Source organism: Oryctolagus cuniculus, chromosome 5, assembly GCF_051225735.1.
Source record: "Oryctolagus cuniculus isolate XC-2025 breed Fujian yellow rabbit chromosome 5, ASM5122573v1, whole genome shotgun sequence".
Lineage (NCBI taxonomy): Eukaryota > Metazoa > Chordata > Mammalia > Lagomorpha > Leporidae > Oryctolagus > Oryctolagus cuniculus.
In genome coordinates this window covers 117,039,096-117,110,569 of record NC_142871.1, presented here as the reverse complement: position 1 = coordinate 117,110,569, position 71,474 = coordinate 117,039,096, and the positions used below count along the sequence as shown (strand labels likewise).

The 71,474-nt window shown below is 41.8% G+C and overlaps 2 protein-coding genes across 13 annotated transcripts; one reads left to right on the top strand and one right to left on the bottom strand.

The window, feature by feature from the left end:
- Positions 1 to 17,555: 17,555 nt before the first annotated feature.
- On the bottom strand, positions 17,556 to 32,601 carry LOC100353428 (glutathione S-transferase Yc). Of its 7 annotated transcripts, XR_016233995.1 has the most exons (8): positions 32,439 to 32,574; positions 25,980 to 26,085; positions 22,953 to 23,004; positions 21,877 to 22,009; positions 20,843 to 20,906; positions 19,784 to 19,925; positions 18,525 to 18,656; positions 17,571 to 17,810 (listed from the first exon to the last, which is right to left on the bottom strand). XR_016233995.1 is itself a non-coding variant. In XM_051855642.3 (7 exons), the coding sequence occupies exons 2-7, from the start codon at positions 26,064 to 26,066 to the stop codon at positions 17,691 to 17,693; spliced, it is 666 nt and encodes a 221-aa protein (XP_051711602.2). In that variant the 5' UTR covers positions 26,067 to 26,085; positions 32,439 to 32,574; the 3' UTR covers positions 17,556 to 17,690. The 7 variants fall into 7 exon arrangements, 6 of the variants coding, with proteins under 6 accessions (XP_051711602.2, XP_089189290.1, XP_069930099.1 ...); XM_051855642.3 differs by lacking the exon at positions 20,843 to 20,906 and having other exon boundaries at positions 17,556 to 17,810; XM_089333164.1 differs by lacking the exons at positions 20,843 to 20,906; positions 21,877 to 22,009 and having other exon boundaries at positions 17,556 to 17,810; positions 32,439 to 32,601.
- On the top strand, positions 28,070 to 68,112 carry LOC100353681 (glutathione S-transferase alpha I). Of its 6 annotated transcripts, none has more exons than XM_089333161.1 (7): positions 28,070 to 31,717; positions 52,356 to 52,460; positions 61,344 to 61,395; positions 62,325 to 62,457; positions 64,189 to 64,330; positions 66,527 to 66,658; positions 67,559 to 68,112. In XM_089333161.1, exons 1-7 carry the CDS (start codon positions 31,676 to 31,678, stop codon positions 67,676 to 67,678), a joined length of 726 nt encoding a protein of 241 aa, XP_089189287.1. In that variant the 5' UTR covers positions 28,070 to 31,675; the 3' UTR covers positions 67,679 to 68,112. The 6 variants fall into 6 exon arrangements, with proteins under 6 accessions (XP_089189287.1, XP_017200685.2, XP_008261276.1 ...); XM_008263054.5 differs by lacking the exon at positions 28,070 to 31,717 and adding an exon at positions 45,247 to 45,374; XM_051855635.3 differs by lacking the exon at positions 28,070 to 31,717 and adding an exon at positions 48,689 to 48,732.
- The last annotated feature ends 3,362 nt before the right edge of the window (positions 68,113 to 71,474 follow it).

Here is a 71,474-nt window from a genome sequence, read left to right as displayed (position 1 = left end):
AAAAAAAAAGGATTTGTAGAAAGGTAAACTTTTTAAAAAGATCTTCCTTTACAATAACACTACCTGATCATATAAAATGTATGTATTTCACAAAGCACTTAAATCTAAACCATGTTCCAAGCTACATTCACGTAAGGTGTCTCCATTTCTACAGAACAAAGGAGCCGATTCCTTCTGACAGGGTTTCAATAGAACATAGAGCATACCAATGAGTATCAAGTGACCAGGGTTACTTGCCACTTTTATGTAAACTGCAATAGAGCTGGTCATAGGCTAGCAGAAACTCCCTGTTCCTTCATCTTTGGATTTAAGAGACCATTTAAGAGTGACTAAGAAAATATTTCTGTATGGGTTACAAAAGAGGCTAATTTTTTTATATCCACAATTAATGTTCAGGCAGACTCAAAGATTTTTTGAAGGCTGTTTATATATTTTAATAACTTACCTTTTAAAGGTTTTGAGAATGTAATTTTTGATTATTTAAAAATTCATTGATGTGCAAGACAGTTATATTTTTAGTAGCAAATTATAAACACTATTTGAGGCTACTTCAAAAATTCATGGAGATGAATTAAGAGATAATTTTATTTTGGTGCAAAATCTTTTGAAATTTGCACAAAGGGTCTTCAAAAAGCACGTGAAAAACACATGAAAAAACTGCATGGATTTAAAATTTTTTTGAAAAATTTTTTTTTACATTTTCCAGTACTTTTTCAGTATTTGCATCACCTTGGTTGAGCATAGTATCAGCAAACAGATACCTGTTCACTAATCCACTCCCAGCCCACATTTAATGTGCATATGGCAAAAACTGTTTTTTGTTTGGGAATCATATAAAGAGTTTTTTGCAGCATTACCCTAAGTAAGTGCTCAATGACTTACAGACAAAAATAATATGAGCAAATCCAGCATTTTACCTCTACTCCAGCTGCAGCCAAGAGCCAACGGACGGTTTCCATTCTCCCTCTTCCATTGAAGTAGTGAGGCTTGGGCTTTCTTGACATGCTTAAGGATCCCTGAAAATCAACAAGAGAGACTGACTGAGACTTATGCACAGAGGAAGAGCAATGTCAGCTTACAGAGCAGCACAGGTTGATCAGAAAGCTGTGGACACACAACTTGGGCTCCAAGTCCAAACAGCTTCTCAGCTCTAAGACCACCTGCTTTGTGTTCTGTCTCACAAATCTCACAAATGGAGTTTATCCTTACAAACTGGTACATTACATTTCAGGTTAAAAAAAATCCAATAACAGATACATTTTTTTTTAAGATAGAAAGAGGATGAGAGTGAGGAAGCCAGCCATACAGAAGGAACTCAGGAGTCAGACCTATCCAGCTTTACTTCTGGAGGCAGATGCAAGGTTTGGGCATTCCAATCTTTTTTGTGTGTTTTTCTAGACAGATCTTCCCCCTCCTCCTGTTGGAACAAGACCAGACTGGAGGAACTTGGCAAGATAAGAGGAGGTTGATGTTTTTCTCTATTCTAGTTAATCTTATTGATCTGACATCTTCTGATACTAAAGATAGCGTTTCAAGAATCTTCTCAAGGACTTATTGGGATTTAAAGCGAAAGTGCAAAAGTAGGCCAAGGTTGCCTTTTCACAATTCTGTTGAAATGGAAAATTTTTATTTATAAACATAACACATGCTCATTTTAAAGACATTAAAATAGGACAGAATATATAAATTAAAGCTCATCCCATCCCCACCCCTCCACCCCAAAATAGCCTCTGATGCTTGTGAGATATGAAGATAGGCTTGGTAGATCCCAGGACCTGGATATTCAAAAGTAGCTGGAGGTCCTGGATAAGAGGGTCCAGAAAGGAAGAGGGGGCTGTTGGGAGGGGAGGGTGGTTTTAGGAGTAGGAGTACCTTCACATGTAAATGGGAGCTGATCGATTTTGCAGCCCATCAGTCGGCTCACTGCCAGAACCAGCACTTGGACCATGAAGAGCTCAGCAAAGTACATAGAGAATAGATTGAGAATACCACTGTTTTGAAAACCAGGATGAAAACAAAGTGATGTAAGCCTTGCGAGGACATGTGCTGTGTCATACATAGCATGGTAGGAATGTGGAAGGACAAGCAGAAGAGAAGAGAGGAGACATTAGCCAAGGATAACTTGTTCTCCTAGAGTGAACAAACTCCACCAAGAAAGGCATGAACCCCTCTTGATGACCTAATTACCTCTTTTTTTTTTTTTTTTTTTTGACAGGCAGAGTGGACAGTGAGAGAGAGAGAGACAGAGAAAGGTCTTCCTTTTGCCGTTGGTTCACCCTCCAATGGCCGCCGCGGCCGGCGCGCTGCGGCCGGCGCACCGCGCTGATCCGATGGCAGGAGCCAGGAGCCAGGTGCTTTTCCTGGTCTCCCATGGGGTGCAGGGCCCAAGCACTTGGGCCATCCTCCACTGCACTCCCTGGCCACAGCAGAGAGCTGGCCTGGAAGAGGGGCAACCGGGACAGACTCCGGCGCCCCGACCGGGACTAGAACCCGGTGTGCCGGCGCCGCTAGGCGGAGGATTAGCCTAGTGAGCCGCGACGCCGGCCGCTAATTACCTCTTAAAGGTAATTGCCTCAATGGAAATCAACTTTCAACATGACTTTTGGGGGAGACAAATCTTCTTCAAATTATAGCAGATAATAACACAAATCTTGCAGGTTGAGGATTTTTAAAAATTAATTAATTAATTAATTAATTTGAAAGTCTTTCCACTTTCCTAACATGTTATGAAACAGTTAGAGATAGGGAGAAACAGAGAGAAAGAAAGAGATCTTCCAACCACTGGTTCACTCCCCAGATGGCTGTAATAACCAGGCTGGGCCAGGCCAAAGCCAGGGGCAGGAGTTTCTTCTCGGTCTCCTACATGGGTGCAGGAACCCAAGCACTTCAGCCATCTTCCATTGCTTTCCCAGGCACATTATCAGTGATCTGGATTGGAAGAGGAACATCTGGGACTCCAACTGGTGCCCATATAGGATGTCAGCTTTGCAGGTGGTGGCTTTAACTGCTACGCCACAATGCTGGACCCAGCTGAGGATTTCAATTGAGGTGAAATGTGCAATATGTTTAGGCTTCAGTGAATGATGGATGATGGGAAATAGTCCTTGTCCATGGGAAGAGGTATGGGAAGCAGCTCTTGGAAGAGGAAATTGAAAAGAGCTGGAACCACCATCTTTGCAGTGGGATAACTGGAGAGACAGTAGTGGGGGCAGGAGAGAGATTGGGAGGAAGTCAAGATCTCAAGCCTCTCCTAGGATCCAAGGAACAAGCAGGTGGGGAGGCTGCCAAGCTCTGAGCAGCAGGAGAGATATATCCTTGAACAGAAAAGCTATCTCTGCTTACTAGGGCCAAGTGGAACAGCCAAGTTCTCATACCTACTTTTATGTATCCAGTTGACTGAGCCAAGGGGTACACAGAAAATTGGTAATACATTTCCAGGTGTGTCTGTGAGAGTGTCTTTGGAGGGGATTAGTATTTGCTCAATCAGCAGATTGAGCAAGGAGAATAATCCTCCCCATGTGGGCTCATATATCCCAATGTATTGAGTGCCCAAGTAGAACAAAAAGGTGGAGGAAGTACATATTAACTGTCTCTGCTTAAGCTGAAACATCTATCTCCTCTGGACCTTGGACATTGGTGCTTCTAGTTTGGGGCTTTTGGCTTTGGGCTTGGATTTACATGATAATCCCTGCTGATTCAAAAGCCTTCATACTTTGCATTGCACCACCAACTTTCCTGGTTCTCCATCCTGAAGGTGGCAGGTCGTGGGATTTATCAAGCTCCATAACCATGTGAGCTAATTCCTATAACCAAACTCCTGATACATCTGTCTATACATAACCTGTTGGTTCTCATTTCCTAGAGAACCCTGACTGATCCATAAGCCATCTGATAGTGTACAGGTATGGGAGCTGTCCTGTGGAAGAAGTCCATACAACTGTGGGCAACTATAGAAGGACCAGAATGGGAGCTTTTGTGGAGCCTCAGAAAAGGAGCTAAAATCCGTGAGATGGGGTTACAGCTAGAGAAATAGCTGGTGTTGCCAACCAACTGTGCCCTAGGCAGGACGACCTGGAAAATAACAATTATCTTTTAGAGGCCTGTCCCTCCACCCAGGCTGGAAGTTCCTTGGTGACCGTAATGCAGGAGCTCAGCTCTTGGGAGATTACATCCAGATTTTGATAGGCCAAAGAACAGCTGTGGGGCCTTGTTCATGTTCATACCTCTTTATGTTCACAGTGGGAAGCAAATAGATACAGGAAATACCTCTTGTTCAGGGTGGCTGCCAAGCTATACAAGAGGATCTGTGCCAAACCATGTCCCCAGTTTCTTTTATGGGCTTATATTAAATAGTTACACAGCACCAAGCAGTTACATCACGGGGCTATGACAGTTCTGGGTCTTCTGGTTACCATGACATTGGTTGTCATAGAAGCAGAGACACAGGAGAGCATAAAGATATGGGACCATAAAGAACTTGATAAGCTTCACTTTCTCAAAAGGGATCATATTCTTTTAACTTCAGTTCCTAAAAATACTTAGCTCATTGGAGAACCTCTGTTGTTGGTGGGCTAGTTTGTGGATGGATGGTTACATGGGTGGATCATGAATAGTCTAATTAACAATCAAGAGTGTTTGAGTAATAGAGTATACTAATTGAGCCAGATGTCTTCCTATGTAATAAAAGGAAGGAAGAAAAAATGGATGTGTGAATAAAATTTTTCATCACTCATCCAATAGCTGTTTGTCATAATCTTCTATTACCAGGCACCATGCTTGGCACTACAGATACAGTAGTGAGGAGACAAAACTGAACCCTGCTCTCATCAGCATGGCAGTGTAGTTAGTTGCCTACTACGTTTTGGTTTTCAGTCACAAAATTTATCATGAAAATAAGGACAGAGGCTGGCATCCTGCAGAACTCTACCCATCTTTGTTCTTCATCTCTGCTCCTTTCTGGTCATTTCCTTCCACATGGCAATCATGATCAGTGAGCAGCTCCTAAGGATAATATACTAGAGCTACAGCAACTGGAGGGAGGCTTGGCTGAATCCATTGATTCCAAATTCAAAACTACAGGCCAAGTAGCCAACTCTCAGCTGGGATCTAGAGCCTACTCCTTAGGGTCTGGTCATCTCTGAAGAAGGGAAGGAATGAAGTTAGGGTAGAACACTGAAGTTTCTTTGGGAGTCACTGGGATGGAAAAGGGAGAGAAGGAGAGGAGAGAGGCATGGCTGTCTTTTTTGTGAGGGAAGTGTAGGGAAGGGGATAACTAGACAGACAAAATAATAAGTGCCCTCTCCAGAGATGGAATAAAAGACATGGTGGAGTAGACTGAAGTGGCACATGGGGTCAGCTGGAGAAGAAAGGCTGTGAGGAATTGTGCCTTGCAGCTGCCAGAGAGCCATGGTCAGGCAGTACTATGTGCTTCCACAAAGAATGTTAAGTTCAACTGACAGCTCTGGATTTGACTCCCAGCTGGCTGTTTATTCATTAAGAGGTTACTTAAGCCTTGAATTTAATTTTCTCCATATTGTGGATGGGAATTATCACACTTAGCCCCATAGCACTATTGTGAATATTAAATGGAATAAAATTCTCAATGGACTTTCAAGTGACAGGGAGCGAGTAAATATCCAATAACCAGCAGTTGTTGTTACGAATTAGGCCAAAGCCTTCTCCCTGTGGAGGAGTTTGTGCTGGTAGGTAATTGTTTTTTTTTGTTTGTTTGTTGTTTATGACTCTGCTGGCCCACTTGATTGTGTTTCATGAGTATTACTGGGTCAGTTTTGATGGTGATGTTTTCAGTATAGACCCCAACATGAAATGAGATCATGTGGTCAGTCAGTCTGGGACACTGGCAAAAAAGGTTCTTTTGTCACACGAATGTCTTTGAGGTACTCCAGACCAAATGCAGACTTTTCTGGTAATTGATCTAAGAACCATAATAAACATTTTTATTATAATAGCTATGGTTTATTGAGTGTTTGTAATTTTGGAGACATTTTACCAAGTAGACAACTTTGGAGCACATTCCCTGTCTGCAGTGATTCTCCTTCTTTGAGAACTGCTCCATCTCCCCCCACCTCCTGCACAAGAAGTGGTGGGCTCCTGCTGATCATGATTGTACTACATAACCCCACCTCCTAGCCCTGACTGATTGATGACTCAAGTCTGTTGAATCACTGGAAGAATTCAAGTCAGTCTTCATTTTAGCACTGAGACTATGAGGCAGCTCTGTGTGATTGGAACTGAAACAAATTCTCAAGGATCATGCATCAGCCACATTTTTTCATGTGGAGGGAGAAACAGAGGAAGAAATTGATAAAAAAGAGCAGAACACAGACTGCCAAAAAATGCTGTTTCGGTATGTCATGATGATGTGACACCTTAACAGTAGAGACTCCATTTTAGAGCACGCGAGGCTCCGTCCTGAGAAAGTACCCACCACTAAGAGACTATGGTCTAGAACTAACTATGGTCTAGAACTTAGACACTACAGTACACTGCATCCCACTTGGCAGAACACAGAAATGCCCTAGCATGATTACTCAAGCTTAAAATACCTGGATTAATGTTAAGATTGTAATTTGTCTATTGTCAAGATTGTAATTGATACTGGTTTCACATAGGCCTTAGGTCAGCTTGACCCTAGTAACCATGTATTTCCCTCAATTCTAGCAACCATGTATTCCCCCTCCCCTCCTTGTGATTTTTGTCTTTATTAACCCTGTTGCTTTGAGCTTTGGGGTCTAGAGTTCTTTAGGGCATGAGCCTGCTCTCCACCACTGGCCATAAAGGACTGTCAAATTTTATCAATGTGTGGTACTCCACTGTTTGCACTCACTCAGGCACAACAATGGTGTTGCACTAGCAAAATCTTGATGATTCAATTCTTCCTTGGATCTGGAAAGCAGGTTGTTTATAATGGCATCTACCAGTGTCTGCACATGAGAAATAGATTCCACTCATTCATCAGTTGGGTTTTCTCTATACTTTCTCCAGGGTTTCCCTTTCTGCCTAACTATCTCTTCCCTAAACATTGTTTGAAGAAAGGAGTGTGCACACCACTTGTTTGCTTCCCTGGTCATCCTCCTGCCACTCCTGTATTACTGTGGTCCTGGCATACTTCAGTCCTTAGTCTACCTAGAGTAGGGTAGGACAATTATATTGTTTTTCAAATCAGTCCTTTAAGTATCTTTCTTCTCTTTCAAGAACCAAAAACCTACTCCTCTTTGAAAGAGACACAAGCAACATTTAACTCACATATAGCATGTCAAACCTTTGGGATGGAATGATATTTAGAGACAACCAAGGGTTGCATATGTTGTATTTCCTCATCATATTTGCCTATACCCATGGCTCTCCCAGTTAATTTTAAACTCACTGAGTATCAAAACAGACAAAACTTTGGCATTAAAAAAGCCTGGACTTTGAGGTTAGATATGCCTAACATATGTTGCATATTCTGGTTATCTGTTACTGCATAACAAATAACACTAAAAACAATTATTTAATTTGCTTACAGTTTTGTAGCTTGGGAATTGGGAAGGACTCAGCTGAGTGGTTCTTGCCTTGGGTCTTTCTTGAAATGCTAGTCAGATTTTGACTAGGACAGGAGTCAACTGAAGACTCAAGTGGGCTGGGTGTTCCAGAGGGTTCCTCCCATGATTGACATTTGATACTGACTGTGGGCTAGGACCTCAGTGCTGGGCTCTTGACTAAGGTGCCTACCCATGGCCTTTGTTACTTGTATTCCTAAGTAACATTATGACTGGGTCCCTGGTGCATGAAGAGAGTGTTTTGTGACCAAAGCAGGAGCTGTCAGGCTTATTCTGTGCTAGCTTCAAAAGTCACATAGTGTTGATGTCATAATATTCTGTTAGTTTAAAGTGAGTCACTAAGTCCAGCCCCATTTCTCTTTAGGAGAAAGGCTAAAGAATTTGCTTCTATCTTTAATCCAATTCATGCTATAAATAAATGATCCCAAAGAACTGGTGAAGAACCTGGCCATCCAGAATTAGAAATAGGAACTGGAGGGTCCACATTATGGCATAAGGGGTTAAACTACTGCCTACCATGCTGGCATCCCATTTGGGTGCTGGTTCATGTCTCAGCTGCTCCACTTCTGATCCTGCTTCCTGCTAATGCACCTGGGAAATTGGTGGAAGATGACCCAAGTCCTTGGGCACTGAAACCCATGTGGGAGACCTGGATGAAGCTTTGGCCTGGCACAGCCCTGGCTGTTGTGGCCACTTAGGGAGTGAACCAGTGGATGGAAGACCTCTCTCTCTCTCTCTCTCTCTCTCCCTTCTCTTGTGTATCTTCCTCTCTCTCTCTAACTCTGCCTTCCAAATAAATAAAAATAAAATATTAAAAAAGAAATAGGGGCCGGCGCCGCGGCTCACTAGGCTAATCCTCCGCCTTGCGGCGCCGGCACACCGGGTTCTAGTCCCGGTCGGGGTGCCGGGTTCTGTCCCGGTTGCCCCTCTTCCAGGCCAGCTCTCTGCTGTGGCCAGGGAGTGCAGTGGAGGATGGCCCAGGTGCTTGGGCCCTGCACCCCATGGGAGACCAGGAAAAGCACCTGGCTCCTGGCTCCTGCCATTGGATCAGCGCGGTTCGCCGGCAGCAGCGTGCCGGCCGCGGTGGCCATTGGAGGGTGAACCAACGGCAAAGGAAGACCTTTCTCTCTGTCTCTCTCTCTCTCACAGTCCACTCTGCCTGTCAAAAAAAAAAAATAAAAAATAAAAAAAAATAAAAAAATAAAAAAAAAAAAGAAAAAACAATTTCCAAAAAAAAAAAAAAAAAAAAAAAAGAAATAGGAATTGGAGAGGGAAGGAAGGCCATCTAGACACCCAAGTGGTGGAGATAACATTCTATTCCCTCCTATGATTTCCATCATATTCTAGAGGAAGCAGATTAGGAAATGCCAGAATTATGCTATGTATTACAGTATCTGAGAGTACAGGAAACCTTTGCATTGCTATTTACAAAAACGCAATGCTGTAAAAGCATTGAATATAAAAGTCTGGGTACAAGAATTGGAAAAAATATTTACAAACTATGCTACAGATAAAGGATTAATAACCAGAGTCTACAAAGAGATCAAGAAACTCCACAAAAAGAAACTCCACAACAACAAAACAAACAACCCACTTAAGAGATAGGCCAAGGACCTCAATAGACATTTTTCAAAAGAGGAAATCCAAATGGCCAACAGGCACATGAAAAAATGTTCAAGGTCATTAGCAATCAGGGAAATGCAAATCAAAACCATAATGAGGTTTCACCTCACCCTGGTTAGAATGGCTCACATACAGAAATCTACCAAGAACAGATGCTGGCAAGGATGTGGGGAGAAAGGGACACTAACCCACTGTTGGTGGGAATGCAAACTGGTCAAGCCACTATGGAAGTCAGTCTGGAGATTCCTCAGAAACCTGAAGATAACCCTACCGTTCGACCCAGCCATACCACTCCTTGGAATTTACCCAAAGGAATTTAAATTGGCAAACAAAAAAGCGGTCTGCACCTCCATGTTTATTGCAGCTCAATTCACAATAGCTAAGACCTGGAATCAACCTAAATGCCCATCAACGGTAGACTGGATAAAGAAATTATGGGATATGTACTCTTTAGAATACTATACAGCAGTCAAAAACAATGAAATCCGGTCATTTGCAACAAAATGGAGGAATCGGGAACACATCATGCTGAGTGAAATAAGCCAGTCCCAAAGGGACAAATATCATATGTTCTCCCTGATCGGCGACAACTAACCGAGCACCAAAAAGGAAACCTGTTAAAGTGAAAAGGACACTATGAGAAACAGCGACTTGATCTGCCCTTGCTCTGACTGTTGATGAACAACTTAATATGTTATCCCTCTTAGTATTTTTTTTGTCTGTTCTACTTAATACTATTGGTTTAATTCTGTAATTAATACACAGTTATTCTTAAGTGTTGAAACTTAACTGAAAAGTGATCCCTGTTAAATATAAGAGTGGGAATAAGAGAGGGAAGGGATGTATAATTCGGGACATGCTCAAGCTGACTTGCCCCAAATGGTAGAGTTAGAAACATACCAGGGGATTCCAATTCAATCCCATCAAGGTGGCATGTACCAATGCCATCTCGCTAGTCCCAGTGATCAATTTCTATTCACAATTGATCATAATGATAGGACTAAGAACCAAAGGGATCACATAAACAAGACTAGTGTCTGAAAATACTAACCGATAGAACAAAAAAGGGAGAGAATGATCCAACATGGGAAGCGGGATACACAGCAGACTCATAGAGTGGTGGATGTCCTAAACAGCACTCTGGCCTCAGAATCAGCCCTTAGGACATTCGGATTGGCTGAAAAGCCCATGAGAGTATTTCAGGCATGGAAAGCCAAGACACTCTGGCAAAAAAACAAACAAACAAAACAAAACCTAAATGAAAGATCTCCACGAGTGAGATCCCAGTGGAAAGAACAGGTCATCAAAGAAGGAGGTACCTTTCTCTGAAGGGAGGAGAGAACTTCCACTTTGACTATGACCTTGTCTAAATATGATAAGAGTCGGTGAACTCAAAAGGCTTCCATAGCCTTGGAAACTCATGACTGGTGCATAGGGAGATTACTGATGCCATAAACAAGAGTGTCAATTGGTAAAGTCAACAACAGGAGTCACTGTGCACTTACTCCTCATGTAGGATCTCGGTCCTTAATGTGCTGTACATTTTTTATTTAATGCTATAACTAGTACTCAAACAGTATTTTTCACTTTGTGTTTCTATGTGGGTGCAAACTGTTGAAATCTTTACTTAATATATACTAAACTGATCTTCTGTATATAAGAGAAATGAAAATGAATCTCAATGTGAATGGAAGGGGAGAAGGAGCAAGAAAGGGGAGCGTTGTGGGTGGGAGGGAAGTCATTGGGGGCGGGGGGAAGCCATTGTAATCCATAAGCTGTACTTTGGAAATTTATATTCATTAAATAAAAGTTAAAAAAAAAGGCTGGGTACAGTGCCTAGGCCAGTGGTTTGAGACACCCCCAGAACACTACCCATTCTCCCAATCTACAGTTCCATGTTTGAAAGACCTGTGGCATTAATGAAGGGGATGAAGCAGTCACCTGCAAAGACTGTCACCTTGAGATTAGATGGGAACGAGGGTGTCTTGGTAGTATCCAGTGTGAGCAGGTGTCTGGTGCAAAAAGATGCTGCTCTCCTGGGTGTTTTCGGGCTCCATAAACTTAAGGAACTTAGATGCAACCCTCAAAAATATATGGAGATGTGTATTGGAGGAAGGCTGGTATTGTCAGATATGGTTTGTGCCCCTCTGGATTGGGCCTCAGAATAAAAATTGAACTCAGTTTAGAAATTTAAAGAGATTCTTGCGCACTTGGATTTGTAAACTGATTCATCTTACCTTCACATATTATAAGAAGTTCCCTGTCAGAGTTGCTTAGAATCAACTTTTTTAAAAAAGTTTAAATTTATTCAAAGGGCAGAGTTACACGTACACACACACACATACATGCACACACACAAACATACACACACACACAGAGGGAAAGAGAGAGATCTTCCATCCACTTGTTCACTCTCCAATAGTCGCAACAGTCAGTAATGAGCCAGGCCAAAGCCAGAAGCCAGAAACTCAATCTGAATCTCCAGCGTGGGTGGCAGGGGCCAAAGCTAGTGGGGTGTCAGCTGCTTCTTTCCAAGTGCATTAGCAGGGAACTGGATCAGAAGCAGAGAAGCTGGAACTCAAAAAGGTTCTCTGATATGGGATGCCAGAGTTGGAGGTGGTGGATTAACTCTCTTCATCATGATGCAAGTCCCTAGAATCAATTTTTAATTATCAGAAAAAATTAATTACTATAAGAAACTAAATCATACAACAAATGCATCTATTTCATAGGACGTTGAGGAAAATTATTTTGTTTTGCATTCAAAACCTGTGCTTCACGTAATTTCTTTTTTTTTTCTTTTTCTTTTTTTTTTTTTTTTGACAGGCAGAGTGGATAGTGAAAGAGAGAGACAGAGAGAAAGGTCTTCCTTTTGCCGTTGGTTCACCCTCCAATGGCCGCCACGGCTGGCGTGCTGCGGCCAGCGCACCGCGCTGATCCGAAGGCAGGAGCCAGGTGCTTCTCCTGGTCTCCCATGGGGTGCAGGGCCCAAGCACTTGGGCCATCCTCCACTGCCTTCCCGGGCCACAGCAGAGAGCTGGCCTGGAAGAGGGGAAACCGGGAAAGAATCCAGCGCCCTGACCGGGACTAGAACCCGTTGTGCCGGCGCTGCTAGGTGGAGGATTAGCGTAGTGAGCCGTGGCGCCAGCCTCACGTAATTTCTGAGACACTGGTGGATCCCAAAGTCTAGAAACTCAGAAAGATGTTCTAGGTAGAATTTATTCTGAAAATCAAGACCAGTGATATTTTAATATTTCCTAAAAGCAAATATGTATTCTGATTCTTATATATGGTAAATATCCACTGCATATTAGTATTTGTCCATATTGTTATTTGTGCATTTTATTATTTACATATTACTAATTTGAGATGAGACAGGAACAAGAGGATTTGATGAGTATAACAGAGTCAATTCATTTGAAACTGAATTGTAATTTTGGCTCTCAGTAGAGCTGTCACTTTGTTATCAACTTAGAAATAATTAGGAGTATTTTCAGTATCCATGACTTATATGCTAGACATACAGGAAATACATCTTAGAATAATTGCTGTTTTGAAGGGTGACTGTAAAGTAAAAAAGAAATCAAAAGAAATAATCCACTTTTTAAAAGGTATGTAAGAATAAAAGAAATTAAGTGGGCCAGTAACTGCATGCCTTTGTAAATTATTTTATCCTCAGACTTGGAGTCTGGAATTTTATCTCCAATCATCTTGGCATTCCGCCTCCATTCTGTTTTGTCTACTGAAACTGGGCTCTAGTAACATGGATTCTTAGGCAATTTCAGAGACAGAATAAATATTTTCCCCTCTATGAAAAAAATCAACCCAGGAATCTAGCATACAGTACATTTTCATGTATTCTTAAGTCTTGAATACCTATTCTTCTGGCTTATAGAAAACCTTTATGTCCTGTTTGTGATATAAAGTGAGATTTGCTTTGTTTTCATAAAGATCCTGTCCTAAGCGGTGGGCGTCTGGTGTGGTGGTTAAAATGCTGGTTGGGATTCGCATATCCCATGGTGGAGTGCCTAGTTCTATCCCTAATACAGCTTTTTGCTAATGCACACCCTGGGAGGCAGCAGGTGGTGACTCAAATAGTTGGATCCCTAAAACTTATGTGGAAGACCCAGATTCAGTTCCTGGCTCCTGCTTTCAGCTTGGTTCAACCTGGACCATTGCAGGCATTTGGGAAGTGAACCAACAGATAGGAGATCTCTGTCTGTCTGCCTTTCGAATAAATAAAATGCAATGAATAGAAAATAATAAAAATGCTGTCTTGGCGTGTTCTGTACTGATTTGGAAAGGCTGATGCTTCAGTCTCATTGCAAGAGGATAACTTAACACAAGAACCAGGTTTCCAAAAAAGAAGTCCTGAATCAATGGATAAAAGATTTCCTTTTGGAAAAAGGGAAAATGCTTTGGCCTATCCTTGAGGAGGCCTGGGCTAGGCTGCTTTTACCACTGATCAGCTATGTGACCCCAGACACATCTCAGCCTCTCTATATTCCATGGCATCCATGTGTAAAACAGAGGCACACACAGATGTATTGAGGTTGAGATGACTGTCAAGCTATGATGCTTGAGTTTTCCTTTTTTGTCTCCTCATAACAGGACTGGGACAATTAACGCTTAGGGCGACTCTAGAGGAAAGGATGGATGGATGTTGAGGTAGAACCATCGGGCCAGGATGGTGCAATTACAGGATTTTCATCACTTTCAGTGCATCCACATCTCAGATGTGTGGGGCCTGGCTGTCACCCACAAAGCCCAATCCCACCTTCCCACAGTTCATGGACTACACTCACTCTCTCTCCACATCTTACCCCGGGTTAGTTTGACAACACTATCACCTGAGAACACAGGAACAGAACAGAAAGGATCGCTTTATGTCAAGGGGCCTCTTCCTGAATGTCCGGTGTTTGTTGAGCTACTCAGTAAGGTGTCACAGTGGAGGAGACACTGACACAGACTGGCAGAGTGGTAGGGAGCGCACTTCACCGTGAGAGGGGAAGGAGAGTGGTGATGCAGAAGTGCATTGTTGCTATTCCTGAGGTCCATGCAAGTTATTCTGCCAAGTGCTACACTTGCCGCTCAGTGTCAGACTCTGGGAGCTTTTCACAGCATTCTTCAAAAGGCTGTGCTCTGACAACTTACATATTTTGTGAAAACACTGCCCTTTGGAACACACAGGATTGGATGGGATGGCATAAGGACAAGGAAGGAATATAAGTCATTAAACTAAGAAAGAGTGGGCCATGGGAAAACATGGACACTGGTGTTTTGTGTAGGGTGAGGGCTTCTGCTAGAACATTGCTGATAGAAAAGGAAGTGGGATTTGCAGTTAAGAGATCAAAGCAGATAGATTGATAAAAGGACGTTGGACTTATAGAACTAATGTAGCTTTGCAGGAAAGAGATCCAAGGAGTCAGACAAGAAAAGAACTTTGAACTAACAGAGTAACATGACAGTTGGTTCATTGATAAATAAACGAAAGTTCAAGACTCTGGAGAGAGGAAGTAAAGATAGAGTGTAGATGACTGGAGTTTTGGAAGTGGAAGGAAATGGAGAAGGAAATAGCAAAAAAGAAAATGAGTCAGATATGAGGAAAGATGTGTTGATTTGTTTTGGAATGTTTTCTAGTTTGTCTTTTTTAAAAAAATTTCTAAAAAGATGTATTTATTTGAGAGGCAGAGTTAACAGACAGAGAAAGGGAGCAACAGAGAGAGAGAGAGAGAGAGAGAGAGAGAGAGATCTTCTATAACTGATTCACTCGCCAAATGGCTGTGATGGCCATGGCTAGGCCTATCTGAGGTCAAGAGTCAGGAGCTTCTTCCAGGTCTCCTATGTGGGTGCAGGGCCCCAAGGACTTGGGCCATCTTCCACTGCTTTCCCAGGCCATCAGCAGGGAGCTGGATCAGAAGTGAAGCAGCCAGGACGTGAACCAGTGCCCATATGGGATGCTGGCACTGCAAACAGATGATTAACCTACTATGCTGCAGTGCTGGTCCCTCAAGTTTGTCTTGATGAGTGGAGATGTAGGTGGCTAAGAGGGCTAGATTCATGAGCCTATACAGAAACTTGTCAGAGGAACAAGAGGCAGCCGAGTGGGATGGAGACCAGAGAAGTTCTACAAATGACTATCTTTATGACAGAATTATGGTTTTCTATTTGCTCCTATTAATTTTTTACCATATATGGAGGTATAATTGACATATAATAATAAAGTGCACATAATTTAAGTGTACAATAGGATTATGTTGTGACATGTGCATATACTTAACAAACTATCTCTACAATCAAGACAGTGAATGTATTCATATCCTCATGTCTTTTTGGAATTCCCACCTCCATACCACTGATCTGCTTTTTGTCACAATAGGGTAGTTTGCGTTTTCTAGGATTTTATAGAGGTAGAAGCATATAGACGGTGTTCTTTGTTATGTAGGATTTCTGTCACTCAGCATTATCTTTTTGAGATTCATAGAAATTGGGAAGATATTCATTCCTTTTATTGCTAAGGAGTTGTGTATGTTTCCTGGGATCAATGTAACGAATTGCCCAAACTAGATGGCTTAGACAACAGAAGTGTGTTCTCACACAGGCTGGAGGCTGGAGGTTGAATATCCAGGGGTCAGCAATGTTAGTTCACTTTGGAGGCTCTGAGGGAGGCTACTCCACATCTCTGTCCCGGAAGATGACTGCCTGCATCTTTGCAGCTGCCTCATTGCCTTCTGATTACAGAAATGGACACTGGAAAGCTAACACAGAGGGCAATGAGTGAAGGTAAAGAGGACTAGGCAGAAACCAGAGGCAGTGGAATAGCCTGGAAGGTGTTAGGGGAGGCTGGAGAACATTCCATCTTGGCTTTTTTTTTTTTTTTTTTTGACAGGCAGAGTGGACAGTGAGAGAGAGAGAGAGAGAGAGAAAGGTCTTCCTTTTGCCGTTGGTTCACCCTCCAATGGCCGCCGCTGCAGCCGGCGCACCGCGCTGATCCTGGCAGGAGCCAGGAGCCAGGTGCTTTTCCTGGTCTCCCATGGGGTGCAGGGCCCAAGCACCTGGGCCATCCTCCACTGCACTCCCTGGCCATAGCAGAGAGCTGGCCTGGAAGAGGGGCAACCGGGACAGAATCCGGCGCCCCAACCGGGACTAGAACCCGGTGTGCCGGCGCCGCAAGGTGGAGGATTAGCCTATTGAGCCACGGCGCCGGCTTCCATCTTGGCTTTCCTTCAGCTGCCTTCCTGCAATTTACCCACAACCGATGAGAAAAAGTCATGGTTCTGATGGGGGAACAACTCGGCCTACTCTGAGGAGTGTGACTGTGACTCCGGGACTGACCACCAGGTGGCGAGTGTTCCAGGGCAATTTCACTGCTGGTGGCAGGAACAAGTGCCTCAGCCTCTTTAGGGGACTTTGCACAATTGCCAGTGAAACCAGGCCCAATCTCCTTAACTATCTCTTCCTTTTCTGGATCTCAGATGGAGTCTGCTGCCCCATAGATCTGCCCATTTTGGAGCAAAATTCCTGAGCCCTTCAAGCTGCTGTCTCTGCTTCTTCACTCTGGTACAGCTTCTGCTCCCCCTGCTTCACTGCAGCTGCACTCATCAGCCCACAGTGGCCTCCTGTTGCCCAGTCCATTGTTCACCCTTCAGGCCTCATGCTCATCTGTTAGCGTCATGATGCTCACGTTCCTTCTTCATTGTTCCTTTTCTCTGAGATTCTTGGCTGTCTCCACTCAGCCTTTGTACTCCTCGGTCCAGGTGATCTTGCAAGTCTACTATTTTTTAAAGGTTTATTTATTTATTATTTGAAAGTTTGATTTAGAGAGAGAGAGAGCTTCCATCCACTGGTTCAATTCCTAAATGGCCACAATGGCCAGGGATGGACCAGGCCAAAGCCAGGAGCTTCTTCCAGGTCTCCTACATGGGTAGCCAGGGCCCAAGCACTTGAGACATCACCTGGTGCCTCACTGGGTGCACATCAGCAGGAAGGTGGATTAGAAGTGGTATAGGTGGGACTTGAACCAGGCACTCCGATATGGAATGCAGACATCCCAATCCATGTGTTAACAGCTCCACCAAATGCCTGCTCCAGGAAAATGGCTATTGAAACAAAGTTTTATGTTGCTGGTCAGAATGATAGGAAAACACAAGAGAAAAAGACTGTTTTCATGTAAGCAGGAGTGACAAATAAAAATTTCTACTCAAGGTATTTAAGAGCTGTTATATGGCATTTCAAAATACATGAGAATTTATTTTCTCCTGTTATTTAAATCTGTAGAGAAATCCTAGCAGGTGAGCATAATTTTGTACTTGTTCAATAACAAATAGAGCACATTGCAAACTACATTTGCAGAGTTGGTTTCTAATTAAATTGGCACATAGCACACAGACTTGAGAAATTTTATTAGCCTCACAGGGGAGAACCAGCATTTGCTTCCAGAGCTTCATTGTTGCATTACTTTAGGAGATTGGTCTTGCATGTTCTTGGCACCCATGCCTGCTTTATTTAGCCGAAAATCTCCTCTGCTTTTTTTACACATTTCTCATCCACAGGAGGCTTTCGCTGGCTGCCAGGCTGCAGAAACTTCTTCACGGTGGGGAGGCTGCTGATCCTGGTTTGCAGGGCCTGCAGTGCACAAATCACAGCCCCAAGGAGTCAAACGGCATCATATCAGTATCATAACCCAGGATATCTGAGACCCTTCCAGACAAAGACCAACTGAGTCCCCTCCGTCAACACCAGTGTAGAGGTTGGGAGACAGATCCCAGGGAGCATGCAGACGAGAGGAAGAAAATAGTACTCAAGAGCATTTTCCCTAAAGACGTCTGTAAGACTTTATCCAGTCAACAGAACTCCCTCTTCTTCCTTACGCATGAATCTTGTAGATCCATGGCTCTTGCAAAGTATAAGGAAGAACAATGTGTCTGTTAGATACAGACACAAAGACGTCTAAAGACACAGAATAGTAAAGGCTAACCAGGGCCAATTACAACCAATTTCCATACTGAGAGAAGATGTGGGGGGATGTGGGAGGAGAGGGTGGAGAGCAGTGCAGAGAGGAACACCAGGTCTGACAGTTGGAGGTGGAGCTGAGAACAGGAAACCACGTGGGAACGAGACTTACTCAGAAGGACTCCATGTGCAAAGATAAAAGACATCACCGAAAAATCAGAAACAGAGATGATGGTGCAAAGGGCCTACAAGCTCATTTTGGAGATTTGGGGAGAGGGGTGAGGATGTGAGGTCTGTAGAAGGTTGGGAGTCAGAAGATCACCAGCCCTAGGATCCAAAAATTAGATGCCAAATAGGGAGATTTCTGAGGGCCATGAGGCAGATCACCTGCAGCAGAGGGAAGCTGGTGATAAAACCAGGATCAAGCTCTTCCATGTAGTAGATAAGTTCAACCAGGAGAATGTCAGCCTTGCTCAGCCTGTTGCCAACAAGGTAGTCTTGTCCGTGGCTCTTCAACACCTGGTGAGAATCAGATCATGGTCACAGGCACAGTCAGGCTGGGGCCCTGCTCCTCCCTGAGCCTCTCAAGCCCGACTCTCCCAGCTCTGCTGCCTGGCTGGGGTCTTTCTTCAAAGCCCCTGTCTCATGGGAGAGAGAGAGATGGAGAGAGAGAGAGAGAGAGAGAGAGCTAGAAGTGGGCTCTGCTTATCCCTCAGTTAAAGCCCAAGCTCTCTGCAGTCTGACACCATTGTTCCCAAATACCCTAGATTATTTTTGAACGTCTTTTCATCTATCTCTTCCTCTGCATCCCTTTGCCACAAACTCTGCTTGTGTACACACCCTCCATTCCTGGAAGACTACCAGATCTTCCTGATGGGCAGATGGCCTCGTGTCTCCCCTACATGGTGCCAAGGTACTTTGTGATGTATGCATTCATCATGCTGTACTTGATTTAGAAGGTTATGGTGTCTACAGGATCTAGTCCAACCTCTAGGGAGTTGCACAGCCATCCACAGCCTAATTAAGACATCCACAGTTCTAATTAAGACTATGACATCCTTTCGAATCCAGAATTTTACAGATTGGATCCTGGTAAGTTTTTTGGCAAAAGTTCTCTGGTTTAGCTAGTATAATTCTCCTTGACATTACATTTTTACACAATGCCTTGAGTGTCAGGGTGCTCAATTTATCTTAAGGAAGACCCTGTGGGAGTAAAATTCAATGCTCCATGAAGACCCATGCACTGTTACCTTCTGTTTGTGTCCCTCAAAACTGGTATTTGGAAATTGTAGCCATAATGTACTGTTACTGGTTTTTATTGCCTTCAAGAGTAATTAGTCCTGAGGGCAGAGCTCTTGTGAATGGCACTAGCCCCAGATAACTCCCCTTAGCCTGTCCACCATGTGAGACGGAGTGAGAAATCGACCATCTAGGAGCCAAGAAGCACACCTCTCCGGATACTGAATCTGCCAGTGCCTTCCTTGACCTGTACTTTCTAAGCCCCAAGACTGTGATAAATGTCTGCTTTTGAAGTGCTGAGTCTATGGTGTTTTTGTTATAACAGTGTAACCTGCTATGGTTCCCTTTTGGGACTGTGAGCTTTCTGAACTCTTCACGCCCTTACAGGTGAATCAGCTTCCTCTTACCTTTTCAAAGGCAGGAAAATAGCGGTTTCTTGCTTTATCTTTGATCTGAGCAAGGCTTGCCTGCTGTTCCCCAAGGGGAAGGTATGGGTGATGAAGAACCAATTCACCCAAATCTGCCATTCCTTCTGTATACATATCGATGCTGAGAGACAAAAACAGCCAAACTGTGAGATGCCTTCTGCTTTAGAGTTTATAGTTTGAAAATATAAGACATTAGAGCATCCTGGGAGGCAAAATTATTCACCTCCAATTGGGGCCTTTGATCATACTATTTTTATTTTTGTATAGACACTTATTTCTGAGAACAATCTAAGAGGTGCAGATATGTCTAGCAATTTTGGTAGACTCATGACCAACTACAGACCAACTACATGACCAACTACACAAAGAGCATCAGTGACCTGTCCGGAGTTAGTCATGGGATAATATGGGTGGATCCCTGAGTGTGATCTCTGATGTGACAAACAAACAGGGTTTTCATCTCTACTGAGCTGTGTTCTGTGTGCAAATATAGTATGGTTTCTATGGCTGATGACCTGCTGCCTGTGTCATCTCAGGAGAGAGTCCCTGGTATGGCCACCTTACACATGTCCCTCTCCCTCTCTCATCCATTACACACATCAGGCTCATTTTTATGCCAATATTAGAAAATGGTTTCAATTATTTACCATAAGATATGGTCCCATAGTCTTCTCTATGTACTATTGCCCAGATCTCATAGTGCTTGCATTTCTTGGGTTTCCAGGTTTCCCCTATGTGTGTACTTCTGTATACAGTTACAACCAGTGCATAGGATGGAAGACTTTTTATCTTTTGTTTCAAACTAAGCTTCCTAAAAGTTTTAAAAATAGCACTTTTACAAACATACATTCACATACCATAGTTGTCACTCTATTAATGAATACCATTCAGTGGATTTAAGTACATTCATGAATGCTGCAAATATCAATACTAACTTCAGATGATTTTTATCATCCAGAGAGGGAAAATAAAATCTGTATGTAAGCAATGAGTTCCCAACCACCTCCACCTCCCAGGCCCTAGAAACCACTAACCTACCTTCTGTGTCTATGAAAAGCAATGTTCTGGGTAATTCATAGAAGTAACTCATAGCTGGGGGGGTCTATAAAAATTCATAAAAATAAGTATTATGACAAAAGTTTGGATGTATTTCAAAGATTTTTCCCCAGCATCATAAACTAATAATTTTTTCATACTATTTTTCCTCAATTTTTAGACATACCCTCTTAGCACATTTAGTTCACCTCTTTATGCTTTGATGGAGACTTAATTTACTTCTAGTTTTTGAATGTGACCAATCATGATGCTGTAAACATTTCTAAACAACATTAGTGAGGTTATATTTTCATTTTTCTTGTTTCCATACCCAGTACCTGGATCGCTGAGTCACTAGTAACTCTATAAGCATATTTAATGTTCTGAGGAATTCTGAATGGTTGCATACAATATTTGATTTTCAGTCAAGCAGCTCCAGTGCAACGGGGAGGAGACCACCAGCTTTGGTTGTACTGACTCAGTTTGACTCCTTACGTCCTGTGTAAAGTGCTTTAAGTAACCCCAGTATCATGGGCACCAGGATCTACTAACCCTTTTCCAAACACCAGTCCAAACAATAGGCTCGTATCATAGATTCCTGGTTGTCATTCTTACAGTTTCTGGAAATTGAGACTCAGCTCCTTAGGATCATGCCCTTCCTGGACTTCAGCTCCAGATACACAAACCCTTGTCCCTTATCTTGAGTTGTTGGTTCCCATCCAGCCTCTAAAATGCGAATATTTGGAATCATGGCTCCCCACCATGCTGACTTCATGGCTTATCAGGGATTGGAAACTTCTGTCACTGATCTACATGCATGAACTATGTGGTCTTCTATGGCCATAGTTACCTGAATCTACCCCCAAAATACTCTTCCTTCATCTCCCTAGGCGTCTGATATAATGGACTCTCAGTGCATGCCCAAAGCCCAGCCTGTGGCTGATCTTGAACCCACTGCCATGGTCCTGTTCACACAAGTCAGGATCCACATCATTCCTGTGCTAACTGCTATTGTAAGAACAGAAAGTATACCATACAGGGCTCTCTCTTTTATGTCTTTCCCATAGAGCTCATGTTTGCTGGCAATGTAGTTGAGAATGGCTCTGGACTGCACCAGCTTCATCCCATCAATCTCAACCATGGGCACTTGCTGGAACATCAATATTCCATCTTTGAAAAGAAGAAAAGGAAAGAGTGAAATCTCTATGGATCCCACTCTTTGAACATGATTTTTTTTTGTTCAATTTATGGAAGGTTTAAAATGAAGATAAAATTCTAACTTCGTAATCTTTCAAGTAAAATAACATTTTGCTTTTGGCATTCCATAGTCCTTTTTCTTCTTATCAATCCAATCCTCCTTTTAATTTTATATTGTTATTTCATTGATGTTTTTATTTACCACCTAGATACATTTTGTAGGTCTCTGCATATTTTGCGTGTGATTTATTTCATGCAGATTTTAAAGGGAGTATAGAGAGGCTGTAATGGGGAAGCCACCTGATACTTTGGTGTTATGACCTCAAGGATATCTCTGAGAGAAATAATTTCTACTTGGGGCCCTCTGTGTGTTCTTCAAATAACACCACTGGACTGTATGTGAAAGGTGGGCCTGTGTCTTTGACCCCGTGACTTCTGGCCCTTGCTCTTTCTCTCCTTTTCATTCTCTCACCTGAAACAACAAAGAATTCAGTGCTGTCTTGTTATTAAGCCTACAGTATTGCTAGAGTATCATTTTATCTCAACCAGTGAAAGAAAGGAACCAAAGATAACTGCTAGAGCTGTTTCTCATCCTTTCATCTAATGAATGTCCTGGCATGGGTGAGGCCATGTGAGATCCTAAGCAGGCTGCATCTCATTCAGGTGAAGAAAGCATGAGAAACCAAGGAGAGGACATTCACAGGACACTGGGCATGGTTCCTTTAGCAGATACTCCAAGAGGTCCATTTTAGCTTAGAGAAAATAATCAGTCCTGCTCAGTGAGCCCCACCCCTAATATTTTTAACCGCTCTTTCTATCTCTAACATTTCGAAGATCATCCTGAAAAACAAGAATTTCCTTTGTTTAACTTTCTACAAGGAACCTTCATAAGAAGAACTTAAAAATTTGGCCTTACCATTTCTTAATTTGTCCAGTTCTGCACGAGTTTTGACAAATTTCTCTTCAAACTGGAAGCAGAAACAATCTATGAGTTCTTATTAGTTCCTTTGCATTACAGATTAAGCTTCAATGGTCCCTGTCTGGTGCATAATATGGAGGAGACAAGATTTCTGAGTTTGGCAGGTGCAGAGAGGAGTCTGGTCATGATTATTTGGAAATTCAATTTAGGTCTGCCAAGAAAGGGGCATGGGTCAATTCACCTGGACCTTGGCCAGACCAACTGCATGGTTAGGTCAGGATTTGAGAGATGATGCCATTGGAGGGACAGGACTGATGAGTTATAGTAAGCTGGTAAATAGAAGAACTGAACTCATAAGTTCTTCTAGTTATGACCTTCCAGTAGCTCAGGAAAGACTGAATGTCTCATGAGATCAGAGCAACTGCTGTGTCCGCAGCAATGGACACTTCATGACCAGTGGCAATCTAAGTTTCTTTCACCATGGGATCTCTGTTGTAATTTCCATATTTGTACAAGGGTATACCACTGCTGAAAAAGAAGATTGTAGTGTTTACAAGACACATAGTTCAGGGGCCAGCACTGTGGCTCATCGTGTTAAAGCCCCAGTCTGCAGTGCCAGCATCCTATATGGGAACTAGTATGAGTCCTGGCTGCTTCGCTTCTGACCCAGCTCTCCACTAATTTGCCTGGGAAAGCAGTGCAAGATGAGCCAAGTGCTTGGGCCCCCGTGCCCATGTGGGAGACCCTGAAAAACTTCCTGGCTTCCGGCTTCGGCCTGGCCCAGTCCTGGCTGTTGTGGCCATTTGGGAAGTAAACCAGTGGATGGAGGACCTCTCTCTGTCTCTCCTTCTCACTTTCTGTAACTCTGCCTTTCAAATAAATAAATAAATCTTAAAAAAAGAATCATAGTACAAAGAGGTACCCACATAAACCAAATCATAAATAATAATGATGTTTCCAGTGGGTATTACTAATTCCAGTGGGTATTATTAATGCAGTACTTCATGTTGAGAAGCTCAGGAAATTTAAGTTTCTACCTTGCTCTATGGGAAAGAATTTATTGTAAATCTACATGAGCACACCAATCAGGCTGCAGAGACAGGAAGCTGCTGTGTGCCCAGCAATTTCAAAACATCCAGTTCAGTAAAAACATAGGGGTGGTGGATGGCCAGTGCAAGAGGGTGGCCAAAGTGAGATGGGGTTGGTGAGTCTAGTGTTGCCTATGAGACTGATGGTGATGGATGGGATGGTAGTGATCAGCCTTGGGGCCAGAGAATCCACAGACTCTGAGCAGGGGGTGTGGTCAGCCCTTGACCACAACCCACTTCCCTCAGGCAAGGTGGAAATTCAGGAGCATAGGGCTGTGAGCACCTCCCTTACCTCTCCTTCCTGCACTGAACTCATACCTGGACCAGGATGCTGAAGTTGGGATGAAAGTGAAACGGAATTACGCAGTTGTAGAAAGAAAACCATCTAGAATGGCACTGGAGTAGTTGGATTGTTTTGTGTATATGTGTGTGTGTGTGTGTGTGTGTGATCGTTTCTTCATAAAACTGAGAAATTAGCAGGCTAAAGCCACAGACATCATGAAGCAATTGAAAAAGGTTAAACCCAGACTTAGGTAAATGCTTTCGTGTGAGGTGGAATGGAACACCTTAGGCATTTCCTTCACAGGACACCATCTATATGAAACCCTCTTTTTATGATCTCACCTGAAAGACCTAAGATTATCCATGACTAGCAGCTCAGGAAAATCCTCACCTAGTTGCTGGGTGCTTCTGGTCTGGACTGGGAAGTGTTTTTCTCATTGACACCCCTAGAGGTCAGCACTCAATAGTGGCAGGGGGAACCCTGCTAACATTACTTGTTCAAGTGCCAGGAAAAATAACTCTTTCTCCCTGTAAAATACTTGATCCTATCTGTCCTTTTAACTAGCTCCTAGATGTGTAGGCTGCTCACCGTCAGGGCCCTTGTCTGTCTTGTTCATTAAATATCCCCAGGATCCAGCAAAGAACCTAGCACCCAATACCTGCTCAGCAAAATAATTGCTGAATGAAGGTATTTAGTTGCTAACAAATAGTTTGTTCACTCCTTTCTGCCTCTCTTTGTAGATTATATTTTCTCTTTAAGTATATTAATTTTCTAATTGTACATTATAATTCTTTTATTATGGACATTTCTAACATATACAAATAGTAGAGTGTAATGTTGCTCCTTCTATGCTTCACCCAACTTCAACAATTATCATCTCAAGACAATGGCCTTCCATCTATCTGTCCACTTGCTCTCTGTCTTTCACAATAATTGAAGGAAATGTAAATATCATATATTTCATCCTTAAATACTTCAGTGTGTCTCTCTAAAACATAAAACTATTTTAAAAATAACCACAATTTATCATTATATGTATATTATTAAAGTACTTCTTTAATATCCTCAAATATTCAATCAATGTTTATGTTTATAGTTGTCTAATTATTTTTTAATAGTTTGTTTAAATCCATATATGGGCCATATATTGTGATTAGCTTCTTCAATTTATCTTTCTGTTTATGCTCTCTCAGATGAAATATTAAGGAATTATTAGGTCAAATTGGTTAAGCAATTTTTATTTAAGGCACCACTCCTTACAGTCACTCAGTAAGAAATACGGTCAATTTTATTTTATTTATTTTGAAAAAGATTTACTTATTTCAAAGGTAGAGGAACAGAGAGAGAGGGAGACCTTCCATCCCCCAAAGATTGCAACATCCAGGTCTGTGGCAGGCTGAAGACAGCAGCCAGGAAATCTATCCTGCTCTCCCAAGTGGCTGGCAGGGGCCCAAGTATGTGGGTCATCCTCTGCTTCCTTCGCAGGTGTATTGGCAGGAATCTAGGTCAGAAGAGGAGTGGCCAGGACTCCAACCAGCACTCCAATATGGGATGCCACATTTGAAGGAGTGACTTATCCCACTGTACCACAACACCAGTTCCTAATACTGTCAATTTCAGATCCAATTTTAGATGACCTAACTGAGGACTTACCTCTACTCCAACTGTAGCCAAGAGCCACGGAATGGACTCCATTCTGCCCCGGGCATTGTAGTAGTGAAGTATGGGCTTTCTTGACATGACAGCTGAATCCTGATTTCTGTAAACATGAATGGATGGGTGAATGAATCTATAAAACTGTGGAATCTGAAGTGTACACTTTATGGTGTACAATTGAACACAACCAGCAATCCTGAGGAAAGTGAGCCTGATTTATGGCAGGACAGGAGGAGTTGCAGAAATGTCTTCTTGGCCAACATTGTTACCCAGCCATAGTCACCCTCTGATTGCACCAATCCAGTCTCGTGTTTCCATTGGCTGACAGGTGATTATTCTTAACAGGCTGGTAAGTGAGAGTCTGTGGTAATGCACGTCTGGGAGTTAGTGGCAAGATGAGCTAGAGAACTGATATTTGTTGAAAATCTCTTAACAATCCCCCTAATGCTAGTCACTTTTGATGTGTTATCTTTAGTACTCGTAACAGTCCAGTGAAGTATAGGCATGCATTGCTCAATGATGGGCATGTGCCATTCAAACAATTGTATCCTTAGATTATTTCGGCATTGTGTGAACATCATACGGTGTATTTACTCAAACTCAGCTGGTAAAGGTCAGTAACTTTACTAAACTGTTAATATAATCAAGTGATATGGCAAACATAGAAATGTGAGGCTGCTGATGGCATAACAGGACATTCTGTTTTTTTTTTTAATATTTATTTATTTATTTGAAAAAGTAACAGTGAGGGAGGGAGAGACAGAGAGAGAGGGGAGAGAGATCTTTCACTTGCTGGTTCACTGCCCTAATGGTTGCAATTACCAGGGCTGGGTCAGGCCAAAGCCAGGAACCAGGAGTTCTTCTGGGTCTCCCACGTGGGTGAGGGGCCCAAGCACTTGGGCCATCCTCCACTGCTTTCCCAGGCACATTAGCAGGGAGCTGGATGGGAAGTGGAACAGCTGAGACACAAACTGGCGCCCATATAGGATGCCAGCACTGTAGCCGGCATCTTAACCCACTATACCACAGCATTGGTCCCAGGACACTCTGTTTCACAATAATTTTTTTTAGAGGGAATAAACTCTAAAATAATTATAAAAGTGCTATGCTAGGGGCCGGCGTTGCGGCACAGAGGGTTAAAGCCCTGACCTGAGGCACCGGCATCCCATATGGGCACCAGTTCTAGTCCCGGCTGCTCCTCTTCCAGTCCGGCTCTCCGCTGTGGCCTGGGAAAGCAGTGGAGGATGGCCCAAGTGCTTGGACTCCTGCACCCATGTGGGAGACCCAGAAGAGGCTCCTGGCTCCTGGCTCCTGGCTTCAGATTGGCGCAGCTCCGGCCATTGTGGCCATCTGGGAAGTGAACCATCGGATGGAAAACCTCTCTCTCTGTCTCTACCTCTCTCTGTAACTCTGTCTTTCAAATAAATAAAATAAATCTTTTTTTTTAAAGTGCTATGCTATGCAAATAGTAACATAGTTGCTTGTTATCCTCATCAATAATGATGAACTGTGTATAATTGTGTGTACTATACTTTTAAATGACTGGAAGTGCAGTAGATTCATTTACACCAGCATCACCAGAAACACATGCCTAATTCATTGCACTCTGACATAAGCATGGCGTGAACATCACTAGTTGACAGGAAGTTTTCGGCTCTATTATAATCACATGAGATCAACATTGCATGGGTCATCTGCTATTGGTTGAAACATTTTTATTCAGTACATGACTATGGCTGTTATTTTCTCAGTTTTTTAGTTAATGAAACCAGAGAGGTCAAATGCAATGATCACACTCTATAAGTGATGGACATGGGAATCCAGACCAGGATTAAGAAGAGGGCAGGTCTGGAACCCACACTGGGCCACTGGAACTTATCAAGGGAACTCGGAACCAGAGGACATCACCGATGATTAGGAACAGGAGGGAGCCAAGTCTCTTTGCAGCTATTTGGCTATAAGGCTGAATTTGATGAAAGCAGAAATTAGGCTTCAGACTTGGTTAGTGGTATCTCAAAAGATTCAACATTTCTTTCTCTAGACCTACGGTGTGACTTCTGTACTTCTTATTTTGTTTTGTAATCTAGAAAAAGAGATGCTGCTCTACTGACCTCCCAGTGTATGGAATGGAGTTCACATTTGTTCATCATCCGTCACACGCTGGGCAATCTCATAAATGAATCTTCATTTTATTCTACCAAAGTCACCTAAGGTGAATTTTGTTTTAATTATTATTTTTACAGTTGGGGTAATGAGTTTTCTAGAGTAGCTTACTGAAAGTAAGAGCTAGGCCAGGTATTCAACACCCCTCTATTCAAGCCAAAGTCTACACTTTAACTTCAGTATTAGTGTTTTTCAAAAATATGTCTGACAATCCCTCAGTGGAATGTGGAATCCACTAGTTTAAAAAATAAAGCAGAAAAGAATAGAAAGTGTCATGCGGAGAGGGTAAGTGATGTCTGAGTTTTAAATTGCGTTGTTTATCCTCAAGGTTTTTCCGTATATAGTGAACTGCAACCTAACTTTATGTGTAGACAGACTGTCACTCACTCTTGGGACAAGTAGTTGAGACTTCCTAAAGCAGGTGGCCAAGTCTTCAACTCCTATTCAAATAAAATGGAGAAGAGATGTAACCAGTGGGGCTGTCTCTGTACCTTTCACTTCTTTTTCTCTGATTATAAATATTGTATGTCCCTGTTGTTGTCTCTTTTTTATCTGTAACTCTGTCCAATTCTAGAATCACAAAGCTAATTAAGAGTTGTAAAAGTATTTTTGTTGCAATTTGCTCTTTTCACATGAGTTTTTGGTTCAGCTGTGTGTATATTGTCTATAGATGGATGTGTGCACCTGTGCTTGCTAATTTGATCACGGTAAATAGAAATAGACATTGATTCAGTTCCATGAAGGGAGTTTGAGGCTCTTGCTCTTGCTCAGGCTGCTTGGGAGGCAGAACAGAGCAGAGAATCAGAGAATGTAACCCAGCGGCTTCAGGGGTGGATGTAACTAAAGAATCACGAGTGTGATAACAAACCCAGAGGACACATGAAAAACAGCAGTCCCAGCGCCAGAACTTGGGTAGGAACAGTTACATTTTTTCCCCAAGTCCCAAGGTCTGTTATGAAACAGTGAAATTATCCTTGCAAAGTTTTGTTGTTAAGTTTGGGACAAAAATGTACTTGTCTTTCCCAATGGTTGTATTTCTGAAAAAGTATGTGTGACTTCAATTTTAGACATTAAAATGCTTTAAGTGTTTATATGTTATATCGTGAAACTCGGTTAATTTAACCTTTAGAAAGTAAAAAAAAAAATTTAGGAACATACTTAAGTCATCTGTCTTAGAACTGGAGACTTCGTATTGTGCTTTCTTGGCAGGAAAAGGGAGGTGGTAGGAGCCAGCAGAATGAAAGGGAGAGGGAGGCTCACACTAGTGTGGGAGCTGTGTGCAGCCGTGAGAAATTGAAGTGGCTGGCACCGAGCGAGTCCAGTCCCCACTCAGCTCCCTTAGCCATTGACTGAGGATCACTTTACAAAGGGAGCTGAATTGTGATCTTACAAAGTATTTATCAGAACTCTCTTCCTGATAAGTAGCTTTCTCCCCCTTCCAAATTCCAAACACCAGGCCAAGACTGGGCAAAGTGGCCACAAAGCCCGAGTGGGTCAGCAGAATCTGAGAAGGAAGACGGGTCTTGCTCCTGACCTTCACAGTCAGCAGCTAGGGGGGGAGTCTGCCCTCACCGCTGCCCTGGGAAACAGCCCCCAGTGTCCTCCTTACAGAGGAGCCCTGAAGGTCAGTCAGAGAGAGCGAGAGCGCAGCTGTGTGATGCCGACTCAGCAGGAACTCCTCCTCCTGATTTCGGCTCCACATGGAGCCTCACCCCTTCTCTCTGCTCCCCTCTGAGGACCTCTTTTATTTTGTGTTCAGAGTCGTTAACAACTAAAGGAAGGAATGGGAGCCAGACAGGAGGATATCTAATCCACCCGTTCCTTCCTGTCAGCAGCTTTTAGAAGCTGGATTCAAAGAAAAGAATTGATAAGTGTGTGCCTTGCTTTACCTTGACAGCCTCAACAGCTGAGGACTAGCAAAACTGTCTGAAGAATCTTCAAATATGTCATAAAAAGGGATTGAAAGAAAAATTTATTTTGGTGCAAAAAATTTTGAAATCTACACATACTTTTGCATATTTTTTTTTCTGAACATTTTGAAGATTTCTTATATTCTTATCTATAAGAAAATGGTCTTGTTTTAAAGGAATATCACCTGTGATAATTCTGGAAGCAAATTAAAGAAGTTATATTTCCGGAATGGTCCTATTTACATGGTTTCTTAAAAGAGAGACTTAGATATCCAAAATCTTCCAGTAGGAGGTAGGTAAACTTGTTAGATGGCTTAATCTGACCTCAGTGTTCTGTTGTGAAAACAGAGGTGGTCCTATCTACTTTTCATATACAAGTCACAAGATGGACCTCCTGTTTTAGCCCCTGTGCAAAAGTAAATGTCTTTTGTTAATCAACTAACCTAGATTAACAAAACAGCAAGTTTTTGGTGAGGCCTGGAATGTATTGATGCAGTCTTGCTTACTTAGCACCCAGACTGTACCAGATCCCCGGTCCAACCCCATCCTGTGCACCCCTTGGACAGTCTTCGCAGGCCAGGCCCTGCTGCCAATCACTCCCTGCCCTGGCACGCAGAACCTTTCTTGTTTCGGGGCTCTCCTTGTGTGGATTACAGCCGTGCGATTGGGAAAAACAATCCCTCTGTCTGGCTGTTCGTGGCTCTAGCACAGGGTTTCACAGTTAACACTTGATGAAAGGGATACCTTCTCTCTAACATCCTGTTCATTTCCTGGAAATACGTATATCTCTGGATCTTTCTACACTTGTTTGTTTCTGTTGTAAGTACCAATGTACTTCCTTCCTTCCAAATCTCATCCTAGTTTCCCAGCCAAGCAGTTTCTGTGTACCAAGCAATAACGATAGTGGGTAGGAAATAAGATAACAATGATTTGGTCCCTCCCTTAAAGAGGTTTAAATCGGATCAGAACCACGGTACTGGAGACACCTGACACAGGAGAGTGTGCCCAGCCCTGGCTTCACTTATGGGTTCCTGGAAATCCAAACCAAAAAATCTTGATTTTTCTTAGCCAAGTAAATCAGAGCAAGGTGAGAAGTCTTCTAGATGAAAAGAAGCGACAACCCCGCCCCTTAGCCCAGGTGACTTCTTCCTTCTGGGACACTATCTCAGTATCCCTTATATGTCTCCCTTCCTCCCATTCACATTAGGAACATATCGCACGCTGGTCCAGACATTGCTCTCTGAGGTATCTTGCAACATGCTTAGCTTCATGGTCATTTCACTATTTCCCCCACGAGTGTTGTAATTTTTTTTTTCCTGTGATCGTTGATAGTCACTGGTTTCTCTGACACTTGGATTTTCAGAGAATTTCATGGAAATTCATAATCTCTCATTTATAAGAATTTTTTTCTCCAATAAAAGAGGGAGTATTTTTGATTCTTATGTTCTAATCCTATTGATTTCTACAGTGCAGCTGGCTGTTTGTATGTTTTTTTTTTTTTTCCAAGTACTTATGTCCTCCAGTGGTCACCTACTTCTCCCGTCAGTGTGAGATGTGCTGCAGCCCAGTGATTCTCAACCAGGGGTGGACTGGTTCACACAGCCCAGAGAACATTCAGCAATGTTTGGAGACGTTTTAGGATGTCACATCCAGCAGCAACAGGTGGGAGCTGCTGGGGACACCTCTGAATTCCTGCAATGAATAGGACATCTCTACACACAGTTATGCTGTGCTCAGGGTTAGCAGTGCTGAGCGTGCGAAGCCTGCCTTAGCTATTCTCTAGACTTGCCATGAGTTGGTTGAACCTGGTGGAGTATGTGAGAGGGAGAGGAAGAGGGAGAGGGGGAGGGGGAGGGGGAGGGGAGGGAGAGATTGGGACTTGTCATTTAGCTAATTACAGGCAAAGACTGAATTAGAATCTACTTCTCACATTCAGACTAATTTGTTCCTATGACAATAAATCTTTGAATATGCACAGCCTAGTTAGTATTAGTGTATCACAATTCACAATTGTGTGTTGGCTGTTCATATAGAGAAGGGAATTTTCACAAAAACTCCAGCTTTTCTTTTGCTTTGATCATAGTCTCAGTTGGTCTAAAAATGTTACAATGTCTTTTTTTCTCCTAAATCATTTATTTTTGTCATACTATTAAAGTCTCCTGCCTTGGTTTAAAATTTCACATTTTTGCATTTCTATAAAGGTGTATCCAATAGAAATTGAAAAACAATGCTTGGCCTATTATCTAAGTACAGCAAAAAGGTACAAAGTGAGATAAAACACATTTTTTCCTAATGCTTAGAACACATTTCAAATGATTTTTCTAGGTATCCAATGGGGAAGATGTGAAAAAAATGTAGGAAGATTTATAAGATTAGTACTTACCTTGCTCAGGGCGGCCACGCTCTTCACTGGGCAACTGACCTATGTATATTTGAATGACTGCTTCCCATTGAAGGGGGTAGAGTCCAGTTAGGGAAAAAGCCACTCCCACAGTGTTCAGGGGCCATCTGGTTTCACACTAGATTAGAAGAAAAATGCTAAAGTCAGCCTCCTGTTGGAAAACCAATGGTTAATATGTTCCTTTTCAAGGTCAATGATAAAAATGCAAGGGAAATCCTCCGGATAGAATTTATTATCTGCAACTCAGTGGGGACTGGTTTTTGAAGAGCTTGACTGTGAGGTTTAAATGGATTAAAGGTAACTGCAAACCTGCACTGTGAGCTTAGCTGGGAGGTAGTGTCCACCAGGAGGGGGCTGCTGGCTCCCTGGAATTGCATTGCCAGATAAAACACAAACCTCAACAGGAATAACCAATAGCATTTTAGTGCCATTAAATCCCAAACACTGTACAGCACATATGTCCATACACATGTTCCACTACATTGGAAAAGCTACTGATTGTTTATCTGAAATTCACATTTACCTGTGTATCCTGTGTTTCATTTGCTAATCCAGAAACTCTGTTTACTTACTTTTCTCTTTCTGCCTCACTCAGGACTGCCTTCCAGTCCCAGGGAGCTTTGTCCATGTTTTGTGCTGACTGAAATATTTAGCCTGTGGCCACTTCTGTGTTTTCTCTATTACATCTATTACATCTTTCCTTCCATTATTTTCTTTTTTTATTTTAAAGATTTATTTATTTATTTGAAAGTCAGAGTTACACAGAGAGAGGAGAAGCAGAGAGAGAGAGAGAGAGAGAAGTCTTCCATCCGATGGATCACTCCCCAGTTGGCCTCAATGGCTGGAGCTGCGCTGATCCGAAGCCAGGAGCCAGGAGCTTCTTCCAGGTCTCCCATGTGGGTTCAGGGGCCCAACCACTTGGGCCATTTTCCTAGGCCATAGCAGAAAGGTGGATCTGAAGTGGAGCAGCTGGGGTTTGAACTGGAGCCCATATTGGATTGTGGCACAACGTTGGCCCCAGTATAACATACTTAACCATTGGTTTGACAGAGCTATAAAACAAAAAAAGTTACAAAAACTATATTTGCAGCAAAAATGATGCACACAGACATTTCTTCCTTTTCTTTCTTTTTTCTCTCTTTGTTTTTTGTTTGTTCTTTAAATTTTTAGCTTTCACATATAATGGAGAACATATGGTATTTCTCTTTCTGGGTCAGGCTTACTTCACTCAACATGATGTCCTTCAGTTACATCCATCTTGCTGCAAATGGTAGAATTTTATTCTTTTTTAATAGCTGAATAATATCCCACTGTGTATGTATACCACATTTTCTTTACCCATTGATCTGATGATAGACACCTTGGTTGGCTCCAAGGTGAACAGTGCTGCTATAAGCATGATGCAAGTATCTCTTTGATACAGTGTGTTCAATTCTTTTTAGTATATACTCAGTAGTGTGAATGCTGGATCATACGGCAAGTATATTTCTAGTTTTTAAAGAAATCTCCACACCTTTTTCCACAGTGGCTGTAGTAATTCACATTCCCACAAACAGTGTGACAGTGTGCTCCTTTCTCCACATCCTTGGCAGCATTTGGTACTCTCTGTGTTTTGAATTTTAACCATTCTTATAGGGGTGAGTTGATATCTCATTGTGGGTTTGATTTGCATTTCCCTGATGGCTAATGATGTTGAGAATTTTTAAATTTATTTGTTGGCCATTTGTATTTCTCCTTTTGAGAACTGTCTATTGAGGTAATTTGTTCATGTCTTAACTGGATTTTTTGAGTTTTGTTGTTGTTGAGTTTTAAAAGTTGCTGATATATTCAAGATAGTAATCCTTTGTCAGATGGGTGGTTTGAAAATATTTTTTTCCAATTCTGTTGGATGTCCCTCCACTCTGCGATCATTTCCTTTGTTGTGCAACAGCTTGTGAGTTTGACACAGTCCCATTTGTTCAGCTCTGCTTTTGTTGCCTGTGGTTTGGTGGTCCTTTCCCAGAAGCCATACTCTACCCTGATGACTGGGAGTGTTTCCCTTAGATTTTCTTCCAGCAACTTCATAATGTCAGGTCTTAAATTTAAATCTTTGATTCATCTTGAGTTGATTTTTGTTGGATTGAGTTGAAGTATCTTATTTCATTCTTCTACATATACACATCCAGTTTTGCCAGCACCATTTGTTAAAGAGATTATCCTTACTCTACTGTATGGTCTGAGCACTTTTGTGAAAAATCATTGACTTAATTTCTGTGCTTTCTATTCTGTTCCTTCGATCTATATACCAGTTTTTGTGCCACTACCAAGCTCTTTTAATTACTGTAGCTTTGTAGTATGCTTTGAAATCAGGTATTGTGATACCTCCAGCTTGGTTTTTCTTGCTCAGTATCACTTTGGCTAGTCCGGGTCTTTTGTGATTCCATATGAATTTTAAGATTTTTTTTTAACATTGTAAGGAATGCCATTGATATTTTGATAGGGATTACTTTAAATCTGTAAATCGCTTTAGGTATTATAGACATTTTGATGAATTGATTCCTCTGATCCATGAGCAAGGAATATCTTTCCATTTTCTTGTGTCCTTGATGAGTTCTTTCATAAATGTTTGATAATTTTCATTGTACACGTCTTTCACTTCTTTGGTTACATTTTGGGGGCCGGTGCTGTGGTGTACTATGTTAAGCTTTCACCTGTGGCACCAGGTTATCATGAGCTGCCAAGGCTATGGAAGCCTCTTGAATCCACAAACTCTGTCAGTATTTAGACAGGGCCATAGACAAAGTGGAAATTCTCTCCTCCCTTCAGAGACAGGTCAGGTACCTCCTTCTTTGATGGTCCCTTCTTTCCACTGGAATCTCACTCACAGAGATCTTTCATATAGGCTTTTTTTTTTTTGCCACAGAGTCTTGGTTTTCCATGTCTGAAATGCTCTCATGGGCTTTTTAGCTGGATCTGAATGCCCTAAGGGCTAATTCTAAGGCCAGAGTTCTGTTTAGGGTATTTGTCATTCTATGAGTCTGCTATGTGGCCTGCTTCCCATGTTGGCTCATTCTCTCCTTTTTAATTCTTTCTATTGTTATTAACAGACACTTGGTATTATTTATATGATCCATTTGACAATTATTCCTGTCTTTATGATCAGTTACGTACTTAAAATGATTGCTTTATATATCAAGATGGCATTAGTACCTGCCAACTTAATGGGATTTGGGAGTCCCATGGCAAGTTTTTAGCTTTCCCCTTAGAGGTAAGTTCATGGGAACATGTGCTGAACTGTACATCTCCTCCCTCTCTTATTCCCACTCTTATTTTTACAGGGATCAATTTTCAATTGGATTTAAACACTTAAGAATTATTCCGTGTTAAGTAAAGAGTTCAACCAATGGTATTAAGTAAAAAAGAAAATAATAAAAAGCATAAAATAATAAGCTGTTCCTTGACAGTCAGGACAAGGGCTGATCAAGTCATTGCTTTTCATAGTGTCAATTTCAGTTCAACAGGTTTCCTTTTAGGTGCTCAGTTAGTTGTCACAGATCAGGGAGAACATATGATATTTGTCCCTCTGGGACAGGCTTATTTCACTCAGCATGTTTTTCAGATTCCTCCATTTTGCTGCAAATGACTAGATTTCATTTTTTTTTTTACTGCTGTGTAGTATTCTATAGAGTACATATCCCTTAATTTTTTTTATCCAGCCTTCTGTTGGGTATTTAGGTTGATTTCGTATCTTTGCTATTGAGAATAGAGCTGCAATAATCATGGGGTACAGATAACTTTACATGTGCTGATTTCATTTCATTTGGGTAAATTCTGAGGAGTGGGATGGCTGGGTCATGTGGTAGGGCTATATTCAGATTTCTGATATATCTCCAAACTGTCTTCCATAGTGGCTTTACCAGTTTGCATTCCCACCACAGTGGATTAAGGTACCTTTTTCCCCACATCCTCACCAGCATTTGTTGTTTGTTGATTTCAGTATGAGAGCCATTCAAACCAGGGAGGGGTGGAACCTCATTGTGGTTTTGATTTGCATTTCCCTGATGGCTAGTTATCTTGAACATTTTTTTTCATGTGTCTATTGGCCATTTGGGTTTCCTCTTCTGAAAAATGTCTATTGAGGTCCTTGGCCCCTCTCTTAAGTGGGTTGTTTGTTTTGTTGTTGTGGAGTTTCTTGGTATCTTTGTAGATTCTGGTTATTAATCCTTTATCAATTGCATAGTTTGCAAATAATTGCTCCCATTCTGTCAGTTGCCTCTTCACTTTTCTGTTTTTTTTTTTTTTTTTTTTGCCATGCAGAAACTTCTCAATTTATTGTAATCACAGTTGTTAATTTTGGCTTTGGCTGCCTATGCCTCTGAGGTCTTTTCCAAGAAATTTTTTGCCTGTGCCAATATCTTTCAGGGTTTCTCCCATGCTCTCTAATAATTTGGTGGTGTTGAGTCATAGATTTAGATCTTTAATCTATGTTGAATGGATTTTTGTGTAAGGTGTAAAGCAGGGGTCTTGCTTCATACTTATGCATGTGGAAATCCGGTTTTCCCAGCACCATTTGTTAAATAGACTGTTCTTCCTCCAGGAATTGGTTTTAGCTCCTTAATCAAATATTAGTTGATTGTAGATGCTTGGATTGATTTCTGGTGTTTCTATTCTGTTCCATTGGTCTATCCATCTGTTTTTGTACCATTACCATGCTGTTTTGATTATAACTGCCCTGTAGTATGTATCAAAATCTGGTATTGTGATGCCTCTGGCTTTGCTTTTGTTGTATAAGATTACTTTAGCTATTCAAGGTCTCCAGTGCCTCCATATGAAGTTCAGCATCATTTTTTTTAGATCTTAGAAGAATGTCTTTGGTATTTTGATTGGTATCTCACTGATATTGTAAATTGCTTTCAGAAGAATGGACATTTTGATGATATGATTCTTCCCATATATGAGCATAGGAGATTTTTCCATTTTTTGGTATCCTCTTCTATTTCTAAGATTTTGTAATTCTCATCGTAGAGATCTTTGACATCCTTGGTTAAGTTTATTCCAAGGTATTTGATTGTTTTTGTAGCTATTGTGAATGGGATTAGAAATTCTTTCTCTGCCATGGCATTGCCTGTGTATACAAAGGCTGTTGATTTTTGTGTATTGACTTTATATCCTGCAACTTTTCCAAACTCTTCTATGAGTTCCAATAGTCTGTTAGTGGAGTTCTTTGGATCTCCTATATTTAGACTCATGTCTTCTGCAAATAGGGATGGTTTGACTTTATCCTTCCCAATTTGTATCCCTCTGATTCATTTTTCTTGCCTAATAGCTCTGGCTAAAACTTCCATGACTGTATTGAATAGCAATGGTAAGAGTGGGCATCTGTGTCTGGTATTGGATCTCAGTGGAAATGTTTCCAACTTTTCCCCATTCAATAGAATGATGGCTGTGGGCTTGTCATAAATTCCCTTGATTGTGTTGAGGAATGTTCCTTCTATACCCAATTTGCTTAGAATTTTCATCATGAAAGGGTGTTGTATTTTATCAAATGCTTTCTCTGCATCTATTGAGATAATCATATGGTGTTTGTTCAGGAGTTTGTTAATGTGGTGTATCACATTGATTGATATGAGAATGCTGAACCATCCCTGCATACCAGGGATAAATCTCACTTGCTCTGGGTGATGATCTTTCTGATGTATTGTTTAATTCGATTTACCAGAATTTTGTTGAGGATTTTTGCATCTATATTCATCAGGAAATTGGTCTGTAATTCTCTTTCTCTGTTGCGTTTTCTCAGGTTTACGAATTAAGGTGATGCTGGCTTCATAGAAAGAATTTGGGAGGATTCCCTCTCTTTGAATTATTTTGAATAATTTGAGAAGAATTGGAATTAGTTCTTCTTTAATTGTCTGGTAGAATTCAACAGTGAATCCATCCAGTCCTGGGCTTTTCTTTGTTGGAAAAGTCTTTATTACTGATTCAATTTCTGTCTTGGTTATGGGTCTGTTTAGTTTTTTTATGTCTTCATGGCTCAATTTAGGTAGGTTGTATGTGTCCATGAATCTATCCATTTCTGATAGATTTCCCAGTTTGCTGGCATACAACTCTTTGTAGTAATTTCTGATGGCTCTTTTTATTTCTGTGGTGTCTGTTGTTGCATTCCCTTTTTCATCTCTGATTTTATTGATTTTGGTCTTCTCTTTCCTTTTTTTAGTTAGTTGGGCCAATGGTATGTAAATTTTGTTTATTTTTTCAAAAAATCAGGTCTTCATTTTACTGATCTTTAGTAATGTTTTTTGGAATCAATTCTGTTGATTTCTTTTCTAATTTTAATTATTTTTCTTCTCCTACTAGTTTTGAGTCTGGTTTGCTGCAGTTTTTCTAGATCCTTGAAATACATTGATAGCTCATTTATTTGGTGCCTTTCCAATTTCTTGATGTAGGCACCTATTACTATAAACTTTCCTCTTAACACTGTTTTTGCTGTATCCCATAAGTTTTGATATGTTGTGTTGTTATTTTCATTTGCTTCCAGGAAGTTTTTGATTTCTCTTTTGATTTCTTCTATGACCCACTATTCATTCAGGAGCATGTTGTTCAGTCTCCATGTGTTTACATATGCTCTAGGTTTTCCTGAGTTGATAATTTCCAGATTCATTCCACTGTGGTCTGAGAAGATGCCTGGTATGATTTTGATTCTTTTGAATTTGCTGAGACTTGCTTTATGGCCTCGTATGTGGTCAATCCTAGAAAAAGTTCCATGCACTGGTGAATTCAGGGGTAGATGAGGCCTTACCTCACAGAGACCAAGAGCCATAATTTCAATCTTAAATAACTTTAACTCTATGGGTAATATCTTCTTTTGGAAAGTATAAAAATAAGAATCCCAACATTGGAGGGCTTACTCTTGTTCTAAATCCCCATTTGAAATTCTGAGATCTCCCTGTTATTTTATATAGAGGTTGGAGAGCTATTCCTAAATGTCTTATATATTGCCTTCAACATGTCTAGGATAGGCACAGGAATAATCTTCTTTCAGTTTTTACACATTTTACTAGTTAGAAGAACATTGAATTTTATTATTATTTATTGTCCATTTGTGTCTCTTAAAATATTGACAAGGTTCAGTAGATCATTAGAGTTGTTTCCTGGGAGTAATATTGTCCATATATGAATTGATTTTATAATCTGGAAATTTAGGCACAAATTTCAAAGATGTAAGGTTAAATGTTCATGGGCTGGCACAGGGGAGTTAAAATTATATGTGGTAGCCAAGTAAATTAATATTGTTTATTTTTCTCAAGAAAACACTGTTGAGTGTTTAGAATTAATATCTAAGCGTAAAAAAAGTTATATAAATCAATAGTGATGTAATATATTACCTCTCTGTTTTATTGAATTCATTAAAGCATCAATATCCAGCAGAGCTCTTTGTACAGTTGGGGATTGCTTGTTTTACAATTTATAATCAATTCCATATTTTATATGATCCATCTGGTCTCCTAAAAGGCTGTACTGGACTATTAAATGAGGAGGTAGTATTTTCAATTAGTTCTTTCTATTTTAATTCCTGTATTTTTCTGTGATTATTTTACATCCTCCCTTTAGTGTGTGTTGTGGGATAAAATTTATTTTCTTATGCTGAGATAGAGAATTAAGCCACATTTTTTATAATGGCGAGCTTTACTTGCTGTCAGATATGGTTGACTTTATCCAGTATAAAATGCTTAAGACATGTTGCAAGCTATCCATTCCTAAATTTTTATCTATTAGTACTTGTATGGGTATTCTATTATTTCTAAATATAAAATACAGACATGCCCTCAGTTGCCCTAGTTTCCCCTTGAATGGTTTTTAAATGATTTCTCATTTGAAGGGGCCATTCCTTCCAAAAGAATCATTATTACTAGAGAATTTAGAAATCCCCACTTATCCTTTCCATTATAGTCCTCAAGTTGTTTTTCATGAGCTTGCAATCTAGTTTTGAATCTTCTTTGTTGCTTTTGGTTATACTTTGTAGAATTATCTCTAGGTTTCTGAAAGACATTAGATAAATTTGGCCAATAGTTTTTGTTGTTCTGAACTTTTACATTAAAGGAAATGTGAATCAAGCCAAACTCAGGCGGTGGCAGTTAAGTCATCAGTGGGGGCTGCATTCACCTGAAGAGTTGGCTGGGACTGGAGTGCCCACGTCCAGGCTGGTCCACTCCTGTGGCTGTTGGCAGAGCCTCGCTTCCTCTCTGGCAGTTAGCGTCTATCTCATTTCCTTGACATGTCTACTTCTCTATGGGGCCCCTGGGGTGTCTTCATGACATAGCAGCTGACCTCCGCAGAGAAAGTAACCCAAGAGGGATCAAGAGGGAACCTCAATGTCTTTATGACTTAGCACTGGAAGTCATGCTTCTGGAAGAGTGATAGATTGATGAGGTCACTCTGGCCGAGAGAGCAGGTGCAGAAGAATATGGAGGCTGAGAGAAGAAGCCAGGAGGCTCAGAGGATGGGTCAGAGAAGAAGGGGAGTTCCAGGAACGTGGATATCATGACGTCAGCATATGAGTGAGGACTGAGGGGCGAACACCGGATTTGGCAACAGGAGGGCACTGTGGGCCGATGAGAGCCGCTGCCGTGAAGCAGGGAGGCAGAAACCGCAGCAGAGTGAGACAAGGAGAAAAGGGAATGAGGAAGCAGAGAAGGCAACCGGAAGATTCAGAAGCTTCACTCCAAAAAGGGCAGATGTACAGGGCAGCAGGCCGTATCTGAGATCGAAAAAAGAAAGGAAGGTTAAAAAAAGAAAGGAGCCCATTCAGTTTCACTGGCAACTGTGGGAACTCTGAGGCGGCGTGTTCCTCAGCCACCAGGGGTCACTTTGGCCTGGAACGGGCGCCACCTGGTGGTCAGTCTGGAGTTAGTCACATTCAGAAGGCTGGGCAATCAGCAGCGGGACCAGAGGAAAGACCGTTTCTCATCAGTTATAATGCACGCACACTGGGTACACCACAAGACAGCACCAGAAAATACTGAAGGGAAGGCGCGGAAGTGGGACGTTCTCCAGCCCCCGCACCCCAACACTTTCCAGTTTATTCCACTGCCTCTGGCTTCCCCTTCATCCTCTTCACCTTCACCCACTGTGCCCTTGGTGAGGCAGCTACAAGCAGCAAGAATGCCAGCAACCACCAGAATCCAGGAGAGAGGCACGGAGCAGCCTCCCTTTAGAGCCTTCAGTGGGAGCCAACATGGCCGACCTCTGGTCACCAGGTATTGAAGAGCCATAGACAAGACTACCTTGTTGGCAACAGGCTGAGCAAGGCTGACATTCTCCTGGTTGAACTTCTCTACAACGTGGAAGAGCTTGACCCCAGTATGACTGTCAGCTTCCCTCTGCTCTGGGAAGGGCAGCCTTCCCCATGATGCATTCTAATAGTGGATCCTTGGGCTCATGACCTGTGACCTCCAGCCTTCCTCAAGTGTTCACACGTCCTTCCCTGGGTTTCCAGAATGAGGGTGTAGACTCTGGTTGTGAGGCATGAAAAGCAGCTTACTGTAAGAAGATTTCAGGTGATTTGCTATCCAGGATGAATATTTTGTCCTTCGCTCTGAGAAAGACCCAGAAGCTTAATAAAACTCTATGGGTGGGGCTGGTGCTGTGGCATAATGGGTAAAACCACCTCCTGTGGCACCAGCATCCCTTATGGGCACCGGTTCGAGTCACGGTTGTTCCACTTCCTATCCAGCTCTCTGCTATGGCCTGGAGGATGGCCCAAGTTCTTGGGCCCCTGCACCCGCATGAGAGACCAGAGGAGGCTCCTGGCTCCTGGCTTCCGAATGGCACACCTCCGGCAGTTGCAACCAATTGAGGAATGAACCAGTGGATGGAAGACCTATCTCTCTCTCTCTCTCTATCTGCCTCTCCTCTCCCTCTGTGTAACTCTGACTTTCAAATAAATAAATCTTTTTAAAAAAAACTCTATGGGCAGATTTTTCTACTATTTATTCATTTTTGTTACATCAGAAATGGAGATTTCCATAGTTTTTCTTAGAATTAGGAATTCAATAAAAAGGAAGATATATATTATTTTGTCTGTTTTATCTTTTCCAAGAATTTTCTTTTTTTTTAACTTTTATTTAATTAATATAAATTTCCAAAGTACGACTTATGGATTACAATGGCTTCCCCCCCATACCGTCCCTCCCACCCACAACCCTCCCCTTTCCCACTCCCTCTCCCCTTCCATTCACATCAAGATTCATTTTCGATTATCTTAATATACAGACGATCAGCTTAGTATACATTAAGTAAGGATTTCAACAGTTTGCTCCCACACAGAAACATAAAGTGAAAAATAATAGATGATTTTTTTAAATGATGATGAAATCAGATCAGACCTATTGTCATGTTTAATCCCAGTGAGAGTCAAGTTGGGAATTGATAATTTCTTTTTTTTTTTTTTTTACAGAAGATCAGTTTAGTATGCATTAAGTAAAGATTTCAACAGTTTGCACCCCCATAGAAACACAAAGTGAAATATATTGTTTGAGTACTCGTTATAGCATTAAATCTCAATGCACAGCACATTAAGGACAGAGATCCTACATGAGGAGTAAGTGCACAGTGACTCCTCTTGTTGACTTTATCAATTGACACTCCTGTTTATGGCCTCAGTAATCTCCCTATGCTCCAGTCATGAGTTTCCAAGGCTATGGAAGCCCTCTGAGTTCTCCGACTCTTATCTTGTTTAGACAAGGTCATAGTCAAAGTGGAGGTTCTCTCCTCCCTTCAGGGAAAGGTACCTCCTTCTTTGAAGACCTGTTCTTTCCACTGGGATCTCACTCACAGAGATCTTTTGCCAGAGTGTCTTGGCTTTCCATGCCTGAAATACTCTCATGGGCTTTTCAGCCAGATCCGAATGCCTTTAGGGCTGATTCTGAGGCCAGAGTGCTATTTAGGACATCTGCCATTCTATGAGTCTGCTGAGTATCTCACTTCCCATGTTGGATCACTCTCCCCTTTATTTATTCTATCGGTTAGTGTTAGCAGGTACTAGACTTGTTTATGTGCTCCCTTTGATTCTTAGTCCTTTCATTATGATCAATTGTGAACTGAAATTGATCACTTGGATAGTGAGATGGCATTGGTACATGCCACCTTGATGGGATTAAATTGGAATCCCCTGGTATGTTTCTAACTCTACCATTTGGGGCAAGTCAGCTTGAGCATGTCCCAAATTATACATCTATTCCCTCTCTTATTCCCACTCTTATGTTTAACAGGGATCACATTTCAGTTAATTCAAGAATTTTCTTTTAACATCTGTGACACAGGATGTCAAAGAGCCAGGTTTGACTGACAGTTTCAGGCATCCACAGGAAAACTGCTTCTTGTTTGTTTTTGCACTTTCTGATTAATAGCATAACAAAATAATTTTCAGTTTTGGGAAAGCTACTTTATTTCTAATAATAATAAAATTTCTTCTTGTGCATTGCTTAAGGCTGTTGTACCTGTTATGGATTCTTGCATGTTCTAGGAGGTAAAGAAATACCGAAGAATAAAGCAGAAAAACCTATGCTCTCAGGGGGCCCAGCTGTGCCTGTGCCTGTGCACTTGTCTCATCCTCACTCCACTCCTTATCACTCTCAGGGGCACAGACGTGAGTCTCATTCTCAGTTCTCCCAGTGTCACTCAGGCCTGGGCTTCTGATACAGAGACTCTAAATGAGAATCACATGGAATGAATGTGGATGTTGACTCATTTTCCCAGGGCTGTTACTGGGCCAGTGTGCAAGACCGAGGAATGATTTCCTACTTCACCAACAAACTGGGCCCTTCATGGGCATCTCCCCCAGAAATCTGGGCTTTGGCACATGGAGTTCTTGTCTAGAGACAGCTTCCCTGCAGTGGGAGTGGAGGCGAGAGAGCAGACAGGCACACAGTGTGCTGTGACTGAAGCTTCACTCCCTCCCAGTTTCTTCTATACTTAGACCAGAGTGCTTTTTCTAGAATGTAACTCTGAACAGCACTGAGTTTCTTTCCATCCTCTGCTGGGTCTGCATTGCCTTCACAGCATGCCTTCTTGCTCCCTGATCTCCAACTCATTCTACTCCCTGAGCAAGGTGGAGCCTCTTCCCTTCCAGTGTGGACCCAAGTTCTCACCCAGCCATCCCTCTGCATCTGCACTCCCTGCCCCTCATTGCTTTCCAGGGAGTCTTGAGGTCTCTGCTATGGCTTCACACAGCCCTGGGAAACACTGTGCCTCCTCCATTGTCCTGTGAGGTGTATAGTGTGGGTGATGACTTCTGAGACCCCGTGCTTCATCACAAGTTGGTAATGAAATTGTGCCCCAGTCTATACACACCTCAAGGACCTCGGGGTGTGGATCTTGGCTTGGAGAACTCTTTACACAATCCACACACTGCCTTACTCTGTAGTTACTCATCCATTCCCATGAAGGGTAGTGATTCTTGTGCCTCAGATACTATGAACCTTGTCTGGGTAGATGCAAATAACCCAGTTGCAAAGAAATAGTCACCACACAACTGTGGAAATGACGCTGTTGAACATTTGATGAAATGAAGGAAGTATAAAGCATTGACACAGTAGGAGATCGGTGTGCATGTGTTAGAAAAAGAGTCCTTGCTGTTTAGAGGTTAGCACCATTGTTTATAGACAAAGTGCTATTGTGTCTGTTGCTGGCTTCAACACCACCCCATGGTGGTTGAGGGGGAATAGCCTGGAATGGGTAGGAGGTTCTGCCATGGATTGCTACAGACTGGGGGCGGAGACAACTGAGCTGCGATCAGTTGTCTCCTGTGAAGGTCAGAAGACAGAGGGGAAGGACTCCACAGGGCCTTGCTCTTCTGGAAGCTCCAGGCAGGGATCCTCTGAGCCTCTCCAGCTTCTCGTGGCCTTGGCATTCTGTGGCTTCTGAGGCCGTGGCCAAATCACGGTAAGCTCTGCCTCTGTCTTCCACCTCCTCAACGCCCTGCCTGTCTGTGTCTTCCCTTCTTTCTGATGTGAGGACATGTGTCCTTAGATTCAGGGTCTCCCTCGATAATCCACCTGAAATTCCTTAAGGCAATTACCTCTCAAAGGACTCATTTCCCAGAAGAGGTCACATTCACAGGATCCAAGGATTTGGACGTGAGAGCAGACATGAACTTTGAGCCCTCCGTGGTATAGATGGAAAAATATTGATTGACTGCTGAATTAGGGTCATGGAAAATTTGGGTTTTGTTGTAAATTCTCTTGTGTTAGTTATAAGTTTTCCTTAAAAATTTTAAAAGCCCCTAAGATGCCCCCAAAATTACGGGAAATGCATATCATGAAAAAGCATCTCTTTTTTTTAAAAAAATATTGTTATAATATACATTTTCTTTATCTGTTTTTATTTGAAAAGGGAAAGGGAGAGGGGGGTAGGGCTAGGAGTAGGGGGAGAGGGAGAGAATGAGAATGAATCTCCCATCAGCTGGTTCACTGCACAAATGCCCCCAATGGCTATGGATGAAGTCAAAAGTCTGGAGCTCAAGCCAAGTCTCCTGCCTGAGTGGCAGGACCCAGTTACTTGAGCCATAAGCTGCTACCTCCCAGGATGTGCCTTGGCAGGAAGCTGGAATCAGGAATGGAGCTGGCACTGGAGCACATATCATTTGCAGGCATACAGAGTGGCATCTTAATCACTAGGGAAAATACCTGTCCTTAAACTTATCCTTTAGTTCTATTTTTTTCACAATCTTTTTGAGTACCCACGTATCTCGTGTATTGAACTGCTACAATAGCCAATCTTTGTGTGGAACTATGGGAAGTAGAATAAAACAAGATGAAAGTGCTCAGTCTTTGGGAGAAACTGATTTTTTTTTAACTTTTATTTAATGAATATAAATTTCCAAAGTACAGCTTATGGATTACAATGGCTTCCCCCCCGACCCGCAATGACTTCCCTCCCACCCGCAACCCTCCCCTTTCCCGCTCTCTCCCGCCTTCCATTCATATCAAGATTCATTTTCAATTCTCTTTATATACAGAAGATCAGTTTAGTATACATTAAGTAAAGCTTTCAACAGTTTGCACCCACATAGAAACACAAAGTGAAAAATAATGTTTGAGTACTAGTTATAGCATTAAATCACAATGTACAGCACATTTAGGGCAGAGATCCTACATGAGGAGTAAGTGCACAGTGACTCCTGTTGTTGACTTTACAAATTGACACTCCTGTTTATGGCATCAGTAATCTCCCTATGCTCCAGTCATGAGTTGCCAAGGCTATGGAAGCCTTTTGAGTTCACTGACTCTTATCTTATTTAGACAAGGTCATAGTCAAAGTGGAAGTTCTCTCCTCCCTTCAGAGAAAGGCACCTCCCTCTTTGAAGACCTGTTCTTTCCACTGGGATCTCACTCACAGAGATCTTTCATTTAGGTCATTTTTTTTGCCAGAGTGTCTTAGCTTTCCATGCCTAAAATACTCTCATGGGCTTTTCAGCCGGATCCGAATGCCTTTAGGGCTGATTCTGAGGCCAGAGTGCTGTTTAGGACATCCACCATTCTGAGTCTGCTGTGTATCTCACTTCCCATGTTGGATCATTCTCTCCCTTTTTTATTCTATTGGTTAGTATTAGCAGACACTAGTCTTGTTTATGTGATCCCTTTGACTCTTAGTCCTTTCATTATGATCAATTGTGAACTGAAATTGATCACTTGGAATAGTGAGATGGCATTGGTACATGCCACCTTGATGGGATTGAATTGGAATCCCCTGGTATGTTTCTACTCTACTGTTGGGGCAAGTCAGCTTGAGCATTTCCCAAATTGTACATCCCTTCCCTCTCTCATTCCCACTCTTATGTTTAACAGGGATCACTTTTCAGTTAAGTTTCAACACTTAAGAATAACTGTGTATTAATTACAGAATTAAACCAATAGTATTAAGTAGAACAGACAGAAAAAATGCTAAGAGGGATAACATATTAAGTTGTTCATCAACAGTCCGGGCTATGGCTGATCAAGTCACCATTTCTCATAGTGTCCATTTCACTTCAACAGGTTTCCTTTTTGGTGTTCAGTCAGTTGTCACCGATCAGGGAGAACATATGATATTTGTCCCTTTGGGACTGGCTTATTTCACTCAGCATGATGTGTTCCAGATTCCTCCATTTTGTTGCAAATGACCGGATTTCATTGTTTTTTTTTTTTTTTCTGCTGTATAGTATTCTAAAGAGTACATATCCCATAATTTCTTTATCCAGTCTACTGTTTATGGGCATTTAGGTTGGTTCCAGGTCTTAGCTATTGTGAATTGAGCTGCAATAAACATTAAGGTGCAGACCGCTTTTTTGTTTGCCAATTTAATTTCCTTTGGGTAAATTCCAAGGAGTGGGATGGCTGGGTTGAATGGTAGGGTTATATTCAGGTTTCTGAGGAATCTCCAGACTGACTTCCATAGTGGCTTGACCAGAGTAACTGATGTTAAATACATAATGTTAAATATCTGATAGATATTTACCTGATATAAGCATTGCTTATGAATACAGGAATGTTTCAAAACATTGTGTGAAATTCCATAAATATGTAGATTTTATGTGTCAATTAAAAAAGATGTAATTTCAAAGTAATATAAGGGAAGTTAAAATATAGCAAGTATAGTGGTAGCCCCAGGAAGAATGTTCCAGTCAGCACAAGCAGCAGGTGCAAAGACCACAGATTAGTGGGTAAATTTGAGTGTGATAGAGAGGAAAGAGTGTGCAAATAGAGCATCTTGATTAGCAGATGAAATATAGGACTCACAGGTATATATGAATTCAAGGTAAACCATCAATAATTTTCATTATAAACATATTTCACATTCTTACCCTAAAAAATTGTGGATTATTTGTCTGAAGTTCACATTCTCAAGGGTATCCCATGTTTCCTGAAGCAACTCGGTATGTGAAGTGTTTCAGAGAGCCATCAGCCACTCCTCACAGACATTACTTCCAGGCTAACCCACAGGGGAGGTTTTCATCTGGCTTAGGCCTTGCTTGGAAACCTCACAATCAGGCTCTTCAAAAAGTGGTCCCCACTCAGTCACAGAGTAAATTCTATCTTAAGGGTTTTGTTTGAACTCATCACCATATTTCAAATGGAATCTATCAACAAGTTGTTTTCTATTAGATCCCTAATAGATCTTTAGCCTTTTCATTCTAATTTATTTAGAAAATTTGTGGGAGTGGCTTTTCCCTAACTGGACTCTGCTTCCTTCAATAGGAAGGAGTCATTCAAATAAATAGTAACTGAGTTGTTGAACAAAGAGGGTGACAGCCTTTAGCAAGGTAAGCACTGATCTTATAAATCTTTCACATCCTTCTCTCCAGGTACTGAGAAAAATAATTTAAAATATGTCCTTTGACAAGAAAAGTCATTTTATGCTCACATTATACCTTCTCGATGTGTCTAGATGATAGTTTAAGAATGCTTCCTTGGTCTCTGCTGGATACACCTTTACAAAAATGTAAAAATGAAGAATTTAGAAAACCATGAGGTGCGACTATGTAATACTATGTATGCTGTGAGCATTCAAAATAAAGATGCATGGTAATAGAAATAAATTAGTCTGATAGAACTATATGGTCATTTAATCTTTGCTGCTCGCCAGAGAGATGACAAGTCCAATTCTCTCCCTGGGCTTTATTTTTATTTATTTATTTTTAAGGATTTATTTATTTATTTGAAAGGCAAAGTTACAGAGAGGCAGAGACAGAGTGAGAGAGAGGTCGTCCATCCTCTAGTTTACTTCCTAGATGGCTGCAGTGGCCGGAGCTGTGCCAATCCGAAGCCAGGAGCCAGGAGCTTCTTCTGGGCCTCCCACGTGGGTATAGGGGCCCAAGGACTTGGACCATATTCCACTGCTTTCTCAGTCCACAGTAGAGAGCTGGATCAGAAGTGGAGCAGCTGGGACTCGAACTGGCGGCCATTTAGGATGCCAGCACTGCAGGCTGTGGCTACTCCATAGTGCCAGCCCCTCCCCCTGGGTTTTAAATAGCTTGTGGCAAACCTAACTATCTCAAGGCAAGTCTCTCTGCTTCAGCACTGCTAACCCTTAGCACAGTGGGGAGGGTGGGGGGGGGCTATCCTGCCCATTGTAGGACATTTAGAGACATCCTTTCACCCAGACATCTGCAGCTGTAGCATTACACCCCAGACCCACATTGTGACATCCAAAAGTATCTTGAGACATTGTTGAACACCTGCTGTGGCTGGGAAGCAGAATTACCTCCAGTAGAGAATCACTGGACCACAGGATGCTGCATGCACTCACACTCAGAAGTAGATAATCACTGGAATATAAACCAGCTTTTAGAAAGCACTGGAAGCCATAGAGCCAGAGTATGCAGCATTATTAGAATTAGAGTGAGAGTCAACAGCGTCCAAGAATGAATGATAATATTTGTGAGTGTCCAGAGTGTGTCAGCCATTGAACAAATGTTCACTGCAATTCATATACTGTAAAGCGAATGCAGCAGCATCTCCTTTTCTAGACTATAAGATACAATGCACCTAGTAGTAGTAGTAGAATATAGGATTCCAGAAGAGGCAAGGAATTAGCATCTTCTATCTGGAAAGAATTTGAATCTTTGAGCTACAGTTAACAATGTCAGTAGGCAAAGTTCTGCTTTTAATCAAATGCAGTCCAACAGCCCAAGAGCTGAAGGGAGAGCTTGCACCCTCCTGGACCTCTCTGTCAGTGATGCCTTCTGGTTTCAGGGCCTCCAAAAGGGTTCCCAGGGACTTTAATGTGTTCATTCCAGGCTTCCTTCGTTTTTAGTCTTGGTGTGAATATTCAAGCTTACTCAATATGCACAGTGTGACAGTGCATATTGCAATTAATCCCTTTGATATTAAGTTTCATTAACCTAAAAATGCAGATACTAATGACTAATTCGCAGAGCTATTGTGAAGATTACAAATACTGGAATGACATACCAAAGGCATTAGGGCAAGATCTTCAGGTTTACTAAGCCAGTCCCAAAGGGACAAATATCATATGTTCTCCCTGATTGGTGACAATTAACCGAGCACCAAAAAGGAAACCTGGTGAAGTGAAATGGACACTTTGATAAACAGTGACTAGATCAGCCCTTGCCCTGACTGTTGATGAACAACTTAATACTTTATCCCTTTTAGTATTTTTTTTTTGACAGGCAGAGTGGACAGTGAGAGAGAGAGACAGAGAGAAAGGTCTTCCTTTTGCTGTTGGTTCACCCTCCAATGGCCACCATGGCCGGTGCGCTGCGGCCGGCGCACTGCGCTGATCCAAAGGCAGGAGCCAGGTGCTTCTCCTGGTCTCCCATGGGGTGCAGGGCCCAAGTACTTGAGCCATCCTCCACTGCACTCCCGGGCCACAGCAGAGAGCTGGCCTGGAAGGGGTGGGGCAACAAGGACAGTATCCGGTGCCCCAACCAGATCTAGAACCTGGTGTGCCGGCGCCGCAAGGCAGAGGATTAGCCTAGTGAGCCGTGGTGCCTGCTTTAGTATTTTTTTGTTCTACTTAATACTATTGGTTGAACTCTGCAATTAATACACAATTATTCTTAAGTGTTGAAACTTAACTGAAAAGTGATCCCTGTTAAATATAAGAGTGGGAATAAGAGAGGGAGGAGAGGTACAATTTGGGACATGCTCAAGCTGACTTGCCCCAACAGTAGAGTAGAAACATACCAGGGGATTCCAATTCAATCCCATCAAGGAGGCATGTACCAATGCCATCTCACTATTCCAAGTGATCAATTTCTGTTCACAGTTGGCCATAATGATAAGACTAAGAGTCAAAGGGATCACATAAACAAGACTAGTGTCTGAAAATACTAACCGATAGAACAAAAAAGAGTGAGAACGATCCATCATGGGAAGCAGGATACACAGCAGACTCATAGAATGACGGATGTCCTCAATAGCACTCTTGCCTCAGAATCAGCCCTTAAGGCATTTGGATATGGCTGAAGAGCCCATGAGAGTATTTTAGGCATGGAAAGCTAAGACACTCTGGCAAAAACACACACACAAAAAAACCTATATGAAAGATCTCTGTGAGTGAGATCCTAGTGGAAAGAACAGGACATCATAGAAGGAGGTACCTTTCTCTGAAGGGAGGAGAGAACTTCCACTTTGACTATGACCTTGTCTAAATAAGATAAGAATCGGCGAACTCAAAGGGCCTCCATAGCCTTGGCAACTCATGACAAGAGCCTAGGGTGATTACTGACGCTGTAAACAAGAGTGTCAATTTGTTAAGTCAACAACAGGAGTCACTGTGCACTTACTCCTCATGTAGGATCTCTGCCCTAAATGTGCTGTACATTGTGAATTAATGCTATAACTAGTACTCAAACATTATTTTTCACTTTGTGTTTCTATGTGGGTGCAAACTGTTGAAAGCTTTACTTAATATATGCTAAACTGATCTTCTGTATATAAAGAGAATCGAAAATGAATCTTGATGTGAATGGAAAGGAAGAGGGAGTGGGAGAGGGGAGGGTTGCGGGTGGGAGGGACGTTATGGGGGGGAAGCCATTGTAATCCATAAGCTGTACTTTGGAAATTTATATTCATTAAATATAAGTTAAAAAAAAGATCTTCAGGAGGTTTCCAACAAATATTAGTTCTCTAGTTCTTCTTCCTATCAAATACACTCATACATACATACATAACAACAGACTCTCACTTTTAACTAGCCAAAAATGGTCCCATGTTAGCCAATGGGGACATGAGACTGGTTTGACGCCATCTGATGGTGAATTCTACTGTATAACAATTTGAGCCACAGGAGACCTTGCAGGAACTTCTAAAATCCTGCCATAAACAAGGGAGATGCTTGCAGAACTTCTGGTACTATTCAGCATACAACACATACAACAGATTTTTTATTTCATGATTCCATTCATTCTTTCCCATTTAGGACCAGGAGGTTATTGTCATGGCAGGGAAACCCGTGCTTTACTACTACAATGCACGGGGCAAGATGGAATCCATCCGGTGGCTGTTGGCTGCAGCTGGAGAAGAGGTGAGTCTGCAGTTATGTCATTCATGTTGAATCTAGAGTTGACTGCACTGGATACTTTTTTCATGACAGTGAGGGGATATGCATGATTAAAAAATTAAAATTGCCAGTTATAAACAAAGGAGTTAGTATATTTGACCTAATAAGTTGATAACACTTCTTCTCTTCAAAGACCATAGGCAGTAAAATAAATTGAAGACCGTTATCACAGAGGTGAGTGTAGTGGCGCAGCAGTTAGGATGCTGCTTGGGATGCCTACATCCCAAACTTGGCTGCCTGGGCTCCTGTCCCAGATCCACTTCTGATCTAGCTTCCTGCTAATGTGTGTCCTGGGAAGCAGCAGGTGATGAATCAAGTAATTAGGTCCCTGCCATCCACATGGTGTTATATTCGGGACAGCGAGTTACAGAGGATGCCAAAGTCTCAGGGCTGAATTACAGAGTCTTTATTCTAGAAAGCCAGTGGCTGCTTGGGGCATGTGCTCTCCAAATCCTGCAACCTCGATTGAGCTCAGGGGTAAGCTTATAAAGGCAAAAACTACATCTTGTTGGAAATGAATTAACAAAGCCAAGCGTTCGTTACAGAAGCTAGAACAAGTGAGGTTACACTTACCTGGGGGGTCATCGAACACATTTTCCCAGCACTTAATATAAACAATCCTTATAGATAACATTCTTGCAAGATTAGTTTTGAGTAGATAGAAGCTGTGTGACTGGTTAGAAAAAAATAGAGACCACCCAGTGACAAACGGAGTGATGAGAGGTCATCCAGAGACGAATTGGAGTGACTCTGGTCAGGCCATAGCTCACTTGCACTTCAGTGGAAGACCCGACCGAGTTCTGGGCTCCTGGCTTCAGTCTGCCTCAGCCCAGGTTGCTGTGGGCATTTGAGGAGTCAACAAGTAGATGCAAGATCTCTTTCTCTCTGTTGTTCTGCCTTTCTTTTTTTTTTTTTTTTTTTTTTTTCATTTTGACAGGCAGAGTGGATAGTGAGAGAGAGAGAGACAGAGAAAGGTCTTCCTTTTGCCGTTGGTTCACCCTCCAATGGCCGCCGCGGCCGGCGCGCTGCGGCCGGCGCACCGCGCTGATCTGATGGCAGGAGCCAGGTGCTTTTCCTGGTCTCCCATGGGGTGCAGGGCCCAAGTACCTGGGCCATCCTCCACTGCACTCCCTGGCCACAGCAGAGGGCTGGCCTGGAAGAGGGGCAACCGGGACAGAATCCGGCGCCCCGACCGGGACTAGAACCCGGTGTGCCGGCGCCGCTAGGCGGAGGATTAGCCTAGTGAGCCGCGGCGCCGGCCTTGTTCTGCCTTTCAAACAGATAAAAATATATAAATAAAACTTCAAAAGCTACAAAAATAACCTTTTAAGAAAAAAGTAAGAAGAAAGCAATCCCAGTAGTTCAAATGTATGGACCTTATATAGATTGTGTCTTAAATTACAAAAAAATGGTTCATGGCATTTATACAACAATTAGAAACGAATATTGGTTGAGTATCTGATGATATTAAAGACTTAAGTGTTGTAGATGTGATAATATATTGTGATCATCTTAAAAGAGCTCTGACATTGTACAGAAACAGACTGAAGAATTTAAGGATGAAATATATTATATCTTGAGGTCCTTCAAATTATTATAAGAGGGGCTGGTGGGCAGACAGAAAAGTAGACAAAAGGAAGTTGTCTTGAGTTGTTTGTTCTTGAAGCTCAGTGAGGAATAAAAGGAACAACACTATACTTTTCTGTTTATTTTTATACATGTTGGGAGTTTCCATAATAAAGTATTCAGATAAACGATATTAGAAAGTCAACATAATTAAGGTGTAAATACGAATCATAAAGAGGTGCCAGCAGATGTGGTTAGTAACCAACTGCCTGTCCACAATGGAACATACTCATTGACCAGTTAATTCACTGGCTACCTAATTAACATGAATCAAGGTCAATGCTAGCTCCTTGGCTTTATGGAAAAAAAAGACAGGGAGATTTCTTATAAAACTAAAAACAGACTTTCCATTTTATCTAGCAATCCCAGTAGTGTGTATATACTCAAAATACGTTAACACATTGTATCAAAGAGATACCAGTACCTTAAAGCAGTACTGTGCACAATAGCCAAAATATGTAATCAATCAAGTGGATAAGGAAAATGTGGTAAACACACACACAGTGGAATATTACTCAGCTATAAAAAGAATGAAATTCTACCATTTGCATCAAAATAGATGCAACTGAAGAATATCATGTTGAAAGAAATAAGCTGGACATAGGAAGACAAATACCACATGTTCTCCAATATATGTGGGAGCTAAAATTTATTAAGAAAACAATCAAAACACAAAAACAAAAAAATAAGAAATGCCTGTGTGAATCAATATTGCTTCAAATATAATTTTGTCAAACTTTGTTTTATATCTTTCTCAAACCAATGGTTAGAAATGATATACTACTGTAGTTTTAATGATCTGTGATTATTTTAAAATTTATTGTCTATGAACGAAATGAACATCTTTTCATTTGATTATTGTTTATAGTCCTTGCTTATATTCCTGCTGAACTATGGTATTGTGACTGGTTGAAATCCTTATTTAGTGAAGCATTAAGCCATTGAATATAATGTAAAAAAAAAACCATGTTATCTCAAACATTAAAAAAAGCAAGCAAGCAAGAAAGCGGGGGCAAGATATCATTATACTAAAATTGTACCTACGAACTGCATGAACTACATTAACTTTGTTCTTCTTGTGCTAATATCATATTAATATGAGAATTGATGAGACTTGTGTTATGTTATAGATTTAATTATCATGAACTTACTGTGACCCTGAGAATTTAATGTATTAATAAATTCATTAGAATAAAGAAAAGGCGAACAAGATATCTGTCCTCAGGCAACCCACACAATTTTGAGGATGGAGACAAATAAATAAGTGAATAAGTGGGGTAAGGAGCAGTATTTTACAGTGTTAGAAGGCCATTCTTGAAGTCTGAACAAAAAATCTTGGCAGGTGTCTGTGTGCCTTTGTTGAGTGCTGCCTCCTAGAGGCAACATTGAGAAAAACAGTTTTCAATCATGACAGATGGACCCAACAATTGTGTGTTTTTCTGGTGGACAAATCATGGACAATCTCCACAGATCTGTTCCTCAGGTGGGACCAGAAGAGGAGTGTTTCAGGGTGAAAGTGGTGTCCTGTGGAGGGAACTTCTAGAGCTCTCCTTTCAGCCTCACAGGAAAATGTTTACCTAAGCCTGGGATTTCACCTTCTCAGTTGCTTCATGATGGATGGGACTTTAACCTGGTCCTTTTTTTTTTTCTTTTGAAGAAACAAGACACACACAAAATACAAATGTTGCAATGCCTTTTTGGATAGTTTTCTTTTTTAGAAATGCGTCAGCTGGTTTCACCATCATCCAGACCTCAGTCCTATGGTTAGGGACATGTTTGGAGTCCTAGCAGGAGAGCTCAGCACAGGAGGAGGAGGTAGTGGTGATGCCCACAGCCTATCTATCCACCTTCTATCCACCCCAGCCTGGTGGAAGAGGGTGGTGGATAAGGGGTGACTGTACCCCTTGCTTAGAATTCAGGGATTCTCTGCACCCCAAGGCTGATCCCTACCATCCCACTCATCATCATCAGCCTTATAGGCAACTCTACACTTACGAACCCCATCCCACCTCAGCCACCCTCCTGTGGTGATCATCCCTCCCCTCACATCATGTAGGTTTTCCTAAATGGGGCGTTTTGAAATTGCTGGCACTTACCACCTTCCTCTCTCTACAGCCTGATCCTCTGTGATTGTGTAGATCCACAACAAGCTGTTCCATGAGCATATTAGAAACCAAAATATCCCGACCTATTCATCATGCGGAGCTGTATTAAATTACAATAGTCAGTGTTTATTACTTGGTCTTTGTGGGCCAGGACCTGTACTATACAAGGTACTTCAAAAGCTCCTGGACAAATGCATTGAAAATATAATACATGTTTTCCACAGTTTTTTTTTCAAGTTCTCACATATATTTTGAAAAGACCACAATATTCCTTTAAAGACAATGTTCTACAGCATTTTAAAGATGAGGAAACTGAGACATGGTGAGCTGAAGTGATTATGCACAGATCACGGTTACTGTGAGGCAGAGCTATGATTAGAACTAAATCATCTCAGTATTGAAATCAAGATAAACTCTCATTTTAAACTGGGATTGCTTACAAAATAATTAATACACATTCAACTCATTAATGGTTAGAAATAAGGTTATTAGTATTATTTTTTAAACTACAAGGATCAAATTAGAGTCTTTGTAGAAAATCAAAAACTTTTTAGTGACTGTATCATTAGCAAATCAATGACCAAACTAGTGAAGTCAAATAAATTTCAATCAACCTCAGTGTTCAATGTTGTCAACTTATATTTCTCCTTAAAATCAAGAAAAGAAGTAAACCTCATAATTCAATAATTACCATGCTTCTTCATATCTGTTCTCAAATGCCATAGAATCTGCTGGGAGGAAGCAGGGCACCTAGTTTCAGCAGGCTGTTCTTTACTCATAGCCTTGTCATCAATATGTAGACTCCTGTTTGATAGGTATCTTTATTCATACAAGCAGGAACATTCACAATACTCTTGCTGCGCACTACCTTAGTTTGCCACATCTACATATGAAGCTCCTCTGTTTTGGCTGGACTGAAGCATTATATAAATACTAATAACAGTCTCTTCCAAGAAACTAAGATCTTCATCTCAATATGAATTTTGGTGACCACGATGTCACAGTACTTAAAGAAGCTTTGTTTTCTAATGGCATGTTGAAAAAATATTAATAATAAGTGAATTTCATAACTTATAGAAATAAATGATTCTGTTATAGCACCACCAATTATGCTGTCCTCAATAACTTTAAGTATAAAATGTAACTGTATAAAGATAACGTTTCTTGCCTAATTTAACTTTGTGTTCCAAACAGTATAAATGCTAAAAATGAGAAATACTTTAAAGAAACCTCATATTAGGAGCCTTGACTATCACTTAGAATAAAAGTGATAGATACATAGAAGCAGTAGAAGGAAAAGCAAAAGAAAGGAGAAAACAAATTTCTCAGCATTTTCAAAGGGAAGAATAGACGTCAAAGAAAATTCTTCTGGGCTCTTTGGCCTTTAATAAATTATGGACCTTTAAATGCTTCAATATGATGCCAAAAAAACCTGCTAAAGTATACAGGAGAGGAATCAAACATTTATAACACAAATTTATTATTTTTTTCTGACTAAAGAACAATGTTAACTATGAAACAAGTATTCAAGAAAATAAAATATAAATTGGAAATTTAATCATTAAATTGTTTCTCTCAATTTACCCTGACCCTATTTTTAGACTAGAAAGCAAACAAAAAACTTTGAAGATGATACTGAATCATTGTAGAATAGATCTAACACATGCATTTCAAGTTTCCACTTCTGGAAATCATGTTAAACAGTGTAGCATAGAGCAAAAGGAACTCATAGCATCAGGTGTAATCCTCCCCCTCTAACCTCAGAAGATGATAGAAAAAACTGACGGTTCTTCCAGGTTCTGAACCCCTAGTGCCCCCAACCCTAATTGTGGAAACAAAGACTATATCCTATCATGCAACTTTGTACAAGTTGTAATAAAATAAAGCCCACCTTTCCATAGGAAATGGTTAGTTATTTGAGAAATACCAAAATATTGCCAGGAATCCATTTTATTAATTTGCATTCGCTGTTCATAACTGACCGCATAGAAGTACCTTTGTCATTTACACCACAAATTCCCTTAACAGATTGAACATCTAAAACCTGTCAGATAAAGAGGATGTGGGACTCCCTAATCCTAGCATGTTATAGATACTAAAGGTATAGGGAGGTGCACTAAAAAGCTTTGCTCACAGAAGGCAGACCTATAAAAGAGATATTGTTTTTGAATAAAAACAAAGAACAAACTAATACCATTCTTTTGTTTCATGAACACCATAAGATAACATTGAGCCTGAATTCATTCTCTACTCCTGTGGCCAGAAAAATCACCATAAAATTTAATTTGTAACATGATATACTTTCAGTCATTAGTTGAGATATACTTTAAAAATATTAATTAATTAATTAAATTTATTTGAGTGGTAGGAAGACACATGCACACAAAGAAGGAGGGAGGGAGGACAGGAGAGAGAGAGAGAGAAAGGGTGAGAGAGAAAGAGAAAGCGAGAGAGAGAAAGAGAGGAGAGAGAGGGAGAGAGAATATCTCTACTGATTCACTTTTCTAATGCTGGCACCAGTAAAGCTATTTCAGAATACAGGAGCCCAAATCTCTGACATGGGTGGTAGGGACCCAAGGACTTGATCCATCACCTGCTGCCTCCCAGGGTGTGCATTGGCAAGAAGTTAGAATCCAAGCAGAGCCAGGTTCAAATTCTAGTACTCCAATATGGGGTGTGGACATTCCAAGAGATGTCTCAACCAGTGCACCAAATGCCATCCTGGAGATGCTGTTTTGAATGAGTGAAAATATTCTTTTTAAAAAAAGATTGATTTATTTTATTTGAAAGGCAGAGTTACACAGAGAGAGGAAGAGACAGAGAGGGTAGAAGGGAGGAAGGGAGAGGTTTTCCATCTGCAGGTTCACTCCTCAGTGGCTGTGACAGCAGGAAATGGGCCAGACTAAAGCCAGGATCCAGGAGGTTCTTCTGGGTCTCCCTCATGGGTGCAGGGGAGCAAGAAGTTGGGCCATTTTCTGCTGCTTTCCCAGGTGCATTAGCAGGGAGCTGGATCAGATTTGGAGCAACCAGGATTCCAACTGGTGCCAAAATGGGATGCAGGTGGCATCTTAACCTAGTATGCAATAGCACCAGCTCCAGATGAAAAATATTCTAAAGAGGGTTTGTGATAGCAGCCATCAAAGCAATATTCAAACACTGTTTCAAGGATGTTTTCAGGTTTAGAGTTAGCCTTCTTCACAACCTCATCAAAATGCTCAAGGAATTTTCTCGACCTTCTGCTTTTCTGTGGGCAGAAGGTAAATCTGAATTCTCTTTTCCATGGTCCAATCTGTTCTCATTATTCCAGACCCTCATCTTTCCCCTCAAGACATTGCTCAGTACGGATCTCCCTAGGGTGGTCAAAACCCAGAGAAAGATTGCCTCTCTTGTCCGGTGGTGGCCTCCCTACAACCTTGGAGTGTCTTGATTTCTTGAAAACCATCCTTCTAGCCTCATTGGTCTGAGCATGGACAGCCATTGTCCTGTCACTTCCCTCTTTAATATACTGATAATGTCTCCAAAGGCACGATATTTCTTTCTTTAGTGCACATTCCAATGTATTTACCATCCTGTGCATCTGGGTTCTGCCCTTCATCACCAAGTTCTCCTTGACAGGTGTGTGGAGCCAGATTACTCCATGATGTGAGTGCACAGAGTGGATGAACACAACTAACGGCTTCTCTAGGTGAAGTGCTCACAGGAGAAGTGGCTGCTGGCTCAGCAGTAGGAAGCTCAGGCCCCAGCAGGCAGTGGCTCAGCCTATGCAACCAGACCCTGGGTCTGTGGGACAGGGGGAGGTAGGAGGAAGGGGCTGCAGAGCCAGACCTCCAGAAAATCTTGCTGTTTGTTCCCATGGGCTTTTGGTTTGTAAGCCTGCTTAGAATGTAAATTGCATCATCATATGAAAACTGATGTTCCTATTTATATTAAATCCTGGGAGCCACACAGAGTTTCTGATGAGATTGAGGCTGCCACCTCAACCAGAGTCACTGGTCTTAGGACAAGGTGTGATTTATGCCAAAGTTTGTAGATGAAAAAAATGTACATTTTCAGCAATATTTGACAGCTTTAATGTGAAAAAGATTAAAGGGTAGTATGATAAAATAGCAACATCCATTAAAATGCTAACAAAAATTTTTTATTTATGGAACAATTAATATAGACTTGGTGCTTTTCTAGGTGCTCTGTATAACTCAATGATTGAATACTCACACCCACCTATAATGTAGATAGCATAACTATGTAACTGTGTTCATTTTATAGCTTTAGGGTATTGAAACAGAAAGAATTGGAGTAACATGTTCAACAAGTACATGAAAAAGATGACTATATCCATGTAGACAGATCAGACACCAAGGTTTTTTTCTGATAAAAGCTGTGTGGGAACTCACATGCTCACAAAAATCAAGTTTAGTTAAACATTCCAGTGGAGACTAATTTCTTCCCTAGATTGGGAATTCTATCCTGATGTGTATTAGGAATTCTAGTTGCACGAGTGAAAGCTGAGCAACAGCCGGGACCATGTCACCTATGGCAAGTTTCCTGCTGAATGGGGTGAGGCAAATTGCAGCAGAGGCCCCTCAGTGGAAGAATGGTCCACGTTCATGGTCCGATGGCATATCCCATGCTCTTGACATACCAGGTTCTGTCCTGATCTCAGGTAGAGACACAGGATTTCTGAAGATACTACAACACCACTCTTAGAATTGTATATACAGTTCCTCTCCTCCAGTGATGTCCTCTCCCGAATTCTGACTGAACTGTGTGCATTTGTTGGGTCAGGGTGAAGGTGAATTGAATCTGAAAAAATGAACAACTATATGCTATGACTTACGCCCTTTTATTCATATATCTAATCTCAGAGCTCAAAGGGCCAGAACTCTGTTTGCCAAATGTATCCTCCTTAGAGTCCTGTAATTGTCCAATCCTTGCTTTGTGCTTCTTGCAGAACCAGAAATGGCTACAGTCAGCATAGGATTTCAGACGGCTCTCCCCTTTGTACCTGCCAAACTTAGAACACTTACCCTTTCCATATTATGTACATGACAGAGACCATTCAAGTTTAAAGGCCTATAATACTATAGAATAAGAGCTCTTTTCCTGTTTCTGCTTCCAGTTTGAGGAGAAATTTATGAAAACTCGAGAAGATTTGGAGAAGTTAAGAAATGGTAAGAACAACTGGCTACTTGGCTCACATGAGTGTATCAAATAAACACACAAGCACCAAAGGTTTAAGCATGAGTAGATGGCTTAAACACCAAGTGAGAGCTGCGTGTTTGTAATGTGGTGATTGGAATGTGGAGAGGAATAAAATGATTAAAATAGGATTGGGCTCCTTGAGCAGATCTGACAACTATCTCAGAGCTCAAAGGGCCAGAATTCTGTTTGCCAAATGTATCCTCCTCAGAGTCCTGTAGTTGTCGAGTCCTTGCTTTGTGCTGCTTGCAGAACCAGAAATGGCTACAGTCAGCATAGGATTCCAGACGGCTCTCCCCTTCCAGGGACGTTCGTTAGATGAAAGGACGAGAAATAAAGCCAACAGTTATCTTGAGTTGTTTTCTATTGCACATTTGGCAAAGTACTATCATGGGACTGACCGTGAGATGGTGCTGAATTAGCTGAAAGTCCAGGTTAGAATGTGAGGAGGGAGAGGAAGAGCAAGGGCCAGCAGCCATGGGGTCAAGGACACAGGTCTAGAGTACAGAGAGGGCCCCACGTAGAAATCTCTCTTAGGTCTGTCATTAAAGTCTTGGACATAAGACTTTGGGAACTTCTTGTTCTAAGCGGTATGTGACTTCCCTATTACAGCTTCTCCCACCTGCCGCCCAAAGTATTCATGAAGATAAACAACAAAAAAAGTAGCACTCTTTACCTTATGTAAATGGAAAATAAAAACATCAATTAAACAATAGGCAGAAAGTGAAAGGAGGATAGATAAGGAAAAGGACTATGGTGGGCTAAAAACAAAATGATATTTTACTTGAAAGGTAATTTCTCATTTTATATCTTCAGCCATTACAGTAAACACTTTTTTTTCCTGAAAAACTAGGATCCAGAGATAGCTCATTATTCTCTTCCTCTTTGCTTTTTCCAAAAGATGGGGTATTGATGTTCCAGCAAGCACCCATGGTTGAGATTGATGGGATGAAGCTGGTGCAGTCCAGAGCTATTCTCAACTACATTGCCAACAAACACCACCTGTATGGGAAAGACATAAAGGAGAGAGCCCTGTACGGTATATTTTCTGTTCTTACAATAGCAGATAACACGGGGATGATGTGGGGTCTGCCTTGTATGAACAGGACCATGGCAGAGGGATCAGGACCAGCAGAAGTGGGATTGTGGGCATGTCCCGAGGTCTAGTAGGGCAGAGTCATACGGACATGAGGGAAGGTGATTAGGGTAGATTTCAGTTAGTGGGATCATAGGAGAGTATGCAGTTCATGGCTGTAGACCAATGACAGAGGTTTACAAACCCTGAGCAATTAAGAAGTCAGAGGGTAGAGGAATCACCATTGCAGGGGCTCAGGCCTTTAGAGCCTGGACTCCAGTCGACAACACAGAACAGTGTCAGAAAGTTTGAACATCCTGAGATGAAGGCCTGGGAAGGAAAGGATGCAAGAAGATGTTTTTAAATTCTAGACATTATAAAAATGACAATCATAAACTTAAGTTACCAGTTGATTATATGGATGGGTCAACTTGACAAGGGTCATCAAAGGTTGGTGCCCAAGATCATGAAGTTAACTGGTACATGCCATAGAGAACTAAAGTAGCCATGTTAATTCAATATCAGCAAAGTTTTGGGGGTCTCCTTCCTATTGTGATGGAACTGTAGGGTTGAAAATAGTATCTTGTATGGAAGTATGGGAAGTGCTTCAAAAATTAGGTATAAAGTGACCAATGATGCACAAATTCAACTACTAGATATCCAAGAGAATTGAAGGCAGAGCTCCACTAATACTTGCACAGAAATAGTTATAGCAACATTGCTTACAATATTCAAAAAAGTAAAAAGTCACCAAATGACCATTGTCACTTGAGTGGATAGCAAAAAAGAGATAAAGGTCTCCTATCATATGCACTGGTTCTAACTGTATACAGACTTGCACTACTTAAGGGGATAATTTAGGTGTGGTCTCAAGAAGTGCATATAGGAATAATTTTAAATATTAGCATGTAGACCCATGATTTATGGGAACTAATTGAGAGAATTTCCAAATTTGGCATAACACTGAGCCTAGGATGTGTACCAGATGAAAGGGGGAGAGGGACATGAGTGAGCTGACTGTGCCAAGGACTCTCTCCGAGCTGATGTAGGTGGCAGGTCTTCAACCGTATGGATCATGCTACATTTGTGCACAGGACACAGCAAAGTTAAGATGAAAGCCCTATTTGTAGCATCACTGGTCACATGCCTTGTCCTACCACGTTTTCTCATCACTGTGGCTTTGAGCAGATCGTTGATGCTCCTTATACCTGTGTTTTTCATAAGTAAAACAAAATTTAATTAATTAGAGAGGCAGAGAGACAGGAGAGAAACAGAGCTCCTGTCTGCTGATTCAATCTCCAATGCAGGCAACAGCACTCAGCTGGGGCTGAAGCTGGGAGCCAGGAATTCAACCCAGGTTTCCCACATGAGTAGCAGGAACTCAATTACTTGAGCCATCATCTGCTACCTCCTAGGTAGCGGGAATCAAGGGTGGAGTAAAAAATCGAACCCAGGCACAGCAATGTGGGATGTGGCATCTTAAACAGTCTTAACCACTAGGCCAGATGCCTGCCCCAACATACATTTTAGACAAATATCTTCCCTGGGAATACAAGATACTAATATAAAGGAAAAATCATAGCATGCTGACTGACATGTGAAAGGTACCCACTGGAGGTGAAATTCTTTGCCTTGTTTTTGAACTATGAATCTGAGGCGCAGGCACTTGACTGGTTGTTCTGTCTCTCAGGATTGACATGTATGCAGAAGGTGTGGCTGATTTGAATGAAATGATTATTATTTACCCATTTGGTCCACCCGAGGGAAAAGATGCAAGCCTTGCCCAGATCAAGGACAAGGCAAAAACCCGCTACTTTCCTGCTTTTGAAAAGGTGAGTGGAGGCTGCCTCACCTTGATGTTACTGAAAGCGTAGAGGATGTGTCAGTCCAAAGAGGGTATCTTGACAGATTGGGCTGTCACAACAAAATGATCATAGACTGACTGGTTTATTTCTCATATTCTGGAGATTGGGAAGCGCACTGTGAAAATGCTGGAGGATTCAGTATCTGGCAAAGCCCTGTAACTCAGCTGATACTTGGTTATGCCCTTGCATGGTAGATGGGACAGGGGAGCTCTCTGGGGCCACTTTTATATGTCAGTAATGCCATTCAGGAGAGCTCCACCCTCAAGACCCAATCAACTCCCAAAGGGCCCCAGCCACTAGCAGCTTCACACACACTGGGGGTTAGGATCTCAGCATATAAATTTGATAGGGGGACATGCGAGAAGACAACAGAAAAACTGTGACAGCTTCATGAAGTAATAACCTTCACTTCCACAGGCCTTTCTTAAAATGAATTTAGCACCATCAGCTTTTATAATAACCTCTATAACCCTATGTCAAGAGTGAAGAATTTAAGAGTGATCAGAGCCTCAATATACCACCTCATCTTTGCGGTGCTGACAGTTTTGGGCACACACCATGGCCGGCTCTCCAGTCATTACAGATTCAGTACATCCCTTCTATGAAATAAAAAATCCTTATCGTAATATAATTCATCAATGTGTATGGCAACACAGCATTTGATGTTGTGTTTTGCTTTTTACCAAATAATTATCTATAGCTCTGTACACATAAATATAAGGAAATTTCAGAAAGTTTCTGGAAAATGGAGCTAAAACATAAATGTTCTTGGAATTTATGCATGCAAGAGATCTTCAAAAAGATCATAAAAATGAGTACTATGATAAAATTATGTATGGATTTCAAACTGTTTTTCACCAAATTTAACTTATCTTTTAATTCTATTTTCCAGAAACTTCTAAAAGTACCTTTGTAGAGTAATAGATATTACCAAAATTTTTTTTTTTACTTTTTTTTTCCCACAGGCAGAGTTAGACAGTGAGAGAGAGAGAGAGACAGAGAGAAAGGTCTTCCTTTTTCCGTTGGTTCACCTCCCAAGTGGCCACTATGGCCAGCGTGCTTCAGCTGGTGCACTGCGCCAATCGGAAGCCAGGAGCCAGGTGCTTCCTCCTGGTCTCCCATGTGGGTACAGGGCCCAAGCTCTTGGGCCATCCTCCACTGCCTTCCCGGGCCACAGCAGAGAGCTGGACTGGAAGAGGAGCAACCGGGACAGAACCGGCGCCCCAACCCGGACTAGAACCCAGGGTCCTGGGGCCGCAGGCGGAGGATTAGCTTAGTGAGCCACAGTGCTGTCCATTAAATATTATCTCTAATTGCTGGAGCTATATGTGTTTTTCTCTTTATTCTTCATAATTTCAATTTTACTAAAATATTTTAATAAATATCAAATATTACATTGAAATTTTACTATGAAAAATTTCATACTTCCAGAAAAGGTGGAATAAATATTTAATGAGCACAGGGATCCTATCAATTTCTAGCAAAATTAACATATTATCTTTGCTTTGTCACCTCTCTCTCCATCAATCATGTTATTTTTTCACACATTCCACAGTAGGTTGGGGACATCGGTGCAGTTTCCCCCTAACATTTTAGCTGCAGATTTGACACCGTATAAATTAGGAGTCAGAGCCAATGCTGCAAAGGAGATGATGAGTTTAAGTTCACTCAGGATTACTACAAATCACAAAGACACAAGTTAGGGAAAGAGGAGACCTGTAGAGTCTGAAATGGTCTTCCCATGGGGAAGAGAGCTGTGGTGATGGGGAAGCCACTGCCCCAGGGATGCTGGAGAGGGAGCAGAATGGAGAGACAGGTCTTGAAATGTGAGCGCTGCACCCTACAGGGCGTGGGGCAGACAGCAACAGGGGCAGCAGGGGCTGAGCCCTTGGCACACAGAGAAGATGCAGGTGAGGGTGGGAAGGGTAGACACCACAGGGATGTGGGAGTGAGAGTGAAAGGGTAGCTGGGCTTTCACTGAGGAGTGAGCAGAGCCCACTTCTCCCTCTCCCTCATGACACAGGGCCCTGGAGAAAGGTCTGCATCTCCACACCCCCAGGGAGGCAGCAGAGCTTGGAGAGTTGGGCTGGGGAGGCTCAGGGAGGAGCAGGGGCCCCGCCTGACTGTGCCTGTGACCATGATCTGATTCCTCAACTTCACCAGGTGTTGAAGAGCCATGGACAAGACTACCTTGTTGGCAACAGGCTGAGCAAGGTTGACATTCTCCTGGTTGAACTTCTCTACAACGTGGAAGAGATCGACCCCACCATCATCACCAGCTTCCCTCTGCTGCAGGTGACCTACCTCCCAGCCTTGGATGGCAAGACTCACATCTCTCTTCTTGGCATCTAATACTTGACCCTTTGAGTGAATGACATTCTGGCCCCCAGCCTTCTCTAGGCCTGCACCTTTCACCCAGTCCCCCACATCCTCAAACTGAGTTTACAGGAACTGGTTCTAGGTACAGAAAGAAACTTGATGTACCAAGGAAATGTAGGTGGAAGCCACCCTTCGAAGACTAATTTCCTCTCATTATGAACAGGACTCAGGGTTGGTACAAACTCCTCTCCCCAGCCCCTTCTTCCACTGTGCTCTCTCTTCCTGATTTCTTTATGATTCTCTTCATCCCAGGTGTGTCCTTGTCTTTCCACACTGAGTCCATCTGAGCAGTTCTCAGCCAAGTGGTTTCATTCCCTTAGCTCTGGTTCCAACTGTCAGACCTGTTTCTGTCTGCACAGCTCTTCTCCCTCCCTCCCCTCTCACAATCCCTGCCTCTGTCTCTCAGTGTGGAAATTGGTTGTGACAAAACAGGTGCTTTTTATCTTTGTTTCCAACTCCATCTTCCCATGTCTTCATTTATCTTGTTTGGAGATGTCCTAGTTTCCTAGGTTAACATTTGACAGATGCATTGTTCTTATCATGCAAGAGCCAGGGATGTGCAGGGTTAAAGTTTAAGGAAGAAGGCAGAGATGCTTATAGATGAACAAAGTCTTAATACCATAACAGGGAAAATGTTCCTGACTGCACTTTTCTCCTCTAATCTGCATTCTCATTGCGGTCCATTTCCCAGCATCCACACTGGTGCTGATGGAGGGGTTCAGTTGGTCTTTGTTTAGCAGGGGGCAGGCTTCCTGGGCTGTGCTAATGATGGGGTGGTCTTTGCTCCTGTCTGAGGCTGTGATTTGTGCACTGCAGGCCCTGAAAACCAGAATCAGCAGCCTCCCCACTGTGAAGAAGTTTCTGCAGCCTGGCAGCCAGAGGAAGCCTCCTGTGAGTGAGGAAAGTGTTGCAGAAGGAAAGAGGATTTTCTTTTAAATAAAGCAGACGTGGACACCAAGGGCGTGTAAACCAATCTTCTGAAGTCTTGGCAGAAGTAAATTCTGATTTCAGCCATGTGAAGCTAATAATCTTTTCCAATTTGCATATATTAATGAAGCAGTAAAACTCCTTTGAGCAGACTTATTAAAAGATATATTCAATTTCATTATTGCTTGATAGGAAATCAGATTTCCAATCTCCTTCTAGGCATTTTTTTTGGAATTAAAACATGAAAAATAAAAAAATGTTAGGTGGGTTTTTAATGACTCAGAATTGTCTGATAACATCTATCATATGGCTTATGAAAAAGTAAAAAAAAGAATTCATATCAGCCATTCTCAGATATGTACAGGAAAATAGCTAACATTCTAGAATTGGCATAATTAAATGCCCTTATTTCTGCTAATAAAAATGTTCCTTCTTGTGCATTATTGGAATTTGTGTGTTTCAAGAACTCTTCAGTGTTCTAGGAGTCTAGGAAATAATGAGGAGCAAGATAGGCCACGTGGTGTGTGCTCACCCTCACTGTGCTCCTTCATGCTCTGTGGGGCACACCCAGGAGTCTCACTCTCAGTTCACCCGGTGTCACCCAGGCCTGGGCTTCCAGACACAGACTCTATGAGAATTGAATATAGTGAATGTGGGTATAAACGGGTTCCCCTGCGCATGTCACTGGGCCCGCATTCAGGGGTGAGGAACGATTTCTTACTTCAGCAACAAACCGAGCCCCTCATGTTCATCTCCCCCAGAAAATCAGGGCTTTGGCCCATGGAGTTCTCCTTCTCTAGAACGAGATTCCCCACAGTGGGAGAGGGGGCAAGGGTCCACACAGACACGCAGTGTGCTCTGAGTGCAGCCTCACTTCCTTCTAGTCTCTTTTGTAGTTAGAAGAGAGGATTGTCCCCAAACTCAACTCTGAATCTCACCACCTTTCTTTACATCATACAACGAGTCCCTGTTCCCAGCATAATGAAACCTCAAACCCCCTCATTCCCACATTTCCAACCCATTCTGACCCATGAGCGTGGTGGGGCCTCTTGCTGCTGACCTTGGGCACATTGGCTCACCTGGCCTGACCACTCCTTCCCACCTGGCCACTCTTAACTCCCCACATTGTAGTTCCCCATGGAGTCTTGAGGTCTCCTGTGTGCCCTCCATAGACTCATGCCAGGAAAAGTGAAGGACACTGTGTCTTCTCCACTGTAAACCCATGGTGTGGGTCATGACTGCTGTGTCCCCCGTGCTTCATCACAAGTGGATAACAATGCTTTGCTTCTGTATTTGCTGTAATCTTACCATTTAAAAATATTAAAGCTATCTTATTTATTGAGCTGCTCCTCTGCTCAGATTTGACATGAAACTATTGGGACTAGTCTCAAACAAGAGGAAAACTCTAACCTCAGGAGCTCAGAGTATATGGTGGAAACTGGTATTAAATCCCTACTATTACTGTGGCACAGATATTATGTCTCTGCCAGCAGCACTGGCATCCCATATAGGTGCTGGTTCAAGTCCTGGCTGCTCCTCTTCCCATCCAGCTTTCTGCTATTGCACCTGGGAAAGCCACAGAAGATGGCCCAGCTTCTTGGGTCCCTGTACCCACGTGGGAGTCCCAGATGAAGCTTCTGGCTCCTGGGTTCAGCCTGGCCCAGCCCCAACCATTGAGGCCATTTGGGGAGTGAACCAGCAGATGGAAATCTCTCTCTCTTTGCCTCTCCCTCCCTCTTTGTAACCCTGCTTTCATAGAAATAAATAAATCTTAAAAAAAAGACAATGTCAAATGTCAGAGGAAGTAGGTATGCTTTCTCTGCTTGGAACATTACACAAGGTATACATGTGTCAGAACATATGTATGATTTTTATGTGTAAATTAAAAAATATACAATTTAAAAATTATGTACAATAAGACATAATAGAGAAAATATAGCTGTAGCCATAGTAGAGTATTCCAGTCAGCATGACTGCACGAGCAAAGGCCCATAGACTTGGAAGCCGAATCTGAGGGTGGCAGAGAGGGAAGGGTAGGCAGAGTTTCTAGATTAGCATATGAAACACGGATTTCAGAGAAACCATTAATAGCTTTTTAAAATAAGATAACATGTATGAATAGATATTCAAAATATAATTTGTGGGCCGGCACCGTGGCTCAGTAGGCTAATCCTCCGCCTAGCGGCGCCGGCACACCAGGTTCTAGTCCCGGTCGGGGCGCCGGATTCTGTCCCAGTTGTCCCTCTTCCAGGCCAGCTCTCTGCTGTGGCCAGGGAGTGCAGTGGAGGATGGCCCAAGTACTTGGGCCCTGCACCCCATGGGAGACCAGGGTAAGCACCTGGCTCCTGCCATCGGATAGGTGTGGTGTGCCGGCTGCAGTGTGGTAGCCATTGGAGGGTGAACCAACGGCAAAAGGAAGACCTTTCTCTGTCTCTCTCTCTCACTGTCCACTCTGCCTGTCAAAAAAAAAAATATAATTTGTGGTATATTGATACTTAAATATTACTGGTTACTCATCTGAAATTCATGTTAACTGAGAGCTTTGTGTTTTATCTGGCAACCCAATTCCAGAGAGCTATCAAGTTTCTCATTACAGACATCACCTCTGGGCCAAGCTTACAGTGCAGTTTGCAGTTATCTTAGTCCTTGCAGCAAATCCGATAAAACTTCACAGTCAACTTAAAAGAACAAAATCCCCACTGAGTTGCAGAGGTAGTCAATTCTATCTGAAAGTTTTTGCTTACACTTTTATCACCAACCTTGAAAAGTAACATATTAACTACCTGTTTTCTAACAGAAGGCTGACTTAACATTTTCCTTCTAATCCAGTATGAAACCCTATGGCCCTGAACACTGTGGGAGTGGTGTTCCCCAAACTAGACTATGCTCTGTAGTAGGGAAGGGTTGTTCAAATAGTTGATTCACACACAGGGACTCTATTGAGTTGTTGATCAAAGAGGATGCCATTCTTTTGCAGGTTTAAGTGCTGATATTGTACATCTTTCTTCAATTCTTCACATGCTTTCTATTGGATACCTAGAAAAATAACTTAAAATGTGTCACTAGCTCAATAAAAAAACCATGATTTTTACTCACATCCTGTCTTCTTCTGTGCTTAGATCACAGTTCAAGCCTTGTTTTTCTCAGTCGCTGTTGGATACATCTTTACAGAAATGTAAAAATAAAGAATTTAGAAAACTAGAGCCTGAGATTTTAATGGGATGAGAAAAATTAATGACACAGGAGTTAAGAAAAAACGGCATTTTAGATTATTACCAGAGCTAAAGGAAGGTTGGAATTTTTGCTAAAGTTGCTTTTTTCTATTCTTTATTGACTCATCAAGGCTTTGTGGTGACCTTTGGCATGATCTTGGCCTGAGCTTCGGGACCTTGTATTTAGAAGAGGGAGAAGGTTACTGATCAGGCAGACCATTATGATAAATATTATGTGAGATCAAAATTCAGCTCCTTTTGTAATGTGACCCTCAGTCAATAGCTAAGGAAGCTGAACATGAGGACTTGAATCATTTAACTGTGGACCCTTACAATTATACACACCTTGATCACTGATGCACGCTTCACTCTCCCTTTCATTCTGCTGATCCATGCCACCTCATTTCCTGACAAGAAACTGCAACACACAAATACTTCAATCACAAGGCACAGGAGTTGATTAAGTATGTTTCTAAAGGTTAATCTTTACATTGTATGTGTTTAAAACATTTTGATGTCTATAAACTTCAAGTCACACACAGTTTTTCAGAAATAGATCAGTGGGAAGCACAAGTACATTTTTGTTCCAAATC

What these genes read in the sequence shown, in the direction of transcription:
- LOC100353681 (XM_089333161.1), top strand. Translation starts at nt 31,676, where the DNA reads ATGTTTGGAGACGTTTTAGGATGTCACATCCAGCAGCAACAG. An exon ending in ACTTTCCTGCTTTTGAAAAG is followed by an intron (nt 64,331 to 66,526) that starts GTGAGTGGAGGC and finishes CAACTTCACCAG; the next exon opens with GTGTTGAAGAGCCATGGACA. An exon ending in CCAGCTTCCCTCTGCTGCAG is followed by an intron (nt 66,659 to 67,558) that starts GTGACCTACCTC and finishes TGTGCACTGCAG; the next exon opens with GCCCTGAAAACCAGAATCAG.
- LOC100353428 (XM_051855642.3), bottom strand. Translation starts at nt 26,066, where the DNA reads ATGTCAAGAAAGCCCATACTTCACTACTACAATGCCCGGGGCAGAATG. An exon ending in ACTGGACAAATTAAGAAATG is followed by an intron (nt 22,010 to 22,952) that starts GTAAGGCCAAAT and finishes TTCTTTTCAAAG; the next exon opens with ATGGAATATTGATGTTCCAG. An exon ending in GACATAAAAGAGAGAGCCCT is followed by an intron (nt 19,926 to 21,876) that starts GTATGGTATACT and finishes TTTGTCTCTCAG; the next exon opens with CATCGATATGTATACAGAAG.